Source organism: Papaver somniferum, chromosome 5 (genome assembly GCF_003573695.1).
Source record: "Papaver somniferum cultivar HN1 chromosome 5, ASM357369v1, whole genome shotgun sequence".
Taxonomy (NCBI): Eukaryota; Viridiplantae; Streptophyta; class Magnoliopsida; order Ranunculales; family Papaveraceae; genus Papaver; species Papaver somniferum.
In genome coordinates, this window is record NC_039362.1 from 185779353 (window position 1) to 185851441 (window position 72089).

The following is a 72089-nucleotide window of genomic DNA, read 5'->3' on the forward strand; positions in this document are numbered from 1 at the left end:
CAGCCACCATCAATTAAAATACCAGAATTATTCTCGCCCTTATTCTCGAAATCCACGGAATTATTATTTTTCTTACCACGCTTCCTCTTCTTACCAAATTCATTCTCGGACCCAATGTTATTCACATTGGTGATTACATCTCGCAAAAACTTTACCTTTTTTGGAGCAGTCTCATCTGCTGAAACTCTCATTCTCTTCTTAGGATTTGTAGGAGTAGTCAATCCTGGAGTAGTAAATGCAGAAGTAGCATATGGTGACTTAAATTGTTTCCCAAGCTTCTTTTTCCTAACACCTTCAAGTACATTCTCATTGGCCTGACATGATGACTGTGCATCATCATGTCGTTCTCTTTTCTGTTTTAAGATGTCCTGAACTATATCGGCCTACATATCCATAGGGACGGAGACAATGAAATGGAATTAATACACCCATATCAACAAACTCTACTATAGAAAAAACAAAAATCTTAAAAATAAAAAGAAAGATACACCCAGATTAATATCCCTAATCTAACAACAGCAAGAGAAACATACACCCAGACTAACAACCCTAATTTTGAACATAAATTTTTATTTGTCCCAAAGAAGACATGCACGAAATACTTACAATTTTTTCAGAGCCGCCAGATAGAGAGTCATATGAACCAGATCTGCTTGATTCTTCCTTATGGCCACCACCAATGTCTCATGAGGTGCTACTATATGCATAAATGGAGTTGGCATCAGATTATATCATTATCTATTACTTGCAACAACCAACATCCCTAAATAAATTGGAAATAGAACACATATGTCAGGAAAAGAGTAGTTAGTTACTTATCGGGTTGTTCATATCCACAAGAATAATATCGGCGACTTCCTTCATTATAAATGTTCTGGTTATCTATCTGGTTATAGTCTTTAGATTCAATACCAGGCTCAAGTTTAGAAGATTCCATTTGTTTCCAGTACGCCTCAAATCTTGAGGAATTTCTTCCAAGGGCGTTACATCCATTTCTAAAGGCCGACCCTGCCATGTTATATCAAAACAAAGTCAAATTAATATGAAGCCACCGACCAAAACAAAAAAAAACACGATATCTGGAAATCGTTTTCAACCGCTATTATTTGGATTCATCACTAGTCAAGTTTTTCTTTTAACATCTGTGCATAAAAAATTAACAAGATTTATCTGAGATTTTAACTTATAGCACAACCACAATTTGCAAATTTAATCACAATAGTTTTCTTTATCGCGGTCATATCTTGTCTCAATTCCATCAGTATCCGCAGCACTGCACTATTCTGAACGTTAATATGCTCTAGTTGAGTCTTAAAGACATTCATGTCGCTACGAAGTTGACTTAAACCAGAATCCATACTCTTCGTCTTCCCATCTTCCAGGATCTCATCTTCATGCTCCATACCATCAGGCGCATTTCCCGGAACACGACCTTCATACTTTCGTAACAGACCTTAAGCCTCGAGATCCTCCCACTGTTTATAACTTAGGGGTCCTTCATCTACCCCAAGAATTTGTAACAGTTCCGAATCATTGCGATAACATGTCATTTCTTCACTCACCTTGATTTCTGAACATGCCACTGATTCACATAACTGTTGATGTCGAACGACTTTCGTGCACACACGTCAAGAATAAGAGGGCGCCACCCTTCAACTGTATTCTTTGTTCCTTCTCCACGCACATCCTGGAACAACGTAAGGAACCAAACCTTCGGTACAAACAAAAACTATAAAAACAACAGTTACCAGATACTATACATGCAGAACATATCAGTCCAATCACTCTTACCACCAACACTTGTGGCATTCCTTTTGGCTTGACATTTGGTTTACTAATCATATTTCTTGCAGTTTCTTTTTTCATTTGAGATTTGATTGCAGGTTCACTGTCAAACAGAGTCGCCTTGTAGGCCTTCTCGCCCCATGGATATTTGTTGAACTCTGAGAGATTGTCCACCAAGTGACACAAATCGTCAGCAATTCCATGGATGTCTTGTGACCCCAACAAAAACATTTTGACCACATATACTAATGCCACCTTCACGCTATTTTCAACCAGACATGGAACCGGTTCTACGTCTTTATATCCTGCCTGACGGCCTTGCATTTTCTTAGATATGGCTGCACTGGCATCACTTGTTTTACTATCACTGGTTTCTCTGTCAACCTTCTCTACCCGATCCTGTGAGACTGTTTTGCAAAATAGAAAGTCATACAATTCCTTTCCCATCACTAGTGGAAAATGGGTGTTTTACCACCCACATCAGAGACCCTCACTCACGGTAGTCAGACTGTTGACTAAAGAAATCGGTCTCTCTGATATAATAAAAATACAAAAAAAAAATTAATCCCTAAAAAACAGTCTCTGAATATTTACTATTTTACCCTCGTTCAGAGACCGATTCTACTACCCATGATTAGTGATGTATATGTAGTCAGATGAACGGCTGAAAATGTTAGAAATTTGAGCCATCGATCTAGATGAATGGACGGCTTGATCGTGACTTCGTTATTATCGATGTATCTGTACTCATCTCTATCTTCGTATCCATTATCTTTATTCAGCCATACCTGTTTCACTAACTTACTGCAGAATGCATCGCCCTTCTTTCCTCTCTGCGTAAGTTTAAACATTAAATTTCTCTCGATCGACCACCACCATCTTCTTCTTCTATAATGGATCCAGATCCGGAAGGTGAAATAGAAGTCAATACCCTCAAAAAAATAATCGATTTCAATGGTAGTCTGTGTGTTGTGAGATCGTCTTCCAGTATGCCCAGAATTGCGTGCCGGCAAGTGAAATCGTCCATTATCGATTTCTTGTGTTCTTTGGAGTCTGATGGTGCATCTGATTTTGGTTGTTGGAGGACGTATGAGACTTCGATGTTGGATATGATGAATTCGATTTTGGTTTTCCAGATTGGGAAATTGTCTCCGGAGCTGTTGAGTTTTCGAGTTGTGGTTAATTCTCTGTAAAAGAATTCTGAAATCACGACTGATTGATTAATCAGATTGAGCTTGAGATTGGGTTTTGATGGATTGGGAGAGTGTGATTTTGAGATCAGTCTCTGTGTAGAATATAGATAAACCTAATTGAGATTTGCGGAGTCATAAATTCCGTCTTACGAATCATTGCGGTAATTATCTATGTCTCAATTTTATTCATCATTTTCAACTATAGAAATTGATTCTTAATATTAGGGTTAGGGTGAATTTCGAAGCTCTTGATTTTCTTGGTTGTAGTTTCGATTGAAGTGTTATTTTTGTTCATTAGAGTTGATGTTTACTTCAACTGGTTCGTGTTGTCATTCCTGATAACGATAGTGTGGTGGTAGTGATGAATTAAAAGATGGCTCAGTTTGCTAAGAGATTGTTGGTTACACTGCTTCTGTTCTGTAAGGTGAGCTAATTAGTTTGTTTTTGTGGGTTTTATAAAAACTCTGATCTCATGGGTTTTAGTGGTAACTAGTTTTAAAGGAGCTGTTTTTGGATCGATTTCAGGAGCTGTTAACTCGATGTTTTCATATCTTCTGTGTACAACGACATTCTGATGATACAAGAATTGGGTGATTCTAAATACTTAGTACTGTGTTGCACGCGCTCAGGTTTGCTATTTCAGTCAAGTGAATTTGATAGATTTACTTCATTTGATTTTGTTTGAGTTTTAGTTTTTGCACTTTGAAGACTGAATGAGTGAATTTGGGGTTTTATTGTTCTTGTTTTGTAGGCAGAAAAAGCTTATTGACTCTTGTTCCTTGAATTGAATAAAACAATTATCAAGAATTCCTGGCTTTTGTAGGTTCTATTCATATTCGATCTTCATTTGCTTTTGTAACTCTGGTTGTGGACCTTTTTTGATGGTGTTTGTATGCTTGGCTGCAGATGGATTTGGAGAGAAAGGTAGGCCAGGCATATCTAACCATAGAGGAATGCCCTGAGAGTCCTTGAAGCTCCAACTGGGTTAGATATGGGTAAGTTCAGTTATTTGATTGGAATTTATTTATTCTCCCCTTTGATCACTACAATCTAATATCCCAAAGAGATGATTAACAAGATTCTGTGGGCCTCAGTGATTTGTTTGCTAGTCTTTTTAAGCACTAAAAAATATTGGAATTGGATGCTATCATATTGAATTAGGACTGGAAATTCGTGTTCATTTCCTTTTTCGATATAAATATCCATATGAAGCTCATGAAGTTGTTGATAAGCTTAATGGTTAGTTACTATTATTTTAAAAAATAGAGTTTTGTTAAAATCTTTGTTTGGTTTTCTTTGCCAGGGATATCTCTACCCATGAATGGAATTTAGTCTTTAAACATAATTTGGTGGACCAGTTAAGGGCCTGCCAGTTTCATGATGTAGAATCTAGCTATTGTTTGTATTGCAGGACTTCACCTCCCAAACAAGGAAGAGACAATTGCTGCTAACCTGATCAAATGGCTCTGTGTTGTCTACGAAGGTTTGGATAAGCTGTTATTCCTTACCTTACCTTGAGACATTTCTCTTAAAGTGATAAATAAACTTAGTTTGTTATGCTGATGTGCACATTGTTCTCTTTTGAATGCTCCTTGTTTGGTATTGCAGGTATGGACAAGATCCCTGGTAGGGATTTTAGTTACAGTCGGATGCACAACAGTGGTACTAATTGTCAAAGACTCAAACTTTGACATTCTTCAACCCCCCGAGTACAGGCTTTTTGCTCATAGGATGAATTCTGAGCATCTAGGAAAGATGATATCACAGGTAAGATTTCTTCTTCCATATATATTTTGGATTAAATGGAATATAGTTGTCACTTATTGTTATTTTTTATGTTGTTTGAATCTTCTCGAAGTTTTGGTTAGTTATTTATGATCTTTGGTTATTCGTACCAAAATTGATACATAATGGTTGCTTTTGCAGCACTTAGAAACTGTAATCAAGTCTCGTATCCCGGGCTCAACTATGACTTTTACTCCTTAAGAAGTTGTAGTACTATCAACCAACACCGCTCAGACTCAGGTAAATCACAAGAATGTAGTCCTTGTTATCATTTTAGGTGTTATTAATTAGTTTCTCCAGGTATCATTACAAGTTGTATTAAGTTGTAAAGTTATTATTCGACTTTCAGTGGGTCTGCGAAACATATATTAGTGGCTTAGGGCAGTAAAAATAGATGGAAATCTTAAAGTGATGTATCATGTCACACTGAAAATCTCATGACTCTGTTCAAACTTGGGTAATTGAAAAAGGAGTAGATAGTTTAACTGATTGATATATAGTCCGTAGTAGTAGATGTTATTTTTATGTCTATTGTTCATTGTTGAATATGTTACATATATATGTAAAAAAAATATCCTTTATTTCTTTCATGTGTACTAGTTTTGGTATGGTAACATGAAAGAGGGTTGAAAAAGCTTTGAAGAGGATCAATGCGCTTAAGCAGTGTGTTCTTGACAAGCTTGGTGGTGCCTTTGTAAGAATCAACATTCCATTTCTAGTGAATTGATATATTCATACTTGATGCTTATTTGGATTTTGGTTTTAATGGATAATCTTCATAGGCTCCAAAATCATCATCTGGTCCAAGACATACCCTTTTAGGTTCATGGTTATGTACTGTTAGCCCTCCTTTTGATTTATAATAAATAATATAGAAAATGTGGGATTGGTACAAGATGGGGAGAACTCTTTTAGTAGGTCTGAAATACTTGCATCTGTTAGTGTAAGTTCATTATTTTGTTTCTTGTTCATGTCGTTATTTGCATTTATGAGCATTGTTTAGTTATGAAAATCATTTGTTGCTCTCTTCCAGTGCACTGTGATTTTCTAATCATCCATTGTACTGATCGTTTGATTTTTCTGTTTGCAGGGTTACATCATTTGGGGTTTTTATTAGAGTGTGTTGCACTTGACAGACACGAGGTTCCCAGCAAAGGAAAGTGAATGCTTAGCTTCAAACTCTTTTAGTTTTTGTTATTGTGTTGGGTAAAAATTACCAACATATTGCATTGTATTGAAAACTGTTAATATGGAAGTATTCATACCTTGTAGAATATTTCAGCGGGCATGTTCAATTTGGGTCACTAGATTTTAATTTTTGCAATCGTTGTTTGATTATCTTCATCATAAGATATGGCACCCAAATACTCACATACTCGAATCATGTTGGTTTCATTATATGAACAAATACTGATGTCGGTGGATGTGAAGAAGAATTATAGGTCTCCATTTCTTACTCAGATAGAAATGGACCACTTGTAATCTCCATTTTTTACTCATCATAGTTTAGTATTTAATGAGTTAGCAGCGAGATACATCGTACATGAATCCATGTCAGCAATTTTAAGTAATAGGTACCTGTAGGTTTGTTGTACGCAGCTGCTAATGCAGGTTTTCTATAGAGTCGTTGGTGCTTTTTCCTGTGTTTTGTTGGTGTTGGTGCCTGGTGGTTTTTCTTGTGTCTGTTTATGACAGGGAATACAGACTGACTCGCTATCATTGTTGTTTATGTTTTAGGTGGTTTAGATTTGAAGCAAGTAGAGAAAGTAGCACGTCGATCTTTGGTTTGTGAGGAAGCTTCATCGAAGAAAGCTGAATTAGCAGCCAAGATATAGCTCGTCATGCAGAGAAAAGACCGAGTATACAAATGCTTTTCTCTGTAGTCTATAAAGTTCATGCTTTTAAACCATTCACATAACTTCCCACCAGTTGCATGTTACTTTTTAAAAATTGATATTGCATTGCATTTTGGTTATTGACTTATCTTACAGGTGTATTTCTCTGTATACAAGTATCTTTAAATAATGAACTGGCTAGTTTTATGTGCAGAAGCTTGAGATCTCCAATTTGTTGTTTAATCAAATGTCTATTAGTTCATCATTTTGTTGTTCAGAACTCAGAATTTCATCCTTTCTTGTGTAATTTTAAACCTAATGGATAAAATGAATGAATTCTTAGTTTAAGTACTTTAAATTTGAGTTAAATTTGAAGTTTCATTTCATTTTGAGTTTGGGTGTCATTTGACTTTAATGAAAACTGGATCTTCCAATGTTTATGTGTAGTGACTCTTATACTCTCGACTGATTCTTGATACAGGTACGGGGGGATTAGTGCAGTTAAAGCCGATCTAGAGAGTGACACCAGGGTAAGTTTTTCTTATTAATTAGATAATTTAAATGCTCTCGCTCTATCTCTATGCCTTGACAGACACGGGGTTTGCAGCTTGTCACATTATTGATATATAATTTCTGAATGTTGTGGAAGAATAAAGAAGTAACTGAAGATATTCAAAAGGTTGTTGCTGCAAAATTGTCGAAGGTGTGCTCATCTATCAACTCAAGAAGTGTTCCAGGCGTCCTGATACCAGAGTCGATGATACTGAATTTCAGGAGAATTAAGTTTATACAATTGATATAGATGCCAGCACATAAGAAGACAAGGTAACGACACATGATTCTTTGAACTTTATTCATTCTTCCAAGTTCAGTTTGCTAATATCAATACAATCTGCAATTGTCAAAACATCACAGCCCAGGTTGTTAGATGAGAGGCAAACTACTGTATTCAAAAGATCGGTGAGAGAGAGTTATCAATTGAAGATAAAAGCATCTAGGTTCGTCTTCAACGAAATTAACTAGAACTCCCCATCATGCCATTTTCTACTAGGTTTGGCTTTCTTATCCATTTTATGACAACAGTTGAGTTTAATTTGAACTGAACGAAGTCATTGTGTTGTTGTTGATTTGCTTTGCAGGACCGAAGTTCTTTGTCGTATGTGAACCAGGGACACACAACACATGGATGCTCTACTTGATATCATTTATGAAGTATTGGCTAAGTTCATCTTCATCGGAGGAGCTAATCGTTTTGTTGTTTAACATGTTTTTTTTAGCTTATTGTCTATTAGCATCTTGTTGTTAGAACTTAATTACTAGCTAGCTAGTTTGGACATGTATTGTCTTGAACCAGAATTTCATTTTTTTTGTGTAATTTTAAACCCAATAGATAAAATGAATGTACGTGGAATTCTCAAATTTGAGTTTAAATTTGAATTTAAGTTTGGGTTTCATTTGACTTGATTTTGAGTTCCATTTGACTTGCGTTGACTTCCATTTGATTTGACTTGACTTCGACTTGAGTTCAATTTGACTTGACTTGACTTTGATGCAGTCAGATTATTTAAGATTTAGCCATTCAGGCATTTCAGCAAATCTGAATCTATATTTTTCTTTTATATTATAATTTAAATCTGACCCACGGTTAAGGGTCTGTACCTCGCCACCCTTAAAATTGGTCGTTATTCTGAGACCCACGCCTTTGGGTCGTACCAAACAGAGACGCTTTATCAAAGACCCCAACAGAGACGGTTAAAACTAGTCGTATAACTCGTATATATGACTTGTACTAACGGTCGCGGAACTTCTGTTTTCCACTAGTGCATGATTGCTTTATTTTTTGAAAAATACTTTTTCCTGAGTTTTGAGTCTCTTGATGCCCCCGATTGAGAGGCCGATTGAGAGTCAACATCGAGAGTTCTATCCCTAAAATCTCGAAAACTAAGACCGGATATCAGAGCAAAGTCCGTCTTTTGAAAACACAATTCTTTGTCTGCAACTCTAAAATACATTTTTTCATTTTGCCTTCTTTCAGGTTCGACTTCGATCTGCCGACTCATTAGAAAACAAAATATTGCAGAAGACCAACTCTGTTTTTCGGGAATGTACATTAAATGCCCGATCGCAGTTGTCCTGAAAAAGTCTTTCTCATCTTCAAAAAGCACCTTCCACAAGTATAGTAGTGTTCCCAAGCTCGAGTAATTGCTCATACTAAAGGAGAGTCCCCGATTTTTGAAAGGGTAGACAAACTTACTGCGAAACACAATAAAAAGTTGAAAAAAAACAATGAATAAGTAACAAATAATTGGTTGATAAGTTCTCAAGACCAAAACATTATCTGAAAGCAGTATACTCCTTTTGTAGAAGTTCCTATTTTTACATGCCGTCCACAGCTGCACTAGGAACTTCAAAATATAAATATTTTCTTCCACTCACTTCCAATTTAATCTCCTTCATAATACCCTTCTTGGTTCTATTCTTGGGATGTCTACCAGAACCCATTGATTATACCTACAAATTCCAGATTTTGAAATCCTATCACATACATACTACATGATCCGTTGTTAGGTATAGGCCCGTTAAAACACCCTATACCCAAATCTGCATACAAGAGATACAGTCCTAGTAATTCTACAAGTATTTTCCTAATCCTAGAATAAGACCTGTTTTTAGAAGATTACAAACATAGGGCAGTTTTCCCTTTATAGAGAGACTAATATTTAGAGGTAACTCAACCTACAAATAAGGTGCAGTTTAGTACCTGTAGGCAGGGGGGAGGAAACTAGAGATTACTAGAGAAAATACTAGTAAGAAAATTCTAGAGCAAAAGAAGAACAAGGGTACAATTCCTAGGGAAGAAAACAACTTAAAGGAAAACATTGTATTGTTCTTTCAAAACAAGCAATAAAGATAAAACGTGTATTGCAATCTGTCAGTTCTTTTTATTCTACCTGTCTAGATATTATCTATCTATCATTTTGGGCCTAGAAACTGATCAGTGGTATCAGAGCAAGAAGTTAAGTAAGCAATGTTTCCAGCGATGAATGGAAGGGCTTCGACCCAAGGGTAACAAGGTATTACAGTTGGATCCGAATATTGATAGAAAGAAGAGGACATCTGTTTCATCATCATCATCACCCAATCCGCAAGAAAACACTATGGAGGAAGATATGGCTAAACTAATGGAGATGATAAAAGGATTACAACAAACACAACAACAAAAAAACAGTTCCAAGTCAAATATAGAAAAACATCCAGAGTTCATAGATGATTCGCCATTCAAAGTGGAGGCAAGAATCGAAATCGCTACCTACAACAGAGAATTAGATCCAGAGAAGTTAGATGGATGGCTCAAGTCTTTGGAGGTTTATTTCAGCACCAAGGGATTTACTGAAGAGCAGTAGGTAAATTTCTCTAGACTAAGACTTGATGGACATGCCCTAATCTGGTGGGAAGCGTATACGTAAGGTTTGGCCCTTAGCAGTGAAGCACCAGTAACTACTTGGAAGCAATTCACAACTGCTATCCAAAATCAGTTATGGTTCGAGCTAAATCTAACAGTAAGTAAACAAAATGGCAACTCCACCGGTTACAGAACCAGCTAAAAGATCAACAACAGGACCTGTACCCATTGCTGGACAGTTATTCAAGATCGAACATCGATATTTCTCCTATGTCATGAAATGTAATGTTGAATACAACTATCCAAATAAGACTAGCACCGTTCCCTATGATTTAGACCACAAACAAAGAATCATTTGAATTAAAAACTTCTCTTTTCAGCAAAAACCAATCTAAAGAAATCACAAAAGAATTCATAAAGCAATGTAGCACATTATGATTTACTTATAGAATACAAAGACACTCTCATTCTTCAATAACTTGTTCATAGACTGATACACACCAATTGAATGAAAACCTTCTGTTATAGTTTAAAAATTAAAATCCCCCAAAAATCAATAAAAAGATCAGGATTTTTTCCAAATCAACAATTACACAAAAATCTTAATTTAACTAATTACCTGTAAGAGAATCTCAATGTGTTCCAAAAATAACAGCAACACCACCAACAATCGATCTTTTAGAACGCTTCAAAAAAAAAACATATCTAATAACTCATCTTAAAAATCAAAATTTTAACTTGTAATATCACAAATTCTGTATCCTGTCCATATCTCTAGGTACACAAAACTTATTCTTGATGAAAACCCAAAAATTCCATGAATCCTAAATTTTATTTAAATCCAAAAGATCCAAGCTACTGAGAATGTGAATTTTGAAATTGAAAGAAGAACAATGTATTTAATCAAAAAACCCATCTAAAAAAGTGAAATTGAGATTAAAAAATCTACTTCGATTTGTTTTTCCACGGACCTAAATCAGGTGTGCTTCTCTTAAGAAAATTTCAAAATAGCTTGTACTGACCTAGAATAATCCTTGATTTGAAGAAGAAACAGGAAAATGAGATTCTGACAAACAAAACAATGAAGATGAATAGGTTAAGTTTGATTTAGAGAGTGAGAAATCTCTGGGTTAGATTATCACCCAGTTTCGAAAGAGAGAGAAATTTCTGGGTTAGGTTATCAATTGGTTGGTTGGTTTTTCTTAGACCAAATTAAGAACTCAATACCGGTACAACAAAACCATGCCAGGTTGCAAGTTGCATTCCTCGTCATTAAAGTGGCTGGAGCATATGAATGATTGATCACATTCATTGTAGATCTTCATCCATTTTCCGAGTTCGCTCACACAGAGATAGAGATGCTGGATTATAAAATGAATAAGATTGTTTTGAGCAAGTGTTGAATCTCCTTTTCTTGTTATCTTGAGAATTTTTCTTTCTAAAATTTGCATCATCAACGTAAAAGAATCTCAAATGGCTTTCAAGTTGCGGGAATGAAAAGTGATTGTAAAGACCGACAGATGTTTGTGGTACCATTATAGCTTTGAGTTGACGCAAGTTTTTTCACCTTATTTTGTGTTTGGCTTTATGATGGCTTCTATTCTTGATATTGCGATCGAAAAGAACCTTAAGCATAAACAAGTTAGAATTGATACATGAACTGGCTGTTAAATTTTAGGAATTTAGAACACTCGATGATACTACGGAGATGTACCAGCATAGCAGTTTAGAATAGGAATGTGATTTCCATATATATTTAGTTTTCTTGTTCCTAAATACTCCACAGGCAATAAATATGGTATCCTTTTTATAACGTTCATCCAGTGCGACCAAATCCTGAATAGATGAAGCAATAATCTTGCCATTTAGTGGATAGGTCACACAATACAAGCAAACATAATTTAAAAACAAAAAAAAGTTAATCCATGATCATCGCCCTGATATGTGTAAATTATGAGAATGATGTTTGATTGTTTTCCACTAGGCATAGTAGAATTTGGAGCTTGTGTGCTGTTTGCAGCCAATAGAGGACAATATCATGTCATCTAGAAACATAGCAAAGGATGTCTTCATATGTTCTGTATCGTCTTTGAAATTGTTTGTTCTCATTATGTCGAAATTAGTCTGTTTATTGTTTTGAAGATTTGCATGCATCTTATGCTCTGTACTGGTGTGAATTCAGAATTTGTCTTATTTTTATTTTATTTTATTATTTTTTGAAGTGTGGTACAATTGGTTCGAACTGTAATTGAATGGTAATGGTTTTGGATATATGAAATCAGATTTTATTAAAAAGAAACAAATAAAATGTTATATACAAAATTAAAAGACCGATTAAAACTACCGATGACCAATCTTGGCAGTCTTAAAACTTCAGTTTCGTCACGTTGATAAAACCCACACACAAAGTTGACCAATTAACAACTATTGTGTGTATCTCGTAGGAGATCCTAAAATTTTTAAGAAGGAATTATTGGAGAGGGGATTTATCATTTATGTCTTCCTTGCGTGATGGAAGAAAAGGAAAAAGAGATTACATTTCCCTCTAATAATGCATGTTTACAAAAATAAAGCCTCCTAAGAGCTTTTTCAATGGCATGTGTGTGGAGATAAATGTCAAAATCCACTTAAGATGCACATTCATTTTCTCTAAAATCATTCTCCAAATCAGATGTCATAAATCCATGTATGCATGACTTTAGATAGAAAATGTTAGGGAATGTCTAGTTTCCCACATTTCACTTGACATTGTCTATCATCCTAGTCATCTTTTTTTAAATTAAAAATATATTTTATTTACTAAAATTAATTTTAATACAATAAATAATCATTTTTAGATCTAATAAAATCTTAAAATTACTAAATATAAAATTTACATTTAATAAGAAAATAATCACAAACAACACCATTGGAGATAAATAACTTTTTTCACCTAAACTTAAGGAAAATTTGGAATTAAAAAAAATGTCCTGTTTGTGTTGCCACACAGGAAATACATACAACGACCGTTGGAGAAGCTCTAAATACAAATTCTATGAGAAAGTTTACATGATAAAAAAATGATCAATCTAATTAAGGGAAAAAATATCTTCATCGATCACCAGCTGGCTTTTCTTGTTCATTCCTTTTATAATTAAGCAAGTTAATTGATACTCATGCATTACAACACAAGATACTGAATAAATGTGATATATTACGCATTTAAACAAAACAGATATTGCGTGTGAGGAAATAATCTTTACATGCACATGCACCTTGAATTCTAAACACATCTGCTGTGAACCTGAAACCACTATAAATATTGGTTGCATGAACAATCTAATTTGTTTGAAGACTACCCGTCAAATCCGACCCCAAATTCTCAACCAAGATGTCCAGTTTGAAGAATACTCTGCTGGTTGTGGCTCTGAGCTTATGCTTGCTTCTTCTGGGTTTTTCCTACTCTGCCGAGGCAGCTGCAAGACCAATTACTGGTTAGTATATATGTATAATATTGAAATCTTAAATCTTAAATGTTATCTTATTTTAGTTAACAACGATCAACTGACCAATATATCTCTCTTTCGATAAAAAAAAAACTGACCAATGGATGCACGTTGCCTGCACGGTTATGTAGATGTTGCAGCAAATCGACGATGTGATGTCAGATATTTTTGTGCTGATGATCATGATCCTCAGTGTAGTAAGTCATGTCTACAATTAGGTTTTCGGGGAGGCATTTGTTTGCCCCCTGATGCTTCATCAAATCATGAGAAGAAGATTGATGTTAACCGGTTTGCAGTTGTAACGCTACCTGGTTGTTGTTGTTATCATTAATCTTGTCTTTCCAATGTCCCAAACTAATGATAATAATCATATAAAAAAATAAAAATGATTGGTCTACCTGGCCTTTTTATTATTATTTGTTCTTTTTTTTTTTTCATTTAGGAAATGAAAATTAACGATCAATGATCTGTTCTGTTCTCACCTTTGTTCGTAAAAGATAACGAAGACCTATTTTGTGTCTATACATATATTTATAATTATGTGAGCACTCAAAGGACAAGGAAAAAAAACATGAGAGAGAGAGAGAGATCGCAAATCTGGAGAAAACTCAGGCGACAAATCGGTGACCGACTCAGTTATTTTTTATCGAAACTTCTGATGATTAATAAACAGCCAGCAATTCTGGATGGTACAAGTGAACTTGGTGGGATTCAATCAAGCAATCACAGAGAAAATTTAAATGCATATGGTGTTACTGGGTTAGAAACACAAATGATGGGTTTACAGATGGAATTAGGGCAGACAAAGAAAGAGTATGAGAAAGGTTTGAAGAGTGGAATTCAAGGTGATGGCATGAATATGAGTATTGATTAATCAGATGATAGTGGAGATACCCATCGTGGTTCCATACAAATTTGGTTTGAATTTAGATTGAAGAATCAGTTGAAAAAATTGTCTTGTATTCAATGTAAGTAAGGTGTTTGTCCCGTTGCTTCAGTAAAAACTTCTTTTTATTCTTAATGAAAATGCTTGATAAATTGGATATGCTTTACAGTTGGTTAGTTTGAAATGTGGCTAAAAGATCTTTAATTTTTGCTTACTAGCGTATGTAGAACTTTAGTCAATTAATTATTGTGAGTACATAATTCGCATCAAGTCAAATGGAATTTTTGAAGTGACTATGCATGTTCAATTCAATAGTACTCATGTCCTAATACTACTCATGTGTCTGAATCTCAAAGGACTAAGTTTTATTCTTAAGGTCTGGTTAATAAATGCCTAACTTGCCTAACAAAATTCGTCGGTTTACGGGACTAATGCGAAATTTCATGTAGATTGAATATTTATTTTCCCAACATTTTGTTAATATGAATACAGTGTGGCTTATTCATGTATGATGATCGATGGCCAAACGGGTATTTTTCCTTTGTATGTGCATGAATAAACTCTAAATCCTGGTAACTATTTAGTTGGGAACATGAGATCTTAATCATATTTGTTATTATTGATTGTTAGATTATAATTGTGGAGTTCAAATGATTTTGTTACCATGGAAAAACTAAGCAAATGGTTGTATAATTGGGTTAGCTGTGTATGGCTATTTTATTGAGTCCAGCTTGTATGTTGATTTAAGTTTTGAATTCACATAAATTGTCTACTAAATAAGTTAGTTGGTCTTAGAATTTAGCTCTTTTTCGGGACTTCGATGTTATCCACTATATTTGGTGCGAGCATTCTGTGGTAGTCAGATACATTTCGTCTGCTTCATGTGGGTTTCATATCCTTTCATACGTTGGTATGGAAAGTTATTGGATTTTTCTGACAATTTTGTCTTACTAAAATTGACATGCATAGTGTGAGTCCTTGTATGGTGTGTCTTCCATATTCCTTATTGGTCAGTTCATTGGAGTTTGAAGGACCTAAATTTACTGGTTGTCGTCTACCCACTAGGGCATAGATGGTGGAACTAAAACTCATCTCTATGTTTGTATGCTTTGTTTTTCATTGCGTTCATTTTGATCAACTCGACTAGAACTGGACCTAACTAGCATGTATTTGTAGAACATCACTATCTACGGTTGACTAAAAATGATATATATTCGCATTATCTCTTCTGAAATAGATGTATAAGGCTACCAATTGATTTATCCTTGTTGTGGTGTCATTAATTGTTGGTCTTGAAATTGTCGACAGTTGTTCTGTAATGTTTTGGTAATTGGTGGGTACAGGGAAATCTAAAGGGAGAATTGATCTTATGAGAAAGATTTAGGTGGACGCAAGGTTTAAGGTACTAAACAGTAGTTAAATCGAAATGAAAATTCAAAGTATGGGTAAATTACGGCATTGAGCATTTTGGTTATTTTTTATTTTAGAATAAGCTAGCTACTGGTTAAATGCTGGCATATCACTAGTGGTGTTAAATAGTTTTCTTCCCTGTTTGTGTTGTTTATTTTAGAATAAGCTAGCTATTTTATTGTTATCCTTGCTTCAGATGTGTTGTTTATGGGTGTGATTGTAAACTTAATCATATGTATGTATAGGTTGAATTTATCTTGTTAGTGGTGTTAAATAGTTTCATATGGGATTTCATTTTGAGCTTTATGTTTTCTTCCTTGTTTGTAAACCTTTCCTGACTTAGAAGGAGTTTCATGTTTGAAGGTTGTCTTGAAGGTACCGATGCTGCAGTCATAGTGGATTCTTCTGCTCCCATAGGTAATTGATCTTTGTGCAGGCTACTCGTACTTATATGTGACAGTCGCCTGTAACTTGCAAATCGGCCTTATCTAATGATGGGCGTGTTAAACTTCTGTTAGGTCCTACTCAAGAGATTTTTGAGAAGCCCTTCTTTGAATCAGTGGCAAAGGCTATTCGACCTAGAGGAGTTGTATGTACCCAGGAAGAAAGCATATGGCTTCATATGCCCATCATCGAAGATATTGTATCAAACTACTTCCAGATATTTAAAGGCTCAGTTAACTATGCATGGACGACAGTACCCACCTATCCTAGGTTAGCATTACTCTCTATGGCAATTCAGATCTTCCGGGGCATCTGATTTTATGACTTTTTTTTGCTTGATATGATGTGCGGTTCTTTGTGTGTGTGTGTTTATTGCAGTTAACCATCCTTACCTAGTGATCTACTCCCGAAGTGCAGCACAAAGGAATACGATTGATGGAAATGATGGAGGCAAAGATTGTGGTCTTTTTCATGACTCGGTGGAGGATCCATTTGTAAGCCATTTGAGAGCTTTATGTCGAATAACCAAGTTTGTTTGGAGTGTTTCTAGCTTAAACTAGGTTACAAAATGTGAATATCACCAGCTGTTGCTTATTATGCAGTGAAGCGGATGAGATATACAAAGTATGTAGTGAGATTGGAAGGCCATCTCAGAGAGAGGTGGACAGACATGAGCATGTTCTCCTAGCCAAAAAAATCGGTGTCTTGAAGTTAAATATTGTTCTAATAGTATGACGCTAGTACTGGATATCTATGATTGTGAAGGATTAAGCTGCTAATTGACCCTTTAAACTGGTGTTGAATTTAAAACTAACCCAAGTGAATTTCATGATAACCAGGAAAGCTCTCAACTTGGTTGAGTACCTGCTACAAGAGAACAATTCAGATTGTAATGTGATAACGGAACTAGGATTTCCTTGTACTATGAGAAATACCCCATTCAATGGAAATAATCCAGTTCAGGTGCAATTATGTTAGTTCGTAATATTTACTTATGAACCTTAGTAGCTATTCGTTATGGCGCATGATTGATGTAACCAAGGAGAGATGAAATACAAAGAGACTATAATGAGAACTGCAATCGAGTTATTATTACATGACAGGTTAGTGAACTATAAAGGAATTGGATTCCTCCAAATGGTTTAGTTACTTTTCTTTTTTGTCTCCTTATAAATCAGAAACTTACACCTGAATTATGCAGTTAACATCAAGGAGAATACAAGGTGGCAATACTGGAAATGCTTGAATTATCCACAACGAAAGAGATGAATTAAACTACAACGTACATCTGGTTTACTTGAAAGATAAGCATTCCTTAACGTTACTTATACCCCCATCTGAGTTTGAATTACTAAGACCTTAATCTGGTATGTTTCTTGTGAGAGAAAGCGTACAAAGTTATTTTTGATCTGTGACATATAAAGTTTTATACTAATGAATGAGCTCACTTATAGTCTTCTTCTTCTTCCACTTATATCTCCCCTGCGCACATATGATTACTAGTTTAGCTTGTGCAAGTATCTTCTTCTTCCCTTGTATCTGTCTTCTATTTCCCCGAAGCTTCTGTTTTGTTGCAATCTTCTCCTATCGTAGTTATGGTTGTGCGATAACTTTCCTGCAGTTTGTGGCCAATACTGCATGTATTTATATACATCTTCCCCCCAGCTAATATTATTATTTATTAAGTTACATATGTGATGTGCCCTGCAATAAATTAGCCAACTGTTATCTACATGACCTATATGTCAAATTACCTCACACATGTGCTTTCAGCTACTACCCATTGCTGGAATGTCTGTCAAATTACCTCACACTGTTGTACATGACCTATATCTAGTAACTTATTTTGTTCTACCGTGTATTATGAACTGAACGAAGTCATTGTACTATTGTTGGTTTGCTTTGCAGGAAGTCGCATGTAAACCAAGGGCACATCACATGGATGCTCTGCTTGATATCATTTGTGAAGTATTGGCTAATTAATTTCGTTGTCATAGGAGGAGTTGAATTATCATTTTTTTTTATTAGTTGTCTATTAGTTTAGCATGTTGTTGTCAGAACTTAGCTATCTTGGACATGTATTCTATGAACTCAGTATTGCATCTTTTTTGTGTAGTTTTACACCCAATGGATAAAATGAATGAATGTTAAAATTCTCAGTTTGATTATAAATTTCAGTTAAACTTAAAGTTGCACTTGAATTTCAGTTAAATTTGAGTTGCATTTGAATTTCAGTTAAATTTGAGGTTGCATTTGAATTTCATTTTGACGTAACTTGACTTGATGATGTGATTTTCAATTGAGTTATGGTAATAGGTTCGTTGAGACTTGTGAAAGCAATAGATTTTAGACTTGTAAAACTTAACGTAAAAAGTGATTTCAAGAATTAAAAATGGACTAAGGCTCCGGATTCCACTATTCCTTCTAATTGATTGGTTTACAACGATATTTCTGAAATTATTATCAAGCTCTTTTTCTCGTTAATTCACTATTGGTCTATAAGGTGTCCAAATATTAAATTGTAATCCCTAAGCATGAATTTTCAAAGAATTGATTATAAGCATAACACATCGAATTGATTCACAACTAATTAAGAAAACCAATTTTATCTTTATGTTGATCCTAGTGAATTAAATAAAATAAATAATTAAAGAAATTATAAAAGAAATTACCAATCAAGCATGAATGAATAGTTTCCTCCTTTGCCTCAGTCACCGGGTAATTTAGCCGCTCATCATGGTGAAAACCCTCTCAAATAATTTATTAATTCTCAAAAAATGGTTCACAAAGGATGAAATGGGAGGAAAAATAATTAACTGTCCAATATGTGTCGCAATCACTGTAGCAATTACGACTGCTCCTTGTGGTCTTATGTTCTTCGTATGTTCTTCAATGGCAGCAACAAAAATTCTCTCATACTCGCGTTTCTTTGCTCTGGTCTCTCCCCAATCACTCTGTAACTCTTCTATGACATCCCAGAACTCTTTATATACTCGACAGGACCTCAAAATCCCTGTAATAACTTCGAAATTATCTTCATTAACTCTGCCAGCTTCGGGAATATGTTGTTTCCTTTTTATTCTCCTGCACGCGTCTGCAGCTGCCTAATCTTCCTTATTTAACTTCTCCACGCTTCTGCAGAGACCAATCTCTATCCAAACACGAGCAACACATGTCTAACTCGCTGTGATCCCGTGAATATTTCTTCCGTGGGCGTGTTGCCCTGTGTTCTTCTCGCAGAAATTCCAGTCAAACTGGATCGAATCTAACACCTCTACCATCCCTGTCTAGCCCATAGAAACATACCCAATCAATTCCAGCGCTTAAGTCTCACCGCAACAGGTTCAAATCACCAACCTAATTCTGCCAGTTGAGAGTTGTTTTTTTTTCCCCGCCAAAACCAGAAATTTGAAATGATGAAGATGGTGTCCCCCTAGCCAAACCGGGGGTGCAAATAGCAGGTGTCCAACTGAGGCGCCCCTTATAAATTGAGGTACCCATTATACAAAAGTGATCCGAATAACACGTGTCCTCCTGGTGCTTTTAGCCAACATTTAGAGCCGATTTTTCAAAAAATGTTTATTTCCAAAAATACCTAAAAATTCATGAAAACACAATATTAGTAAAAAAATCGAATTCCAACAATACAAACATTGAGGACAATTCAGACACAAAAATGTGTCTATCAAATACCCCCAAACTTATTATTTGCTAGTCCTCGAGCAAATCTAATCTAGAAAATAAAATCTTAACTCACAAGGTGGCCCTAGTGACCGAGTTAATCTCGGGTGGGTTTATCAGAGGTGTACCCACAAAAACCTTTTACTCCAAACCCTAGATATCTGTGCATAACCTTGGAAGGCACTAAAAAATCTCCTTGGTTGGCATACAATCATTGAGTATAGGAGGAAGTACCCTGATGCGAAATTCCAATTGCTGTGCACGAGTTTGCGCTCAAGCATACTAAAATTCATATATAAGTGACAAAGCTCTACTCAGATAGTTTCTGGACATCATAACCGGAATCAACCAATCACATGGAAAGATTAAGAACATGGATTTAGAGAAAAAAAATGTAGATGGTTTTGATGTTGACTAAGGTGAACGTCGTTTCCCATATCTGTCTGAAGGCCTCTGCCAAGGTGAACCTATCCTAATGGACTGAGATACCGGTATGACTAATATCAACACAACTGGCATATACAAGGGGACCAGTGGTCGATAAACCTAACTTTAGGTCAACACAACTGGCATATACAAGGGCACCAGTGGTCGACTTTATTGAATTTATTCCGGTTGGTCTGATGGTATGGTCTCATTTTTTTCAATTTTTTTTTCTTTTTTTTTTTGGTATCTCAATCACTCTATTTCACCTTACAATGGTAGAAACTTGAATCGTGTGCCCCACCAAATCACTTAAGAAATAAAAACAGAAGGGATTAGGATTCAACGAGATATGGCGAAACTACCATGTTTTTTTTTAATTCTCACCTGAGCTATGTGCTTTTATGAATAGACTCTTTAGATGTTTCCATCTAATCAGATTGGTTCCTCAACTCCTACAACCAAGATGTTCCCATCCACTTAGATTGGTTAGTGCCAACCTTAGTAAGCATAAATTTCTAGGCTCTGGAGTTTATTTATTTCACCTAAAAGCAAACAAAAAGTTTCTTATCCACCCCCAAACTTAAATCTAACATTGTCCTCAATGTTTCTAATGAAAGAGCAATACCAAAAAGTAAAGTAACATGAGGAATCAGTAAAGAGAAAAGTCGGAAAGATAGTACCTGGGTGAAGAGAGAAATCAAAAACTAATATACAACATAAAATCGCCTCGATGGTCAATCAAGGATAAACAGGGTCCTCCAGAGGGACCTCCTCAACATCACCTGTAGAAAATAGCTCTAAAAAGGGTTTCAATCTCTGACCGTTAACCTTTGAAGAACTACTACCATCCGGTGCCTCGATCTCAACAACTCAATGAGGAAAGACAGTGCGAACAATAAAGGACCCGTCCACCGAGAGCGTAACTTCCCGGGGAATAGATGCAAACGGGTATCATACATAAGAACTTTTTTACCTGGAGAAAATGACTTTCTTAAAATATGTCTATCATGCACAAGTTTCATTTTGTTCTTATACTCCTTAACACTAACGTATGCATCTCTACAAATCTCTTCCAACTCATTGAGCTGGAGTTTCCTATGGGCTCCTGCCTTGTCAAGTGAAAAATTTAGCTGCTTAACAGCCCAATAATCTCTATGTTCTAACTCAACAGGTAAATGACATGACTTGACATACACAAGCCGATAAGGCGACATTCTAATGGGGGTCTTAAACGCAGTACGGTAAGCCCATAAGGCATCAGTAAGCCTAGACGACCAGTCTTTCCGATTAGGATTAACTTTTTTCTCTAATATACGTTTTATCTCCCTATTGGAAACCTCTATCTGACCACTAGTCTGCGGATGATACGGGATAGCTACCTTATGTGTAATACCATAATTCTTCATCAGAATCCTAAAAGGTCCATTACAAAAGTGCGACCCTCCATCACTAATTATAGCTCGCGGTGTACCAAAACGTGTAAGTATATTATTTTTCAAGAACTCAATCACAACCCTATGGTCATTGGTTTTACGCGCAACCGCCTCAATCCACTTAGAGACATAGTCTACAGCGACAAGGATGTAAAGGTTACCAAAAGAATTAGGAAACGGACCCATAAAGTCAATACCCCACACATCAAAGACCTTAACAACTAAAATCGGGTTCAAGGGAATCATGTTCCTACGGGAAATGGTTCCTAATTTCTGACAACGCTCACAAGTAACACATTAACTATGGGAGTCATTAAACAACGAAGGCCAATAGAATCCACAATGCAATATCTTAGCAGCAGTCTTCTTAGCACTAAAGTGACCCCCACAAGCATGATCATGACAAAAGGAAATAATAATAGACTGGTCACTCTCAGGTATACATCTCATAATAATCTGGTCTGGACAATACTTAAACAAATAAGGATCATCCCAAAAGAAGTGGTTAACCTCGGCTAAAAACCTAGAACGATCTTGTTTACCCCAATGTTGGGGTATTCGACCAGTAACAAGATAATTCACTATATTCGCATACCAAGGTGCTTGGGTAACAAAGAACAGTTGTTCATCAGGAAAACTATCCCTAACAGGAGGAGAATCATTAAGGGTATCCACAACAAGCCCAAATAGTCTGCTACAACATTTTCTGCACCTTTTTTTATCTCTAATGTCTAAGGAAAATTCCTGCAACAATAGGTTCCATCTAATCAATCTAGGTTTAGTATCCTTCTTGGAAATAAGATACTTCAAAGCAGCATGATCAGTAAAGATTATGACCTTAGAATCTAAGAGGTAAGATCTAAACTTGTCTAAGGCAAACACAATAGCTAATAGTTCCTTCTCCGTAGTGGTATAGTTCAACTGGGCATCATTCAGAGTTTTGCTAGCATAGTAAATCACATGAAGTAACTTATTTTCTCGCTGACCTAGAACAACACCAATAGCATAATCTGAAGCATCACACATGATATCAAAGGGTAGGTTCCAGTTGGGTGCCTGGACTATGGGGCGGTAGTGAGTAAATTCTTAAGCTTCTCAAAAGCCTCTAAACAAGCATCATGAAAGACAAACTTAACATCTTTTGTAAGAAAATTGCAAAGAGGTCTAGAAATCAAGCTAAAATCTTTAATGAATCGATGATAAAAACCTGCACGCCCTAAGAATGACCTAATATCTCTTACGGTTTTTGGGACCTGTAAAGTTTTAATAAGGTAAAATTTGGCTCTATCTACCTCTATACCCTTCGAAGATACGATATGTCCTAGAACAATTCCTGAACGAACCATGAAGTGACATTTCTCCCAATTAAGCACTAAATTTTTTTGCTTACACCTAGTCAAAACTAATGACAAATGATGCAAGCACTCATCGAAAGATGAACCAAACACTGAAAAATCATCCATAAAGACCTCTAAGAACCGTTATACCATGTCAGAAAATATGCTCAACATACAACGCTGAAAGGTCGCAGGGGCATTACATAGCCCGAAGGGCATGCGTCTATACGCAACGGTACCAAAGAGACAGGTAAAAGTGGTTTTCTCTTGGTCTTTTGAGGCTATAACAACATGATTATAACCGTAGTATCCATCTAAAAAGCAATAATGGCTACGTCCATCTAATCTCTCTAGCATTTGGTCGATTAAGGGAAGGGGAAAGTGGTCCTTCCTAGTGACCTTGTTCAATTTCCTATAGTTAATATAGACACGCCAACCCGTGGTCACCCGGGTTGGGATTAACTCATTGTTATCATTCTGGAATATAGTAATACCGGATTTCTTGGGAACAACCTGAACGGGGCGGACCCACTTACTGTCTGAAATGGGGTAGATAATGCCTGCATCTAACAGCTTAAGAACCTCGGTTCGAACTACTTCTTTCATATTAGGGTTCAGTCGACGTTGCATCTCCGTAGAAGGTTTTGTATCACTCTCAAAATAGATATGATGCATACAATCAATAGGACTTATACCCTTAATGTCTGTTATGGTCCACCCTAAAGCTTCCTTGTTATTCTGAAGGACGGTCACTAGCCTACTTTTCTGATCACTATCCAAGTCGGATGCTATAATCACAGGTAAAGTTTCAGATGGGCCTAAAAACATATACTTCAGGGTATCTGGTAATGGTTTAAGGTCCAACTTAGGAGGCGTTTCTAACGAAGGAAATAAGGTAGACTCAGAAACGGGTAGAGGTTCGAACTTAGGTTTCCAGCCATTACTAGTGTCTATCAAAGGGGTTGAATCTAACAAAGCATTCACCTCATTAATCACGTCGTCATCATCAATCCCAAAGTGGGCTAGGCATTTCTCTAATGGATCTTATAACAAAGTTTTTGGTAATGACTCCTCGACTAATGTTCCTATTATGTTCACCTCTTTCTATGCTTGAATCATCTAGTTCAGAGGGTAGCTTACTAATATAAAAAATGTTCAGCTCAATAATCATATTACCAAAAGACATATTCATAATACCATTTGGACAGTTAATGATCTCATTGGATGTAGCTAAAAACGGGCGACCTAAAATCACTGGTATTTGGTTCTCTGGGTCAGGGACAGGTTGAGTATCTAGGATAACAAAATCCACCGGGTATATAAACTTTTCAACCTCAATAAGAACATCCTCGATCATACACGGGGAATTTTAACGGACCTATCAGCTAACTGAAGTGTCATCTGGGTAGGTTTCATCTCACCAAGTCTTATCTTAAGGTACACATGGTATGGGAGTAAGTTCACACTGGCTCCTAAGTCAAGCAAATATTTCTCGACACGGTATTTACCTATTGTGCAAGAAATAGTAGAGAATCCTGGGTCTTTATACTTAGGAATAGTGGTATTCTGAATAATAGAACTCACATATCCTTAAGAAACTTGGCATAAGCGGGAATCTGCTTAATCGCATCTAACAATGGGAGGTTGATAGTAACCTGCTTAAAAACCTCCAATATATCATCAAAGTTGGACTCCCTCTTATTTGGAACTAGCAGCTGGGGGAACGGGTTTCTGGGAACAAATCCGGGCTCAGCAGGACCCTCATTGGTCTCTTTGGAGACTCTACAAGTCTCCTCATTTTCTGGCTCAGAAGGGTGAACTACAACATGTTCACTATCAGGCATGGCAACCTTATTGTCAACTTTCTTTCCACTCCTAAGAGTTGTAATAGAATTCACATGATTGTACGGTTTCTCTCCTCTAGGGTTAGGATCAGTTTGACTAGAGAACCTTCCATCTTCTCTTTCACTAAGAAACTTAGCTATTTGGCCGACTTGAAGTTCTAATTTAGTAAGAGACTGGGAATTATTCTTCAAATTATGCCTGGTTTCTTCTTGAAAACCATAGTGGTTCTTTGATAACATATCATGGTTCTTTGCTAACATAGTAAGAGTTTCTTCTAAGGTGGAGATCTTTTTCTCATTCTGAAACTGGGGTTGACCTGAAGAGTTCTTAGCATAACCAAAACCTGGGGGAGGCTAAGAATTACTAGACTGTCCTTGATTTTGACCCTTAGACCAAGAAAAATTAGGATGGTTTCTCCAACCAGGGTTGTAAGTCTCTGAGTATGGGTCAAACTTTTGACGGTTATCAAACCTAGCATTGTTATAGACAGCATTGGCTTGCTCTTCACTAACCTGACCTTCCCAAAAAGATTTATTGGGTTCTACTCCACAACTAGACACTTGAGAGGCTCTAAACCTATCATCAGGTTCAACAAGAGGCCTATGTTTCGGATGATTCAAATCCAAAGCGTCTAACCTTCTAGACAAAGCAGCAAACTTAGCATCTGGCCCGAAGCTTGTATCTACCACATTGGTGATATTCATATTGACCAAGAGTCTTTTTGGGGGTTCAACACAAGACTTCCATTGTTGGGATTTTTCAGCGACAGCTTCTAAGAAGGTAAAAGCATCATCAGCACTTTTACTAGTGAATTCACCAGCGCACATAGACTCGACCATGGCTTTGGTTGAATAGTCTAAACCATCATAAATAATCTCTATGAGTTTCATCTTATCAAATCCATGGTGAGGACACTGGGATAGGAGATCATTTAATCTCTCTAAAAACCTATAAAAAGACTCTCCCTCTTGTTGCACACTAGCACTAATTTTCTGCCTAACAACTTTATGCTTAGGGTAGAATTTCATATAAAGAGACACTAGCTGCAGTTTTACGCTTAAGGTAGAATTTCATATAGAAAGCAACGATAAGTTCCTGCCATGTTTCAATGGGTTCAGATGGCACAGCTGAAGTATTAGGGGTATTTTCCTCACGAAGAGACAGATTTTCAAAACTGAAGTTTCCAAAAACAGGGCTCTCAAAAGAAGAGTCTTCGAGCTCCCCTCTTCCACAAGAAGAACTACTAGGTTTTTCACTAATCAATTGACCTAGATTATCTCTTTTCTAAGCCCGTTCTCTAATGACCTCGGGCGTACACTATAAAAACAAATAAAAGAATCCTAAAGGAAGGGGCGTTTTAAGCAAACACAAAGAAGGCTGACTCCACCAAAGAAAACCTAAAGATTTCTAGCAAACAAAAAGCATGATGGATCCACTTAGATTGTTTCTAGACCAACTTCTATTCTTTTGAAAAGGAACTCGTTACAATCTGAGCAAACCTCTCTGGAATCAATCCGAGTTAAAATAAGTTGAATAGCGACGAGGGAAGCTGCGTGGAGCTTTGATACCCAAGGCCTCACCGACATTACAAGGCGGCGTATTCAACTCACAGAAACCATCATGAACTTCAAAGTATGCTCAAAAGAGTAACCAATATTTTTCGAACTACTTTCCTATTAAGCTCGTTACCTTATAGGTCTCGTTCTAGTCAAAATTTTAGGCTTAGGTTCGCGTTTGGTTTCGTTTTCCTAAGGTGGGCAAGAAGAGAACGGTGATGAAATCCGAACCCTTATCTTGTATAGCCAGTCCTTGCACTTTATTAGGAAATTAAATTAGCCGTTTTCAATTCCTCAGCATATAAGCAAACGAAGGAATACAGTAAACCCACTGACAGGGGATTCGTGGGTGTTTAGATAAACTTACCTCCCGTTCCAGACGGGGGACGAACCGCTGAAATCGACTCGGACCACGAATCCTGTGTCATGTACGAACCCGAGGGTCCGAGGCGATATCGTAATCGCCGTCCTTCTCTGCAAACATTTTATATTTAAACTACCCTTCCGTAGGGTTTTGAAAAAAAAAAGTCCCAAAGTCCACAGTCCACAGTCCAAAAATATAGTGCAAAAGAAAAGGAAAGTCTAAAAAAAAACTCTAAAGAATAAAAACAAAATAAAATGTCTCTCTCTCTCTCTTTTTTAATTAATTTTTCTTCTTCTTTTCTTTCGCTTTGCTTTTACTCCAAATCTTTAAGTATTCAGCAAAACCATTGGCAAATTTTTCTTTCGCTCCAAATTCCAAAATCTGTAAGGAAAAGACAAAAACCCAAAAAAGTAAAGAAGAACAAATAAAATCTAAAAAAAAAATCTAAAAACTCTAGCCTAAAGACAAGTCCGCGTCGGCGGCGCCAAAAATTGATGTGATTTTCAATTGAGTTGTAGTAATAGGTTCGTTGAGACTTGTGGAAGCAATATATTTTAGACTTGTAAAACTTAAAAATAAAGAAAACTTAATGTAGAAAGTGATTTCAAGAATTAAAAATGGACTAAGGCTCCGGATTCCACTATTCCTTCTAGTTGATTGGTTTACAACGATATTTTCTGAAATTATTATCAAGATCTTTTTCTCGTTAATTCACTATTAGTCTATAAGGAGCGAGTCAAAATATTAAATTGTAATCTCTAAGCATGATTATCAAAGAATTGATTCTAAGCATAACACATTGAACTGATTCACAACTAATTTAGATAACCAATTTTATATTTATGTTGATCCTAGTGAATTAAATAAAAGAAATAATTAAATAAATTATAAAAGAAATTACCAATCAAGCATGAATGAATAGTTTCCTCCTTTTCCTCAGTCACCGGGTAATTTAGCCACTCATCATGGTGAAAACCCTCTCAAATAATTTATTAATACTCAAAAAATGGTTCAAAAATGATAAAATGGGAGGAAAAATAATTAAATCCATGTTTGTAACAATTATATTTGTTACAAACCAACAATTGCAAAGTACGATAATAATAAACTATCACTGACACTGTATCTTATATGTCTGTCAAAAATGTGTCGCAATCACTGTAGCAATTACGACTGCTCCTTGTGGTCTTATAATAACTTCGGAATTATCTTCATTAACTCTGCGAGCTTCGGGAATATTTTGTTTCCTTTTTCTTCTCCTGCACGCGTCTGCAGTTGCCTAATCTTCCTTATTTAACTTCTCCACGCTTCCGCATAGACCAATCTCTATCCAAACACGAGCAGCACACGTCTAACTCGTTGTGATCCCGTGAACATTTCTTCCGTGGGCGTGTTGCCCTGTTTTCTTCTCGCAGAAATTTCAGTCAAACTGGATCGAATCTAACACCTCTACCATCCCTGTCTAGCCCATAGAAACATACCCAATCAATTCCAGCGCTTAAGTCAACAGGTTCAAATCACCAACTCTAATTCTGCCAGTTGAGAGCTGTTTTTTTTCCCTGCCAAAACCAGAAATTTGAAATGATGAAGTTGGTGTCCCCCTAACCAAAACGGGGGTGCAAATAGCAGGTGTCCAACTGAGGTGCCCATTATCCAAAAGTGAGAGTCCAAATAACACGTGTCCTCCTGGTGCTTTTAGCCAACCTTTAGAGCCGATTTTTCAAAAAATGTTTATTTCCAAAAATACCTAAAAATACATGAAAATACAATATTAGTACAAAAATCGAGTTCCAATAATACAAACATTGAGGACAATTCAGACATAAAAATGTGTCTATCACTTGACTGTTTGACTTAACTTGACTTGACTATTTGACTTAAATGCCAGTAAGATTAATTCAGATTCAGCCATTCAGACATTTCAGCTGATCTGAATCTGTATTCTTTTTTATATTATAATTCAAATCTACGACTAGTGAAACTGGTCAGCATCTAGTTACTGTAAGAAACAGTCTCTGTTTAGAGAACCCTAGAACAAGTCGTTTAACTCTTATATATGACTTGTCTTGACAGTCGCGGAATGTCTGTTTTCCACTAGTGTTAGTAACTAGAAGTCGCAATAGCTTAGCCCATGTTAAGAATTTTAAGTTGCGAATTTCAGTTGCAAAAATTTTGCAACAGTTTGAGACAGTTATAAAACTCGCAACTGTTCGATTCGCAACTAAATTGGGTTATACGCGTGCGACTCGTGAGTGTGGCTACACACATTTAAGCTGACTCAATTTCAGCCCATTCGGATGTGAAACTGACTCGGGTTTATCCTATATTATCATCGAACTCTATTCTATCTTGTTCTCATATCTCTTTCTCTTTCGTTCTCATCTCTCATTCTCTTTTGTCATGTCTGAAATTCGAAGATTTCAGAGATATCAAATCCCAAATCAAACCAACCTTTTCATTTTTCGCCCTAGGGCTTGAGGTTTACATATAAAAGTTGTTTTAGGGTTCAGTCTCTCTTATGTAGTCTCCAAAAACTCTCAAGAGCAGTAACACAAAGAAGAAGAAAAGCCATAAACTTCTATTTTGTTTGTAAGTATAATAAAGAATCTCGCTTGATTTCATCCCTATGTTTGATTTTTGATTCTGGTTTGGTTGAATCTGATTTGTGTGAAATCCCTAAATTTCTAGGGTTTTTGATTTGAGAGACCGTGAAGAGGATTGACGTTTTCCTCGTCAAAGAGTTTGGAAATGGAAATCAAATGGTTCCCCCTGGTTTTGTACTTTTGAGTTCTAATTTGGGTTTTGTTTCGATTCTGTTGTTTAGATTTTAGGGTTTTTGTTAAGATTTGTTGATGTTGGTGGTAATTTGGTGTATTGTAGGGTTAGTTACTGCAAAGACTATTTCAGTTCAAGCAGGTATTGTTCTGGCTACTATCAAGACCAACAAACAGAAGTACCCTTCAGCTTTGGTGTACAAAACTTTCATGAAGCCAGGAAACATACCTTGTCTTCTCGTCTCACTGAAATTCAGGTTTAATAATCATAATTCCTCTACATATTTTTATCAATTCTAATCAAATAGTTTTATTTCGTTTACTAATTCTAGTCGATTTTATGGTGTAAAGGTGAAACTTTCTGAGAGAGTATTAGAGCTTCTTGTGTTGCCTGGCGATGATGTTTTACTGCTGCTCCTTGATATTGGCAAGTTCATGTTTGATACTTAAATTTGTGATTTAATTAGTAGACGGCCGAAGTTTGGAATTAGTTTTTGATTATTTACTTTGTGTTTTGTTTTTAGGTTGTGGCTCTGGACTAAGCGGAGAAACATTATCTGAGGATGGAAACCAATGGACTGGTTTAGACATATATGATTAAATGCTAAGTGAAACTGTCAGTTTTTTTTTGTGTGTAAATTTGATTTGCCTGTGCTAGATCTTCATTTGATTAATCTAAATCTTGTTTGGATAATAGATGTTGCGTTGGTGCGGGATGTAGAAGGTGATCTTTTGCTAACCGATATGTATCAGGTAATTCTTCATGTTTATTTTCGACTCAAATTGCCGTCTTGGTGATTTGTGAGTCATAGTTTGCGATATTAAGGATTAGGTAGCTCAGGGATGCAGATTGAACATAGGTGCCGAAACCTCAGTACAACCGGCCTCTAGTTTTCTCAAAGTTCACAAATATTGTTCTGAGAAGCTATTATTGTACATTGTAGTTCTAGAACCAATTATTTTTAAATATTTGTAGGATTCCTATTCATATTTAATAAATGAAAGTTGAAAGCATTTTCTGATATTTATGTATTTGTGTAGTATCCTTCTAATATTTAGAAACTTACTTGGTGTACTTCCCAAAAAGAAATGATAAATTGCTATTATTAGTCCCTTTTAACCGCCCTTTACCATGATCGTAAGTGTTCTTTTTCTCTTTCTATCAATGTTTACTAACTATTTGATGTTATAAACATTTGTCGCTTTTTGGTTTCAGGACTTGGGTTTCATGGATGGAGCTATTAGTGGTGATATTAGCATCTCAGTGGTGCAGGTTGGAATTCTTTTAACCTCTTATGTAAAATGTGCCTTGTTTCTGGATCATTTTTATGCTCTAAAGCTTAATTGCTTGGTTCAGAATTGGTACAGTATAGTATGTATTTTGGTGCATGCATGAGTTGGACAGTTTTTCTTTTTCGAATGCTTTACTCACTGACTTTAATCTGTACTTGTTGTCACAAATCAAACAATGGATTTGCTACGTGGATAGGTCCTCTCATAATCCAAGACTGAGATTGAAGTATGTTTTAAACAGGTTCTTTTTAACATCTTATTAAGTTTATATTTCATGTAGACCTGTATTGAAATGGCGCAATTTCACTGCAGGGAATTTTTTGGATCACTATATCGGTGTTTACCCTGAAAGCAATGACCAGGTTGAATTGATCCTAGGATTTGCTAATATCATTTGTAAAAGTATTTCCTTTTATTGACTCAAATATTGGAGGCACGGCTGATCCTGATTTATGGGTTACAATACTTGGTAAGAATGGGTAGGTCATTCTAGAGTCACTAAGTCTGTAATATTTGATTTATTGATATTTTTTTCGCTAAAGGCCTAAGATTACTTATTAGATTTTGTTGGAGCAGGTGGCTGAAGGGGAGTTTCCAATTGCTGCATTTTATGGAGGGTGAGCTTAAATTCATAGTTTTTTTAGTTGTATGTTAATTTATTATTGTGGCCTTGATGTATTTCTGGTGGTCTTGTTTGTGTAGGGAGGAGATTTCTTGATACAAAGACCTTGACTGTAGAAGAAGAAGATAAAAAAAAATCAATATTTACGGGTATACACAAATTAAAAGGTAAGATATACAAAGAAAAATAAAATTATGTAGTGCACGCCATAAATAGGACGTCGGTCAAAAGGTGAATAGATTCCAAGTGGCAAGGAAATTCTCTTCATAATAATGTACGTTTCTTTCCATTTTGTAGTTAGTATTTTTAGAAGAATTGAGGTTCCTGAATAAAGTTTTCTGAATCAACTGAGGTTTGTAGGAAACCACCAGCATTGTTCCGCAACACTGGAAACCAAACAATGGTCTTCTTATGACCCATGATATCTCAGTAGTCAGGTCTCAACCTTGAAGAAGCAGTTCCATGCATATCTTTCTCAAAGAATGATACATATGTAATGTCCGCAACCGGTGGAAAGATATCATTATTTAACATGATGACTTACAAGGTGAGTGGAAAATCCGTGCACTGATGGACAATTTTTTGATCATGCTCTCATTGCAAACTTTGCCAAAACTAATGAAATCATTAAACGTACAGGTAACGACAATATTTGTGCCACCTCCACCAGCTTCAACATACATAGTAAAGTCATCCATTGTTGTTTTTGAGTATGTTGATGTTTTATGGAGGCTTGATAGGCGATCTTCAAGAGATTCTACAAGGACTGATTTATTTCCTTGTCAGGCTTCTCCCTAAATCTAAGGTAACGATAATCCTCTTTGTGTGCTTAGTTATTCTGGTCATATTGGTCCTGGGTTCATGATGAGATTGGCACACATGGTTGTCCTTTTCAACCACTACTCCTTTGCATGGTACAATCTAACTAATCGGTTAGCACTTAGCCTCTTTAACAACTGCAGCAATAGCAACTTGTATTACAGTAAGCAACAATGAATTCCAAGTAACTACCACAACAACAGATTCTAATGCTTTGCCACAACAGCAACAACAGATTCTAGTGCTACAAAGCCTATTCTAATACCACAGCATCGGTAAGCCTTGACATGTTATGACATTTTTCTTAATTCATTCTACATTAAATCCTCAAGATAAAAATGAAGTTGAAATTTGCAAAATTTTGGTTCACTTTTATATGAGATTGATTATGAGTTCTGACATACTATCGAACAACTTCTTTTTTTGTAGATATCTGGTCACATCATCCTCCAACTGAACATGCTTTATGTATTTGGATTTCAATGTGAGAGTTCTTTTTTCTTTTAAGTAACTTTCTAAGATCACCTTGGTGTGTGATATTGAATTTATAGATATTTCCAAATGACAATCCTTCATATGATTTTTGGTCACATATGATTATGAGTTCTGACATACTATCGAACAACTTCTTTTTTTTTTGTAGATATCTGGTCACATCATCGTCCAACTGAACAGGCTTTATGTATTTGGATTTCAATGCGAGAGTTCTTTTTTCTTTTAAGTAACTTTGTAACATCACCTCGGTGTGTGATATTGAATTTATAGATATTTCTAAATGACAATCGTTCATATGATTTTTGTGATGTCTTACTTTTTGTGTAAATGGATGGAGTTCATCATGGTTTTGTTGGATTAATTTGAGTTCTAAATGAACATGGGATACCTGATTTTGTTTCAGGGAAATGTTGCTGGCCAAAACCTGTTCTGGTTACTATTTTTTTTGGTGTTGCTTGACCTGGTTTTGACGGGTAAAAACCAATATTTTTTTATGTTGCAAAAAAAAATCGCAACCGCAAAAAATTGTTGCGACCAAAATTTCGCAACGGCAGAGAAGCCGTTGCGAGAAACTGCAACAACGACTTTCGCAACGGAGTAGAACTGTTGCGACCCCATTTACAACTATCACATACCGTTGCTAATCACTAAATTTGATGTAGTGTGTATACCAAGAAAATCATCATTACATCACCCATGAATTACTTAAAGTAAAGGCAATCGCAGTTAGCTCAATCTAGTTCAAAATAACTAACCTTCAAAAGAAAACCAGCCAGCTTAAGATAAACCCAGCAACTTTATTCCATGTGACAAACACCACTTATGATAAGTAAACAACACAAATTCATCATAAAATGAACACATCAAATTCAATCTTCCGAATTGTTGCATGCACAAGTAACCCATCCTATCATTTTTGAGAAAATCAGAATTGCTTGTTCAATTTATTTTAGAATGTTTAGCATAACCGATCTCGTGGACTCTACAATGTAATATTGACCATAAGTATAATATTTCTATCTATCGATATGCATAATTTTTTAAATTTTATTGAGCAATGGTAAGATCATTGAAACTACAAGAGAAACACACAAGCTTAAGATGAGCCTACAAGTTTACTTACTAATTTCCATGGAAATGAAGTTTGTTGATAGATTGAGAAAACCATAAACAACCCAAAACCTATAAGAAGAGTCTAAAATACACCTTACACATAGAGAAAACAACAAAATAACATTAACAACCATAGAAACATAAATTAGATACTAAATGAAACAAATTCAACTTATCCTCGCCCAATGTAAAGAGATATCAGTATTTATCCCATCATCTTTAATATGATGATACATGTAGGTGCTTTTATGTTGTAATAGCTACTGATATCTCTTTTACGACAAAATATTAAAAGTAAACGAGAAACTCAATCACAAAAATCAACTCTTCATACAACAAACGGCCACACATCTGAGCTTGATCACAAGGGAACCTCAAAGCGAAGGATTTCAGGAAATTACCAAGGCTCTAGAACACAGCTTTTTCCGGGTCCGCTTGGAACCTTTCGTCGTCAAGTTCTTCCGTGTGAACCTGTCTCACAGACTTTATTTCATTTCCTCCCAAAAGTGGATCCACTATTTAAACATAACCAAAAATAGTGTTGAGTGTTGACAGTAAAACCAATTCCCAACCACATCAAGGAATACAGTCCACTATACATGTGGAAGAGGCCTTTAATAGCCATCTCAAAAACATCTTCCAACGTGTATCTATCTAGAAGTGAAGAGATGACTTATTTCATCACTGAGGTAGAAAAATATCAAATTTAAGTTAATAATCAACGATACAACACGAACATTTAATTTCTTTTTCTTGGGAACTACTTATACAATCAGTTTTGTGGGTACAAAATACCCCATACCAGTTTTGTATGTGAAATAACTTCATTAATAGCAAGCTAATACTAACGCGTATAACATATATAGAATGACGAACCAGATGACGTCACTTAATCACAAGTAAAGTGTGAAGATCTGTGCGGCACTAGAGAAACCGTGCGGCAATGAATTACTCTTATGCGATATTGACACGCGTCAGATTCTAAATAAGGGGCTTTATTAATTGTCTTCCACCATGTAAACTTTTATATAAGGAGCAGAGCGTCTTTGTAAGAGGGAGAGAACTTTTTAATCTATTTCATAAACTGATCAAGTTTAAATCATGCTCATAATCTTCAATTGCATGATTTCAGGAACTAGACATGAAATTTAAGGTCTTAAGCTTTTTTCTAGGGTCGTTAGTGGCAGAGAAGATGAGAAGAGTTATTGGCGAGATGGAAGATTTTAAGGTGCTAATTAAGATGTCTAAGTCGTGAGATATTTTGTTGTTTTCTGAATTTAAACCTTGGGTTTGGTGTCTTAGTGCAAAAATGCTTTCTGACATGGGAAAAAACGGTTTAATCCGAAAACATGTCAAAATATACGGATTAGTCCTTCACGAGTTAGCTAGGTACACTTAGTCCAAAAAATATTTAAAATATGGAAAATACTCATGTAACCTTCCTGATTACAGTTTAGTCCAAAATGACTCATGATCATATCAGTAATTTAAATAAATAAAAACAATTTATCTTTTGAACCGTTTGTCCAAAATTCACAAACTTTATATATTCGGAAACCTCTTTCCGACGGCTACAAAAAGAGTACTCATGTGACTATATAATTCTCATTTTTTAGAAAATCTTAGTTTACTTTGGTGTACAAACATACGCATTTATAAAAATCCAGAAAATACAAAGACAAGACACGGTGCACCAGTTTGTACACCACATAGAACTTGAATCGTCCATCTAAGCACCGATAACACTATCCATATTAAATAAATATAACATAGAAACTCAAATGAATTTGAACCATCAACCTCCGCAAACCTTGTGATAAGCTTGCACGCTCTACCATTTTGTGCTTAGTCCCTAAAAAAACAATAAATGAATCAACATGCACACAATAGCAAATAACATGTATACATATGTACCAAAAACATGTATACTCATGTGTACAAGTCCATATCAAAGAACATTATATAGACCAAAGGAATATGAATTAGATGGAAAAATGAACCCATACAAGCAACAAAAGAGATATATCTTAAGTTCAGTAAAAGAGATCAGGTTCTTATACTTCTCGGAAAAGTCATCTTTGCTCTTGAACTTCATAGGGTCAAGAAGATGACACAAGGCCCTGCAGTTACCATAAAAGTATAAGAAAGAGATGCAGTAACTTTTGATGTTTTGTGATACAAAAATCCAACATTTATATTGTACCACAAAATATGCACATATTGCTGAGATAACACAATAATGTACAACTTTGTACACACCTATAGAAAATCCAACACTTGTACAATTAGTCTTTTCCCTAATTTTTGGTTTGTATACATAAAATATTGTCCTACAAGTGTACAACTATTTACACCTACATAATCAATATTTGGACAACTAACATAACATGTGTGTACAACTATATACACATTAGTGCTTTCCCTTTTCTTAGACTTCAAAATGAACATGTGTAAATGAAAATGAAAATGACACTACCAAACAGGGAGAACTTAATTGGTTGAATTGGAACCGCTAGACTTCTAATTGATAAAAGACAATTCTTCGATATACAAACGAAAAGGATGATGGGCATATGGTATGTGTATTTAATAACAACAAGATTTTAGCAATTCTTCAAGTATGTTTATGCAAACACAACTATGGGCATAAAGTATGTAAGAATAACAATCTTTTGCAAACCTTCATGTAGTTTCTGACATGAGCCAAGTTCTCTGGAACACTCCATCTCTTAAAATGTTAAAGAGCAACCTCGAGGTGGTAAAAGTTTGGCGCCAAACTCAAATTAACGGCTGGGACTTTCTCTCCAATAAAAAAAGGATCCTGAAACAAAGAGAACACGGTCACAAATTATCAACAATATATCTACAATCGAACAAAAACTAAGTACATGTAAAACTGAGCAAACACATATAGACAGAGAGAAACACATACAATAGGTGTACAATTATGTACACATTAAGAACCAACATGTGTACAATTATGTACACCTTGGTTATTCACATGTGAACTAGTTTGTACACCCTAGTTTCATGGGTGCCTATACTCAGTAACAACTAACAGAGACAATATCCATATCCAGAAGGATAAATTTTAACAAGTCCACAGACAGTGACCTAAATAAAATCTCGTATGCCCCCGAGGTGCTAAATAAACGTTAATATGATTTATCGAAATTTTTCGACTACACGGAGACATTGTAAAAATGGAAAGTTCACAAACACCACAACCATGGCAACTTCATTGAGATCTAGTTAAATCTATATTTCGAAGCTTTTATTTTTTTCTAGTTTCATCCAAGTCTTCCCCTTTCTTTTGTTTGCGCAACTTATAACGAATCATCAGTAGAAATAGCAGAAATGCAAGTTAGGATTAAAAAATCTTAGATGGGAGATTGATAATACGAAAATTAAGTCAACTGTTAGATACATACGCACAAGGATGAGTCATGTTTAATAGCCTAGCAATATGGACAAGTGTGTACAGTTGGAGATCATTAATATACAGTCTTTAAATAGTCAAATAAAGGTACACTATATAGTAGTATAATTTGTTTATCCAAGTGAAGAAACTCTTGCATTTGTGCATGAGAAAGATAGGCCTACAATTTTTCCAATGAGAGAAGGATACACAAGAAAGATAGGCCTACAAATTTTTCAGTAAGAGAAGAACAAAAAGAAATAGGTATATAGATAACATGTGTACAACTATGTATACCTTAGTGCTTTCCCTAGACTTCAAAATAAATAACATGTGTACAACTATTTACACCTAAACAATCAACATGTATACAAAATATGTACACATTAATAATTCAAAAACAAAATGTGAACAAACTAATAAACAAGTGTTTAAAGTATCGGTACATTGTAGTGAGCCAGATAAGAACTTGGACTAGTGGCTTCTGTAACATTTGATAAGTCTCTACTCATACAAGCTTTAGGCTATATAAAATATTTGGACCATCCATTCAAGCTTGATTCATAAACAGAACCTGTAGTGGATCTCACCATAATTTTTTATTTTTGCATCAAATAAATATGAAAGAAACTCGATATCAGAAGATCCTTAACATCAACTCAAATCTCACTTAAACTGTTGGTTAGTTCAGCAGAATTATATGGCTTCACGTGAATAACAATACATGCCTTTTGGTCAAACTCAATCCCTAAAGGATTGATTGAGACAATAGATATAAATCCTTTAAACCCAATATATATTGTTATCTAAATGAGGTACAAATCCATGAAGTTGTGATGACACGTCAAGCTATCATTGTAACTGACTGATGTGTATTAATAAGACATAATGATGCCTTGTGGGAAAAAGAAGATTCATTCGACCAATATTTAGTACTAACCAAGTTATACTAAACAAAATAACCTTTCCATTATTTTTCTTAACTAGAAATAGTAATTTTGGACTGCGTTCGTGATTTAAATTTAAATTAGGATTGAATCAATAAGAGAACTCAACCAAAACAATACATATTCCAATTTGTATAATTATACCTATAAAATTCTCATTTCTAAAATTCTATGTCCGTACCAACTGGGACAGTTTTTAACCTATTCATAGTCATTCCGGTTAGCTTAATCCGCAAATGATTAATATTTTTAGCACTTAATTGCAGGCTCCACATATTTAAAGCTCAAAATATGTTGCGACTGTTGAAACAATCCAATATCTGGTACACATCCTGTAACTTAAACATACGTCTAACTCTAGCTGAATTCACATCAACAGGGGCTACAATTCACTCGGTTCACCTTATTGCATGACAAACTACAATCACAAAGTTTTATCCAAACGTAATCATAGCAGTCTAGAATTAACAAAAACGTTTTGCAATTTTTAACCTATTTCCAAAACAATACCTGTGGATGCTTTCTTAGTGTCTCAGTATTTGCAAGCAATTCAAATAAATTCAATCTCAGTAAACTAAAATAAAATCTTATTTTAGTGTCTCAATACCTGTGGATGATTTCTTAGTGTATCAGTAATCAAATATCTTATGAGAAAAAATAAAATAAAGATACAGAAATTATGTGTCCTTATTATGATCTAGTAAGTAATTACCTTTTCATGTATTTGATAAGGTTGTCGAATAATCTTCGTTCAGAATGTTCAGCATAAAAGTCAGCTGCAATTTCTTCATCTAATTGAACAGTCGTCTCCCGGAGAATACTGAAATTGGAATCTCGAATCATCTTCTTTATCGTTTGTGTATATCTCCCAGAAACACCACCTGGTTCCATCATCGCCATCGTCTTTTCCTTCTCAATCTACAAAATAAAAAATGAAAACCCTAGATTGAAGTTCTGAAATCTGATTTTATGAGTTTAGATCGAAATGATGATGGATGTGCAGAAATTAAAGTAAATAGAAAATAAATCCCGAACCTGACGAGTAGAGAGATGGAGATGAAGAAGAAGAAAATCAAAGAAATCTTCTTCATCGTCACAAAAAAATCCAGAGAAGATGAAGAATGACCAGACGAGTATTTTTATCACCAAAAAGAGTTGTTTTGGACTGAATCGTTGATAAAAGGATTGACCCGTTCGAGATTGGACAAATTTGGATTTCTTAGTACTAGGCTTGAGGGATCAGGACCATATTTTCCAAAGCCCAATCAATTTGGGATTAAACGTTAATTTCTTGTTCTGATTTTGATAATCATAATTAGTAAGAGTTTAACGATGAAAACAAATATACTACAACAAAAAAAAGGATAAATGTCAGTAAACTAGGATTTAATTTGTACTAGGTATAATAATTCATAATGTCGTTGATGAAATAAAAAATTTTAAAAGTTTTGCTATTAGAAAATTGTGATACTGACTTCGCTTTCTGTCTCTCCAAAATGCTTTCCATAATAGTTTTTCTAAGCAATTATCCAAACCTAGTTTTTCAAAATCTTCTTATGCTTTAACCTAGATTTACTAGGAATGGACCTGATATATTAGATTTTCCGAGTAAATTTGGGTGTGTAATTGTATAGTTAATTATCTTGCTTCCAATAAAAATCACTTTGTGATTTAGGTTTTAGAAATTAGTTTTATGTTCCTCTTCTCGTGTATACCATGGCTATTTCGTGCCTTATAATAATTCCAGATATAATCACCATTACTGTGTTTTATTATAGACTCTGAGTTTTTGTATTGAAATCTGATGAGAGATTGAAGTATATTTATTAAGACGATCAATTCTGGCGTCACGATGATCAAGATTTATACAAAGAGGATCAATGGCTATTGGAATAGATCGTGATTACAATAATTAGCACAAACTAATTATTCTACGAAGGATTTTATCTTAACGAATAAGAAGCCTCTAAATGGTTAAAGAATAATCAAAATACAATTATTCAAATTAGACTTTTCCATTTTATTCGGTTTTCATGTAGATCGGAAAATTCATGATGTAAATTGGTTGTATCAATGTCCAATGTATAGGTATCCTACTGCTTATAAGGCATGTACTAACAAATCTTGTTATCTTGCTGAGATGATTCATGAGGGGGTGTTGTGTCTGAAGTCAAGAAGAAATTTATCTGTTCAAGAGGAATTAGAATGGAATTTTTTGTGTAATGAGATAGGACCTGTACCTATATTGGTGGATGATGAGGATAATGTTTCTTGGTTGGGAGAGGAGTGTACAGTAAATAAAGGTTATGAGCTACAACTTCAAGAAGACACACCTTGTAACTTTGATAAGTTCTTATGGAAATCAGATATCCCATACAAGATAAGTTTCATGCTTTGGGAAAATTTTCATGACTCTCTACCTACTTTATGTATGTTGGAACATAGAGGGGTAAATATACAAAATACTATATGTAGTTTGTGTAATAGAGAAGAGGAGACAAAATACCATATTTTTCTTCGTTGTGATCTTGCAAAACAAGTTTTTGATTACTTTGTTAAGGCCTGTCATGTGAACTGGAATCTTCCTGCAGCAGTTTTTGATTTGTTTCAGTATTGGAAAGGTGTTGTTCTAAATGGCAAAATGAAGGAGGTTTTGGAGGAGCTCATATATGCAATCTTATGGCATTTATGGAAGACAAGGAACAACATGACTTTTGGAGGAAAGAAACAAATATTTGAAGAAGTGTGTTTAAATATCAAGCAATCCATTATTCGTTGGTGCTTTGAGAAAGATATTTTTAGAGGGTATTATGTTAGTCAATTTTTTTTCAATTGGGAAACTGTTTTGCACTTATAATGGAGTGCTAAGTAGTTTCCAGACTTTGTAATTTTCTATTTTTATCTTAATGTAACCTTCTTTATCTCAAAAAAAAGGTCCAATATATATACAAGAGGGTATGTCTATCTACCACCTATGTTTTGTAACAATCCAAACCTCAATTTGGAGGAGGTAATCTAATAATTAGGGGTTTTCGAAAGCCCCTATTTCTATAATAAAAAAGAAAATAGTGATACAAGGAGCAATATCTCCATGCATATGGTAATTCAATCAAAAGTTTAGGATTTATGGTTAGAGGAACGTCAATAATAACTCTCATTTTCTCCAAAATTATGCTCGAAATAACAAGATTTGTGCAATATGGATGAAGTTATCACAAAATTAGTATTATATAAATTTATTAATGACAAAAATGTTTACAAGATAAGCCATCCAGCCTTACAAGTTGAACGGTAGACAAATACAAATATTATTTGCGAATAATATCCGCTAAACATAATTATACAACATGAATAAAGATAGTAGGAACAACTTGACAACCATCCCAAAATCGAAATGCTGGTGAGCAGGTGAAGCCGATATATCCTTATGGCGACGAGCAGGCGAAGATGAAAGACTGTTCGAACCTGCTACTTGATTTACAACTCCTGACATGTCATCCTTTAATCCAATAGTTGAAGAGCCTGAAATTAATATACAAATGTAGAGTTTTATTAGTGATCAATAACCAGAAGTCGCATGTAAATGGAAAGAGGTAATGCTTACAGTCATAGTCTGATAATCCAAGATTTTGATTTTCGACATCGTACAACACCAACTTACCCTCTAGCACCAAATCTTCACAAATACAAATAATAGCGACGTAGATGTATATTAGTATATCTTGCAAAGTTTTATTTTGGCTAATTACATGATTAATCAAACATGTGCATTACCTCCTAAGATGATCAAATCCGATTTCAATATTTGGCTATCTAGCCAACCAAAACAATACCCTTCAAATTTCTGTCAACGTGTCACAAAGAAGTTAACAAAACATCAAGTTGACTAAAAATAAAGTTAATAATAAAGACAAAGGTATTAAAGCATAATTAATATGTGTTCATTGAGTTTAATCACTTTTACTTACATTTGGGATCAAATAGTGATGAGGGTAAACATTTAATTCGAGAGAATTTTCAAAACCTAAAATGACGGTAGGAAACGAATCGTCAATGCTGCAATCAAAAAGGACATAATATTAATATCAGTTAATTATGCCTCGTAAAAAGGTTTATTTTGGTATATAAAATATGGAAACAAAACCTTTTATTGAAATCGAAGCACTTCACAAGCTGTGTAGTCAAGTTTGGCTGACTAGATAAAATCTGATCAAAAAAAATAAAATAGAAAACCATTAATTTGTAAGGTGAGAATTTCATATGAAATGGAGATTAAGAATGCATACAAGTTAGGAAATTTCTATACCATTTGTTTCAACGGGTTTAAAATTGTTTCCGGAAAATACGTTAAAGTTGTTCCACTGTCGATAACGGTTCCTTTACCATCTTCGGCTTCGAATTTGGAAACATCCTGATACTATTACCAACTTGAATGGATTTCATGTTGACATTGTAATGAGGCCTAAGAAAAAAAATTAAACCGATTAATATTTAACAATATATATGTCAAAGTCAAAATCAAACTAATGCTAATTATGGATAGTTTCAGATTAATATCCTATAGAGTTGATCAAATCATCACATACGCATTTCGAACAAGTGGGGTAGTCTTCAGTGCTGGTTGGACTACATCACCAATGACAAAAATTCCTCCACCATTTCTACCATCTAAGCAGTGAGCAAATTTCTTGCTCACCTTACCAGATGAAGCTAACTGTGAAAGAAAGGATGTAGTAGAAGCACCAAACCCTATTATGCCATCAAGAGTAAATGTTCCTTTTTGATGCATGCCACACCTGTCTCAAAAAGAATATATATATAAACAAATATGAGAAACTAGTCAAAAGAAAACGGTTAGCGAAAAGAAAACAAGATTGAGAAATGGTGATAATCAAAGCAAAAAAAAGAAAAAAAAATGTCAACGGAGTTCACTGAATTCATGGCTTAGGTATGTTAGTTTCGGAAAATGGCTTATTTGTCCAAACATTTTTAAAATATGATTCAAATGGACGAGTAAAAATTAGTATGGATGAAATGGACACTAAAAAAATAGTAAGGATGAAACTGGATTCATCTTGACTTAAACTTAAAAAATAGTAATGATGAAACATGATACATCCTGATGTAAATTAAAAATAAGAAAAAGTATTTGAAAATGACCAGGATGAAACTGTTTACATCCTGGCTATTTTTACATTTTTGTCCATTTAAACAATCTCAAAATCCAAATGTTCTTTTCACCCGAAAATTGTTAATTTTGATCGTTTTAACCAATTTTGTGTATTAGTTTCAGAGATTTAATCTCTAAGTGGGTACTGATGATGGACAATGGCTAACAATTTTGCTCCTCTTTGTGATTGGGCTTGACTCTAGGTCTCAAGTTGCTTTCTTTGTACATTTGGTTTCATCTTTAATAAAATCTACGTTTTTTTCAGGAAAAAAGAAAAAATTCACAATTCGAGTTATGGCTTACCCGAATGAGAGACCTGCATTTCCAATAGTGAATTGAAGATTTCCTATAACTTCATCAAAGCCAATGATATCCCTAACAAAGTATCCATTAGTTTTACTGCCATCTCCATAACCGACGCCATATCCACAAGCTTTATTTGAAGAACAGTCAGAATTGTGTCGACCACCTTTCCTATATTCGGTGCAGAAATCACCACTGCATGGAACTAATCCGGCCGTTGAAGAAAGTGTTGGGTCATATAAATTAAGAGTCGACTGCTAAAGGAAAAGGATGAGATCAGTTAATCTGTTTCCGTAGCACGATTGTAACTGAAAAAATGCAAAAGTAATAGTGTGCAGACTTACATTGTCATCTGTATAGGTTGGACGACAAGGGCTACACCTGGCGCAGTTAACCCACAAAACATCACTACCCGTATCAACATGGAGAAAAAAATCTTTAGGAGGGGAACCAATTGAAAGTTTTGTGAAATAAAGCCTGTAAACAAAAAAGATGTCAAGTCAGTGTAGAGAATAAATACAATGTACATATTTTTTTTTTCATTTTAACAGGGGGTTACCAAACTCCAGATGTTGGAAGGTCTGAAAAGAAATTCAAAAGAATTAGAAACTCAAGCGATCCTTATTAAACATTTGATTGAGCTTCATATCGTCTTCGCCCAACAATGCAAAAAAAACTTAGTTACTTGTGCGCCGCTCAAGCATGTGAAGAAATGTGATGGACAAAAACTTAGACTCATAGATTGGAGTAGTGGTGAGATCAAAAAATTTCAAACATCTGATCTGGCTCCCATATTTCAAATTTTTGATGGACAATATGTGAAGGTTTTTGTCTCACTACAAGAAAATCTAGCTTAAGCAACCAAAATCTTAGCAAGATACCAAAATTTGAATCGCTTTAACAGTCGAGCAACTAACTTTCCGACTACCTAAAAAGTTTGTTGCTTTTTACATGTACCCATTAATTCTCAGCAAGTACCAAAAGTATCTGGTCGCTCGATATTTAAATCAAGTAAACAAGAGCAATTACATAAGTACTCGTGTTGGTATTTACTTTGAGGGGTAAGGACTACCAACTAAAAAATCATTCATCAGTAAAACCTCTATGAGCCACCAAATTGTAGCCACCACCCGTTCAAAAGAGAGGTCAGTGTTTGAAGTTTCCATATGAGATTTCAGTTTTGATCTCGAGACTTCAAAAGAATTTATCTTACGGTTTGCATAAATCACTCCCCATGTGAGCTATGATGAAGGAGAAACAAAGTGGTGTATGTAATCCTTGCACCAGCTTAATTTGTTGTGATTAGGTACTGTGTAATCCTGTTCAAGTTGAATTTAACTCCAAAACCTCAAGATAAAATTGTTGGTGTCCAATTTCAAGTCATAATAATCAGCATCGGATATGCCATTCATCATCACTGAATTACAAGTTTACATATTTCTATTGAAATGACTAAAGCTTAATAGATGATACTTGACCCTCTACGACAATATCACCAATTAGTTACTAAGTTTTATGCATAGTAAACACAAAAATTATATATGCCTGATCAAAATTTCAACTAAACACGGTGAAATTAAAATTCTAACACAAACCCAATATCAGTACTAGAGATAAGAACAAAAATACAAGCACAAACCAGAAATCAAAAACGTATATACAGCATATCAATGGTACTGTAATTCTGAACCATCATACTACAAAGTTTTGTCTCATAGAGATAAAATGGTATTTCCTCATAGGGATGTATGTAACAGTAAGGTACCATCTAAAGTAACTTTTTTCACATTAGTTGGTACACCACAATTCCATTCTTACCCAGGATGTACTAAAAAAGAGAGGTCGATGCTTGGTAAATAGGTGCAACATGTGCAAGATGGAGGAAGAATCTATTAATCATACATTCCTTCATTGTACTGAGGCAACAAAAGTGTGGAGATACTTCTATGAATATTTTGGAGTGGACTGGGTTCAGGGAAGAGAAGTTAATTAGCTCGGTATATCTTGAAACAAAAACTGGGATCCTCACAAGTAAAGAAAATGTTTTATGGAACTTGCTTCCATTTGCTATATGCCGGAATTTGGAAGGAGAGGAACCAAAGAACATTCAATGATAAGGAAATCCTCATATCCAACCTCATATTGGAAATCAAAGACGACATTCTATTTTTGGCTTATCCATCAGGAGTGTTGAATGGAGTGCACTTTGAAGACCTTATTTACAGATGGGAGGAATTGGTAAGAAAGTGAAGAGCTGAGTGTTTGTTATGGAATGCACTGCCATCTGTTCATTTGGTCATAGTCTATGTATTCTCACTTGTATTATTCTTTATTCTTTTATCATTATAATTATCGCTGATAAAATTAATAAATAATTCTAAACCATATATATGATAACCAATTTTTAAGTCTCCTGTCGATGAGCGTTGGTCAAAGTAAGTTTATTAATTTGACCAGTTAATTTTAAGTGTATTCATGATTATAGATGTTATCAACTTTTAGTTGATTTAGAATATGAAACTGCGCGGGTTGAAGGTGCCAAGGGGATGATGCATGAGGCATGAGCAATTAAAAGACGATACAGCATGGAAGAAAAGTTGTAAGCCAAGAAGTCAGAGTGGTTTAGGCATTCGAAATCCAAGGTCTGCAAACAAATCTCTTTTGGAGAAGAATTGTTTGTGACAAAAGTGGTTCAAGTCGTAATATTTTGGTTCATGCATGCAGAGACAAATTGTACGAAGAAGCATGTGGCTAATGATTCTTAAAAGTGAAAACAAGGTCAGACTTGCAAGTATGTGTGGATTTAAAGGTAAAGTCTAGTAACCAAACTCGATTCTTGAATGATTGGTGCTGTGACAAGATATCTCTGCAGTCCAGGTTTCCAAGGTTATTCAAACTAAGTTTGCAACAGAACTGCACGTTAATGATTGGTGGAGAAGACTGGAGTTTGTCATTCAGTTAAAAACACTTGCCCTGTCCCAGAAAGCTTGCCGTTTCCTCCTAAGGGAACATTGATGGCAGAAAGATGCCTCTCATGTCTTGTCGTGTCATGTGAAGTCAACTCCTGAAGTGACCTATCAGATACCTTACCAAATTTATGTTGTATTTTGAAAACTCCTCCTCCTTCTCCATCTACAAAAGCACTCGAGGAAACTAATGCAAAGAAGAACACCAGACTAAAAATTTCCATTGTAATGAAGAGCTTAAGAAAAGAGAAGACTCAATGTGATGACGAGTAGATGAACAAGAGGAAGAGATGTTTTTCTGTTGAAGTACAAGAAGATCAAATTACTAGCATACGTATATATATGAATTTAAAGCTAGAAGAGTGATGATCATGAGTGAAATTGTGGCGAAGCAATCTCCCCATTTTGGTAATACTTCTCACTTCCGGTGAGGCTTAGGTGCTCGGTAAAAGTACCAAAACTGAGAAAGGTATCTTACAAGTTACTTCGTACAGAATTCAAGTGTTGTACGTAAACTGACCATGCTTGTGGTCTGGGATTTTTCGACTTCAGTTTCAAACATTTCTTAATCCATCAATGAAAACCAACTTCAAATAAATCTTACTCTCACATTGAAAACGTAAAATGACAACTTGTGATGTCATCCTCATCAGAAGATAAATAACATTTTAAAATATTGTCTGTTGCTGCCGCAACTCCTCGATCAGTAACTTAATTCATCTTAAGATGACAGGGAAATATAACTGGGAAATGTTGTTGCATTTTTCTCATTTGCACTTTTTAGTCAGATGAGTTGTTGCATCAGAGACTTGAACTTGTTTGTTTGTTTGCAGCTGACTCGGCGTCTGAATCTGAGTCAACCCCTGACTCGGACCGAGTCAGCAGTCAGACCATTTGTTTTCCATTTTGAGTCAGATCTGATTCGATCTCTGACTCAGACATAACCCCTGACTCGGACTCATTTGAGTCAGGTAACAAAATACCCCTGACTCATGGGACCAAACCACTGACTCACTTATTTCCGAGTCAGATCTGACTCAAAACAAACATATCGACTCAGATCCAGATGAGTCAGGTGATTTCACTCAGATCCAGATGATTCAGATCCAGACGACTCAGATGAGTCAGGAGTAAACAAACATGGTGTTAGCTTCCATGCGTTAGGTTTGCTTGACTTGTGCTTGCACTTCTTCCTTTAGCCGTTTGGCCTGCATCTATGTATTACGTTTGCCGAACAGAAGAACAAAAAGTCCAAACACTAGAGCTGAAAATCCCATTGGATGATTCGACAGTCCTAACCTTGTTGATTGTTTTGTGCTGTCATTGGGTGCACGTCACTAGTATGTTACCTGTTTATCTATATGAGCTAAAAAACAAATTGAAATGCTTGCATCCAAACTCTTAACCATTATTGAATTACATTAAAAAAAAAAAGCAACTATTTCTTTGTTTTATATCAAGAACAAAGGGAGATAATTGAATTACATCTATGAAATCATTTACATCAGTCGGTAAAAAAAAAAGAACATCAAAGAGTTCTATATGCCGAGAAATTGAACATTAGTACAATTATATTTCCTTGATCTTGATTCAGTTAGAATGCTTACATCGAGAACTATGTACCTTCCCAAATGTACTTAATAAAGTGTAAAAGAAATAGTTCCAGGTGTAAAACAACAACACGATAAAAAATAATAAGAAGGTGAAAACATGGTAATTAAATCCCTTTTTTTCCACTAGTATATGCTCCTGGCTTTAGTTCCCTTAAGTTAGATCCGAGTTCCTGTCAACTTAATAGTTAGAAACTGTCATATTAGAGCATTATACGACATTCTTAACTTGCCGCTGAAAGTGCTGTAAATTCACCGTCTTTTTCTGGAACGACACTTTGGAGTCAGAATTCCGATATTCTCAGGCTTTCTCCATATACGATAATTAGATGGTGTCGTAGAGTTAATTCTACATTATAAAAAAAAATTCGAAATTCAGCTGGGCTGAAATAAATCCGAATGAAACTCAAATTTACTGTGAAATAGAATTTTGGATTATAACTTCAAATGACCATTCTGGTTACACGATTCAATCAGACACTTGGGTTCAAAATTACAAAAATAAACAAACAAAAGTAATCAAATCCTAAATTCATACGCACACTAATACAAGTCATATATCCAAGTTCTAAGGTTCATTAAGACAAATGGAAACTAGCAAAACATTTAGATACTGCGAACACCACTTCAGAACGTCACACCTGCAATATAGAAAAGTTACTAACATCAGTTAACCTAAACCTCCCAAGCCTACATGGAACATACAATACAAAAGCCTACCACCATTTAGAAGGTATAAATGACAATATCATAGCCAAGTTGTTCAGACCTGACGCAAAAAGAAAACTCTAAGTAGTTTCAACCTTACACCCCAACTCCACAGCTAATTCTTGCTTCTAATAGCATTCGTGCCAACAACGCATAACACACAAAGAAGACCCGGTTCCTGACATAGTTTAAATGGTCCATGATGCATTTTTTTGCCAATCCTATGAAGTATGGCGATGACAGCTACTTGGGAACTTAATGGAGTTCATACAGAAAAAATTAGTAGTTTATCTCGATTACCTTATACCCTATAGACAATGGCCACGGCCCACATGCATCAATTAAGCCGTCAGTTAGACACTTTCTAGCTTTCTATCCGTAGGCATGATAAGTGCTTCTCTCAAGGCACTTCTCATGAGAAGTGCTTAGCCCAGCGATACAAAATTTGCTAATAAAGATCAGTTCTTGTTTCTTCCACTCTTACGCGTGTTACTAAAACAAAACGGTACGTATATTCGGGCATTCTTATGACAGACGTCCGCCATTATCAATTCCAAAATTGCAAGACTGTACCGATCTAATCGTTCGGAAAGCCATTTGAGTCGTAATCGTTCGAGAAACAAAGAAGTGTTCATCGGAGAGAAAATCAATCTTATGTTCGTTAAAGATTGTTGCTGGAAAAGACTATTGGACTCGACATAAAACAACAATAATTTTTGATCTTTCAATTGCAGATACATGCGTGTAAGCCCAAGAAACAAAGCTACGCAACTTTTGTCATTCTCCGTCCAAACACGAAAACAAAAGAACCATTTATGATACTTCTTCCTCCTCAACTCCCATTAATCATACAAGCGTAGAGCAATTTATATTTCTCGGGCACAAACTTACCGTACATCTCGCGAATCAAACCTGACCAAGTATTAATCTCTTGCAATCCTTCTTGTACTTGCAAAATTTGAAGATTGTTCCACCATACTAATGCAAAAGACCTGAAGCAAGAAACTGCTATTGCAACTCGCAGTTGTTCGTCTACTACATCTTTTTCATCGAATATGCTATCTACCTCTTCGGCCCAATCAAAGAATGTATCAGTATCCAAATAAACTCCACGAAATTCTGGCAATTCATCACTTGTAATAACCTTATAATACGAATCATCATAGTACTCATCATCTTCCATGCTTAACCATTCATCATACCCCATCCGACTCATCATTCTCGTCCATGTCTCTAGATCTCTCAGCTACAAAAACCAAGAGCACAGACTTTTGTTGTTCTTGATCAACTTCAGACTCTAAAAAGATTTTCTGATTAGATTTTGCTACCTAGCTATTTTCACAATTAGACACAAAGAATATCTATTCTAGACTAACTCACATGGTATGTCTATTTATATAGAAGTAGAAGTGGAAGGGAGTCGTAATATCGAAGTTAAAGAGGAATATCAAATCAGTAAAGGACTATAAAGTTCACCGAATAGAAACGCCAAAGCCTGTTCAATTTGTAGTTAATTTTGTGAAACTGACCATCGAACCATTTGTTAAGTCCTAACAAAAATTATGATATACGAACTCAAAACAAAGATTACACAACACAAGCAGTATATACAAAATTACGGACCCGCAACATCTATTTGAATATTACCAAATTAATTAGAATATCAATCACTAGGCCCCTAGAAGTGGTGTTGAAGAATGACTGCTTCCAACTTGGGTTACAAGCTAACGTTGCTTAGCCCGGAGATATAAGATTTGCTAATAAGGATAATTGCTTGTTTCTTTTCCCCGTAACGCGTGGTACTAAAAAGAGTAAAAGGTAAGGTTGATTCGGGTTTTCTTATAACAACTGCATTCTCAATATAGGAGACGTCCGCCATTATCAATTCCCCAACTGCAAGACTATTTCAAATCAGCCTATACACATAATTCATCAGTTTCCACGTGCCGGAAGAATTACACGTGGAGGATGCACAACCTGAGATATCAAGGCACGATGCCACGTCTCTACACTCAAGGGACAGTTATCATCTACACATGTTCATCATCGAGCGGATCCGACGGCTAAGAACCTAGGAGCACTGAAGTATCGAGCCACTAATAAGCACCCTAGGATATACTTTATTTCATCTCGAGGAGGACCCAAGATCAACGGTGGAGATTGGACATACTGACGCAGATGGGACAGGAGCCGCAGACATCTGTCTAACGCGTGCAGATGACCCAAGCACCCGCATTAAACACCCTAAACATAGAGTACGTGTCAATCAACCCGTGGAGAATAAATAGGTGACCCATCGTTACCAAGCATGACCGTTGAGAGCCATCGGTCGAGAACGAAAGTACCAGCGGGATTAGCCCAAATATCAAGAAGATAAGGTTGCAACTGTCTCTGACAGTGGACCCCATATTACATCCCTATAAGTACCCCTCTCCACTGAGAGAGAAGGGGTCAACCAGTTTTGAGTGAGTATAGGAGATAACAAGAAATAGAAATAGAAAGAGTAGGTATGAATTCCATTTCCCCTTTAGCTTCGTTATTCACACAAAGTCATTTGACTAAATTTGTAACTCTCAAACACATAGTAAAACATAAACCCCCGTGAACGTAGGCCTTAGTGCTGAACCACGTAAATCATCGTCTCATTTACATTCTGTACTTTATCTTTTGCATTTATTATTACATTCGGTTATACTATGCCTCGTACTCACGAGAACAACTGAATTATTCCTCTATAACTAGACAAGGACGAGCCCGAAGGCTCCGAGTCGATGAGTTATCGTAGTTATATCACTTTATGTCTATTTTACTTCCGCATGATGATTTTATATGCAATGCGAATATTTTTTGTGAACACGAGATACCGTCGTTATTTATATGTTCACAATCTGGCGCTAGAAACAGGGACTTTGTCCCGGTAAAAGATTTATCTTTCCCTGTGATTTACCCTATCTTTGGACTCTCAGCACTATTCCCCTCATGATAGTTTTTTGAGTAACTTGTCATTAATGTACCTTTCGCAAACTCCTATTTTATCTATGTTTTCTACTGCCTAAATGCCTCGGATTTATCTATATTTACTCCAAAAACGGATCATAAGCTTTACAGACCCGCTCGACACCTTCTTTTAAACAGATCATAAGCCTCGGATTTGTAATAAGTTACTTGAGTTTTTAACATCATTAGAAGGGATCTGCGTTTATTTTCAAATCTTAGAACAAATCTATGCTTGCAATAACTCCTATCTTTCAAAATCCTATGTTTGTTTATTTTCAAAATCTTAGAACATATCTATGCTTTAAAAATCATAGAACAGATCTATACTTGAAAGAATTTTATCCATAACCCTTGAGTAGACTACGTTTATTTTAAAACCCTTGAGCAGATCTATGTTTGGAACGGTTGGATCGACACTTTGGTGAAAGGGTTTTCTCCAAAACATTGTTTTTCTTAAACAGTCTTTAAGTGTACGTTGATACCAGCATCTTTTATCATTAGATTAACCTTGCTAACTAAACCAATGTGGATTTGGTTTTTTCGACGATGTCTTCGTTTTTTGCAGAGAATCAGAAATGGAGAAAGAAAAAGATGTGGGAAAAACCAAAGCATCGTTAAAAGAAACACCAAGAACGACACCAGTTATGACACGCAGTAAACAAAAGGGTGAAAAGACGAAGGCTCCAAACCATAAGCCATACACAGCGGAAATCACCTCACCAATAAACACCAATGCAATAGCAGCGGCAGCGGTCAAAGCTCTGGCGGACAAAGCGGATGCATCAAAGAAAGCAGCAACATCTCGTGCCCACGAACGACATGAAGGATTTGCGGACTCAACAATGAAACAACCAGCCTTAGGAATACCACCGACAAATGAGCTGAACCAAGCTCTGCCAGTAACTCAACCCCTGCTGATAGTAAACCAGCCAGCGCCCGCGCGCGTGGATCTTATAGTAGTCACAACCGATCCCCCCCTCCCCCTCTCTAATTCATACAGTGGATGAAGGTCACAAGATGGCCATTGGAGGGAAGGTGCGAACCGGAACCCCAAATCAAGGATCGAACCATACCCCCCAACTGATGGCAGAGCTCGAAGAGTTAAAGAAGGACCAGAAGGTGTACGCGGATGCAGCGGCACTGCTAGCTCGAAAAAATCAGGAGCTCAAGGATAGGATCGCCCAAAGCGTAGGAGCGACGCACCAACATGACGAAGCAAATTCAAAGGCACCAGAGCCCAATCGTGACCGAAGAATCATCCTGACAAACACCGACAATCCGGAACCCTTAGACCGAAGATCTTCCAAAGGAAATAGACCATCAGACCCATACTACGTCCCCGAAGATTCAGATTATTTCGATAGTGAAAACCAAAGATCAGGACAATCCACGACAAAAGACGATCATCAGCGGGCGATGGAGGACCTTCGTGCATAGATGATGGCTGAAATCAAGCAGCTGAAAGCTATACAAGGGGGGGAAGACTAGAGGAAGTGATGAGAGAAGCCAACACCACGCCGCTATCTCACCACTTGGCCAGAAAGCTTATCCCTCAAAAGTGTCCCGTTCCAGCGTTCGAATGTTACGATAGATCCAGCGACCCCGCAGCTCATCTTCGATATTATAATCGGATTTTAACCCGATGGATCAAAACGATGCAGTCCTCTGCAGATATTTTCCTTCAAGCCTAAATGGATTAGCACTATCTTGGTTCGACAACCTACTACCAAACTCCATCGATTCCTACAACCATCTCACTGAGAAATTCTTAGGGACATACATGTACAACAAGGCTGTCAACGCTAGAATGGACAAGCTCTTCTCATTAGCTATAGCTTACAAGGAAACGATCAGTGAATATACCGACGGATGGCACAAAATTTTTCAAGTTATACGGAACATAGACCCAGTGGTCAACATCAACTGTTACAAATGGGGATTAGACAGAATGGGCCCCCTATTTGTGGAGATTCACGGAAGTGTACCTACGATCGAAGGAGACCTTCGAGTAATCATTGAAAAGAACGCAATCCAGCGGGAGAATCCCAGAGCCAAAACTCAAAAATCTCATCGGACGAACTCAATAGAGCAAGCTAGCGTATCAAAGAGGGGCGGTTCAACTGAACGTCTTAACGAAGATAAGAGAGAAAGAATGGATGATCATCGGCGCGACGACCGAAAATTCGAAGACCAAGTCTTTATGAAGCTCAACACCAACTACACTCGCATCCTAAAGGAGATTAAGGATCAAGAGAACTTAGAGTGGCCTTGGTCCAAAGGGAAGCAGCCACAACGATCCGAGAAATCGAGAGACTACTGTGAGTACCATTGCTTCAATGGGCATCAGACTGAAAAAGCAAGAACCTCAAGATAATGATTCAAAAGTTCATTGACGCTGGTGACCTCAAGCAATACTTACAGAAGGCCGACACCGAAGAGAGGGCTAAGCGAAGCAAGAAAGTCCAGCTACTCGAGGGTAATCGAACGCTCAACACTATCTCATGCTCTGAATCCGCTAGACCATCACTAACTTCCCAGATAGGCAAAAGGTCAAGGAAGCAATTTGAAGATTACTGTGAGTTGTACAAAATCGATGGAGTAGAAGTGTACGAACACGAACAATGGATGAACGCTCCAATAACTTTCGATGCCGATGACGTAGAGGATGACATGGAGGATCACAATGACCCCTTGGTTCTCACATTACCCATCGTGGGGTGCAATTTCAGGAAGGTTCTCATCGATGGAAGGATCTCGGTCAATGTATTGTTCTATGACACGTTCAAACGAATGGAGATGAATGACGTGCAGTTGATATCTTCGTACTATACCATATAAGGATTTGATGGGGCCCCAACGAAGCCTTTGGGAGACATTGTGTTACAAGGGAACACAGGACCAATGAAGGTTGATACACAATTCAGCGTAGTGGACGCTCCTTCTCCTTACAATGCCATCATCGGCCGAAGATTGGTACACAAGCTCAAAGGAGTAGCAGCGACCTATCATCAGTACCTTAGATTTCCAACACCCGAAGGGGTAATGGAAATAAATGGAGATCAGGTAACCTCTCGAGAATGTAAGGCTATACAAAATCAGCTCAATAACGAGCAAGATTAGCAGCGTAAATCCCGAAGAAACCGAAACAAAGAAGCTGCAAAGGAGAAATCAGTTTACCTTTATCTCGAAGAGATCTCCAGAAGAAGTCTGACGAAGGAGCGCATCGTTCTAAACACCGAAGAAGGTACCTCAACATCTAAGGGGGATGAAGAGCCTACCAAATAGCAATTAAAGAACATCCCTCTCCTAGGGGAACCGAAGCATACATTCACATCGGTGGAACCCTTGAAGGAGATAAATATATGGACCAAAGATAACCCGAAGATGATCAAAATATGGACTTTAATGGACAAAGAAAGAAAAATGGCTCTAATCAAGCTACTCATGGAGTACGCGGAAATATTTGCGTGAAAATTAGGAGACATTCCAGGAAGTGATCCTAAGATAATTCAGCACGAACTCCGTATAAATCCGGGCACGACCCCTTTCAGGCAGAAAGTACGAAAAGTAGCGCCGGAGTATCACCAAGAAATTGAGAAAGAGATCCACAAACTGTTAGAAGCAGGGTTCATCAAGGAAGTGAAGTATCCAACATGTATCTCGAACATGGTCATCGTACCGAAGAAGAATGGAGGAGTAAGAATATGCATCGACTTCACCAACCTCAATAAGGCTTGTCTGAAGGATAGTTACCCCATCCAAAGCATCGATCAACTGGTGGAAGATGTTGAAGGGTACGAAAAACTGTCATTCATGGATAGATTTTCTGGTTACAACCAAGTAGCTGGAGGAAGAAGATCAACAACACACAGCATTTTACACCCGCACGGCCTCTATTGTTACACAAGGATGCCCTTTGGACTTAGAAATGCAGGGGAAACATACCAGAGGATGGTTGATGCTATCTTCAAACCATAGATTGGGAACACTCTAGAAGTCTACGTCGATGATATGCTCGTCAAAAGTAAGTTGCGCAAAGACCACCATCGAGACTTGAGGGATATCTTTGAAGCAATGAGGAAACACAACATGAAAGTGAACCTAGAAAAATGCACATTCGGCGTCACTTCAGGGAAATTCCTCGGATATCTAGTAACGAAGAGAGGCATCGAAGTGGATCCCGCCAAGATCCATGCCATCATAGAAATGTCGTTCCCAAAGAACCTGAAAGAAGTCCAAAACCTTAACGGATCCCTAGCGATTCTGGGAAGATTCATTTCCAGGTCATCGGACAAATGCAAACATTTCTTCAACATTCTCAAAAAAAGGAGCAAGTTCGAATGGACCAACGAATGCGAGGAAGCCTTCCAGAAGATAAAAGAATACCTGGATACGATCGCGATCCTTCAAAATCCCGATCCCGATGAAGTGTTGGCCTTGTACATAGCAGCAACCGAAGATGCGGTCAGCGGTCCTTGTCAAAACCAAAATGAAGGTTGAGCAACCAATCTACTACGTCAGCAAGACTCTCAACCCGGCGGAAAGAAACTACACGAAGATTGGGAAACTCATACTAGCATTAGTATGTGCAACCAAAAATCTGAGAACCTATTTCTTGACTAATCATGTTCGGTGTCCCATGTAAAGCACCGTTGGAAGCTGTCCTCAAGAGCAAATGGAAAGAAGGAAGGATAGCAAAACGGAACACACATCTGGATCAATTTAACATTATCCACGAGATCCAAGCTGACCAAAAGTCACAAGTCTTAGCGGATTTTTTGGCGGACTTACCTCTGGGTAACGACGAAGAAGTGAAGGACATACCAGAAGCAGAAGAAGAAGGAAAAGATCCAGTTGATGTACTTGAGCCCTCAAGACAAATAAGATGGGAAGTCTTCGTAGATGGATCAAGGAATAAAGAAGGCGCAAGTATAGGCATCTTAATCACTACCCCAACTGGAGAAAGGATCGTCCAGGCATTAAGATAAGAATTCAAGGGGCATACAAACAACATCGTGGAATTCGAAGCCGTAGTGCATGCCCTTCGTTTAATAATAGAAATGGGGATAACCGAGGTACGCTTAAAAAGTGATTCGCAATTGGTCATTCGGTAGATCGAGCTGGAATACAATGTCTATGATGTGACCCTATCAGCTTATGTGGCTCTGGTCCAGACCCTAGCATCGAAAATACCCAACATCAAGTTCCGATATCTGTGCAGAAAAGACCTCAGACACGCTGATGCCTTAGCATACATATCATCTATGCTAAGGGATGAAAGTCTCAAGGCCGTCAAGATAACAAGAGTATATGATCCTTCGGTCGCTGCTCAATAATCCTTCGCTACCAATCGTCAAGACGATGTAGGGGAGGATATAGCCGACGACAATGTGGTGGAAGATATCCATGATGATTTTGTCGAAGACTACATCTTATAAAGAGATAACGAAGACGAAGACTTCAACAACGAGGAGGACTGGAGAACCGAAATCCACCTGTTCCTTGAAGAAGGAACGCTGCCTGCAGACCTGAAGCAAGCTCGAAAGATACAATCAAAAGCAAGAAGATAAGATTTCCGTGACGAAATTATTTATAAAAAGTCTTTCCTCGGACCTTTATTACGCTGTTTATCTAGGGAAGAGGGCCACCGTATCCTAAAGGACATCCATTATGGGGACGCAGGCAACCATAGAGGAATGAGGTCACTAGCCTAAAAAGCCAAAATGCAAGGGTATTACTGGGCAATGATGATACGAGACGCAGCTGGGATGTCTAGAAGATGCGATGAATGTCAGCGTTTTGCTAAAGAATCCAGGCCCCGGCAACGAAGCTAAATTCTATGGATATCCCCTGGCCATTTTCAAAATGGGGGGTAGATATTGTTGGACCCCTGATCGAAGGGTCAGGGAAAAAATGATTCTTGATTGTAGCCACGGATTTCTTTATCAAGTGGGTAGAAGCCAAGGCTCTGGCCAGGATCATAGATGTAGATGTATTTACATTCATCTTTCAAAATATCATTTGCAAGTTCGACATTCCTGCAGAAATTGTCTCAGACAATGGTAAGCAGCTACAAGGAAAGAATATAGACATGCTCTTCGATACTTTCAAGATCATGAAGAAAAAATCAACTCTCATCTACCCCAAAGTAACGGACAGGCTGAAGCCACGAACAAGAATCTAGCTCTCATCCTCAAGAAATCGCTAGACGAACACAAGGGTCGATGGTGTGAACAGATGCATAATGCGCTATGGGCATAACGAACCACATGCAGAAATCATCATGCCAACAACGAAGACCGAAGCTTGGGAGAAGAACCTAACAACTGATATGATGTTGGAAAGGCTCGACGACCTGGAAGAACGAAGGGAGACGGCATTTCAACGAATGGAGAATTACCAACGAAAATTGGCTAGAGACTACAATAAGAAAGTTAAGCTTATGAATTTTGTAGAAGGGCAGTATGTGCTTAGAACTATACCGTAATATCAACGAGAGAAAAAGTGGGGGAAAATTAGCACCAACATGGGGTGGGACATTTATCATACATGACATCGTAGGGAACAGACCTACTGCCTGCGTAATCTGAAAGGAGAAGTCCTCAGGCACCCTTGGAATGCAAAATACCTCACGCCATATTACCCATGAAGCAATGCAGTTCTGCGCCTGCATGAAGAGTACCAGAAGAAGAAAAAGTTGGCGTACCCGCTTGACATGTTTTTATCTCTGGTCGAGGAGTAGAAGACCTCAACGTATCAATCAAACAAATATTTTGCAAAAACTTTATTGGGTAAAATAGTCATATACAATCTCTCGGGACTCCCCTATCAGCGTCCATAAGTGTAGGACCATGGGGAAGGCTTCCAGCAGAAAGAGATACCCAAACATTCAACAAAGTAGTCGTTCGGCGGAATGGGTGCATGTAAATATTTCAATAACGCATCACATATCCGGGAACGCTGCATTAACCCCCACCGTCTGGTAATCCTCTGGCCAGGGGTTAGCCGGCGGGGTGACAGGTCCAAAGCCAATAACAAAGGTGCTTACCTTCGGCATTGCTGTCAAACACTTTCTACCCCTTTAATTAATTCGCTTCTTAATAACTAGATTAACTTATTATCTAAAGCATAACGGAACTGATAATGCAGAAAAAATAGAAGTTGTACATATCCAAATAAACGATGATCTATTCCATAAAAGTTGATTACAAGTTCAAGAAATTGAACAAGAAAAGCAAGATACAACAAAAAATGGCCCGGAGCCAAGTAATCAACAAAGATCAACTTTCTATAACATACATAGAAGTCTACTTCCCCTTGGAAGACTCGACGTGATCAGCAGGATTCTTCGGTTGAGACGAAGGAATACTTCTCCTCGAAGAAGGACCCGAAGAGTAAGACAAAGGCTCAGGCATAGGACGACGAGGATACTTCTTAATAATATTATAATCCTTCAGAAGATTCTGCTCGATCTTGGTTAAAGTATTCTTAATTTCCTTAGCCAGCTGACAATGAGCCTTGTGAGTAATAACGGTGGCCTTAAGCTCAGATTGCGACAACAAAGATGTCAGTCGAGCCACCTTCTTGGCTGCTTCCTTCGTCGCTGCATCCCTAGATCCTTCTAGCCTTTCGAAATACCTGGTTTGGACCTCTTGGTACACTAGGGAAGATTGAGATTTTTCAAGCCTTTCATTTGCGAGGTTACGCTGTCCCTCGAGCTCTGAAAAAGAAAACAAAAATGGGTTAGAAATTCTAAATTACGAAGACTACTCACGACCGAACAAGTGTATACCTTCGACCCTAGCTGAAGCTATTTCATATTCATTAAAAACAACGTCCCGGGTTTCTTCAAGAAAATCATACTCGTCCGAAATTTTCTTATAATCCAACCGAAGGTTTGTAAGAGCAAACTGACACTCGTCCAACTCTACCTTCTTCGTGGAGTCTAAATGAAGAAGATGACTGACTTCGCTACTCATTTCTTCTATGCCTTTAGTAAGCCTGTACATATTAACTTCGAGATCTTTCTCGAAATCCACTATACGAGCAATGTCGGCTCGAGAAGCAGTCAAAGCATTAATAAGAGCATGAGCCTCAGCTCTAGCATCGTTCCTTTCCCGCACAAGCCGGTGTATATATTCCTTAACTTCGGGGTCATGGGACGAACGGGCTTGGCGTAAATCCTCTTCCAAGTGTGTTACCTTATTCTCTAAAATAGAAGCATTCTCACGTGCCTCACGAAGATTCTCACAAGTCCACAGTAGAGTATCGTTAAATTGGCGACGATCGGCGTTGTAACTGTTCTGCATATCAACCATTTGGGTACGCCTTTACCGCCACTCAGCAACCAAGACATTTTTCTAATCGGCTCGAGCATTCCATTTATCAGCTTCATTATTAATATTCTCCACCAATTCTCTGATCCGAGAATCTTGACGAGTCTTCTCACTCCGAAGCCATGTCAGCTCTCTGACATCACCTGTTGAAGATAGGGCGGGGAGACTCAGACAGCACACTAAGAAGATGAAAGGGAGATATGAAGGGGGAATAGAGAGAAAACAAACCATTGGAAGACGAAGCGTCATTACGAGCCTTCTCCAAATCACTACGAACCAGTGCAAGCTCATTACGAAGCTTCTCCTCTTCAGCACCAAGCCGCTCCTTCCCCTTCAGTCGACTCTTTAATTCTAATATCTCCTTGTCCTTAGCAGCGATGAGCGCCTCAGCAGCGGTCAATTCACCTTCTCTGTGATGAAGCTTTGCCTCCAACTTAAAGGCCTTCGCCTTGAAGAACTGGTACAAGGTATGATTACAATGTTCACTTCACATCATCAGCATTAATAACAGACAAGCTATAAATGTAAAAATCCACAACGTTAGATCATCTGGATCATAGGGAATTTACGACTTACCTCAAGAATTCGCTGCTGAGGGAAACAATATTGATACCCATCGGCAATTGCCATCATGTCAGCAACAGAAGACGGAGGATCGACTAAAAGACTAGTGCAGGTAGCTCCCAAATCCTTCCCCATATCTCCGCAACCTCATCATGGGACGTTAGCTACATTTTCTGACTGGTGAATGCATCAGAACTCTTCTCACTTGGGATCACTGGAGCAGGGTTTGGCACGAACATCAAATTCTTCTTCATCATCCAGTCAAGTTAGCTTCATCAACATCTTGCATCATGGTCCTCTAAAAAACCCTCCGAAGATGCCTCAGCGGAAGCCTCATCAACAACAGCGTTCTTTCTAGCATCATAATTTCTCTTAGCCTGGACATCGGTGTCTTCACCAGCAGAACTCTCTTCCATCTCACTTACTTTTTCTCCACCAGTCTCACCAAGAACATCTCACTCATCGTTTGGAGGGATCAAGGAGAAGTATGAAGCTAACCCCATAGCATCACCAAGGTCATCTTGCCCACCATAGGAGTGAATCTTGCCAAAAGAGAATTCCGGACTTAAGCCAGTAGGGATCGTTGATTAAAGATCAACATATTTGTTCCTCTGGGTCGGAGGGATAGGGAATATATGTTCGTCAGCGGGTATATCTCCTTGTCCGCCAGCGGCAATCCCTTTTTCATTAGCTCCACGGTCAGTATCTCCTTGACCTCCAGGTGCAATCTCTTTCTCACCATCCTCGCAATTGTGAGGAGAATTACCTGTACGCTCTTCATCATAGGTAGCTTCCTCTTCCTCCTCGGAAAGCTCATCGTTCACTGGGCTGGTAACCTCATTGGCAACTTCAGTCTCCTCAACAACAGCGGTGGAAGATTGAACCAGACTTATCTTTTTCTTCTTCGTTATCTAAGGACATCGTATAGTGTTATCAAGAAGGTGATTTTCTCGTATTATGACCAAATCAAACTAAAAAGAAAAGGGGAAAATATACACATTATAAACTCACAAAAAGTCATACCTTGACCTTAACAACATCCTTCGGAGGAAGGGTATCGTCGGAGCTCTCCTCTTCGTCTACATCAGCAGCATCGAAGGTGTACTCAAAGTCCATACCATCAAAATTTAACTGCCAAGGGCAGAAGTTACCATAACGAGATGGAGCACTATCACGAGGCTGACTACCAGCAACAGGGCGCCATCCATGCTGACCAGGTACCCAAACATAAGTCCAAGGACCGATGACCTCAATAACGGTGGCGTGCCACTCATAATCATGATCACGCTTGAGACGCTCACGAGCAGGGAAAAGTTTTCGCTGAGAAGTTCCTTCAGTACCAGGGATGTATCGGAGCTTTGAGCCACTCACCTCACTCAGGAGACGAACCTCACCCTGGGAAGAAGGAATAGTACAAAGACTAACGCTCCAGGGATTGCGATTCCTACTATTAACGTAGTCACCAAAGGAATCATTGAAGTTCTCAGGAGTATACCAATTTCTCTCAGCCGGGCGTTGATGGTGGTTTTTAGCTTAGGGTCAAAATCGTAAAACTGTACATCTGACATGACGTCACTATGACCATTATCAGATTTATTGAATCAATCATCATGACTACGTAAGAATTACCGGTGTACCCTTTTTTTACATGGGTCATGTTCCACGGCATAACCCTTAAAATTGACCGACATCATCTATGTCAAACCCTAATTCTCATGCTACCGCGCCAAGCCATGCCAACCATGCCAGCCACGTCACCTCGCTAAGGCATGCCAACCATGCCAACCACACCACTGTACCAATGGCATACCATGCCAGCCACATCTCCGCGCCAAGGCATGACAACCATGCCAGTCACACCACTGCGCCAATAGCATGCCATGCCAGCCGCACCTCCGCCCCAAGGCAATCCAACCATAACATCCGCGCCAAGGCATGCCAACCATGCCAGCCACACCTCCGCGCCAAGGCATGCCAACCATGCCAGCCGCACCACATGTGCCAATGGCATGCCAACCACCTTTCTGCGCCATACCATGTCGGCCTTCCCTATGCGGCTACCAAAACGAAGGCGTGCAATGATCAACGGCCACCCTTCCATCTTAGATGCAAATCCTACCCGTCCATGGTCGCCAAACAACGCATGGTAACCTTTGGCACAAACCTTAGTTTTGGCCACGCCAAACCGCGCCAAGGCATGCCATGCCATATGTGCCAATGGCATGCCAACCACCATGCCGCCTGATAGACGCATTTATGTGTCTATGTTCTCAATGTTCTGTATTGTTAGACTCGATTAAATACTTATTGTGTTATTTTATGTTTTTGTAGATGTTTTTGAAAAAATAAGCTCTTGCGGCGAAATTGGCTCGAAAAGTGGTGTTTTACACCCTAGGATAGAGTACTAAAGGCACCCCAGAAATGCACCGGAGGAACCCAGAAAAATTACTAAAGGCACCCCAAGGGACATTTTTTATTCGGACTCCAACAACGGATAAGGGGGCGACCACTGGATAAGGGGTGACCTTCTTCACAAATTCAAAAAAATATTTTGGCGGGAAAATATTTGCTCTTCACTGGAAGATTTTCTTGATTGTATTTGTACGTGATTTTGTGCGATTCAATCGCTGAAACTTTGTGGAAAGATGTGATATATCATAATAAAGATGGTATGGGTGTTTGGTTCGACCATAATTGTCTTGAATTGGCTAGGCAATCCACGAGCTGGAAAAAGGGGAATACGTGCAGGGAAGAGTTGTTCACGGGATTCAGCGTGTTTGTACGTGTTTGGATGGAGTTGGGATGCTGTAGAAACTTGTTTGGAGTGTGTTCCACATCAACAGAAGCGCGTAAGAGGAATTAAAGGAAAGAAAATCCCGTATTTCTTTGAAAAAGGAAAGAAAATATCCCGAGTAAAAGAAGATTATTTGGGATTAATGGAGGAGATTCAACGCGTGTTTTTGTTTTAAATAGGTTCCCTGGGAGTCCTAGAGGGGGTGTTGAGAGTTGGAGGTCGAGAGGATAACTCAGGAGCAAGAAATCACGAGTTGATCAAACTCTGTTTTTGTTGCTGCTGATGATGAAGAACACCAAGAACACGAAGAACAGACTGGCGTAGACAGTCGTTAATCAACAGTGTCTAAGACGCACACTGGAGGGTCGCAGTGAAGTCTCAACATCAGCAGCACCTGTCTCTTATCGTTCTTTTTGTGACGCCTTCTGTGGGTTTTACATTCACTGTTTTACTCATTTTTATCATTTTAATCAACTTTTGAGCAACAAACATGTATTTTGAGCAAGTGATTAATATGAGAAGCTAAATCCCAACACTGGGACGACGGATGAAGCCCTATTTCACGCATGTGGTAATTTTAATAATTCTTTTTATGACTTTTGCACTTGTTTTTAATTGATTTATGGTTCGAATTAATTAGTTATCATTTTATTTGATGGGTCATGCTTGCTTAAATGTTTGATGTTCCATGCTTACGATTTATAACTAATATTTTGAGAATCTATATTGGCAAAGAATAAGAGTCCATATTTTTAATATTTGAGCTATAATTGCATGGAATTATTATTTGAATCACATGAATGGAATTTGGTGAAATTCTTAGTCCAAGTACCTCTCACCATTGTTAATATTTTTTTTTGTATATAATTTTATTAAACCTTTAAATTTAATCTTCACAAATCTTGGAGTTCGAATCCTACTTACTACAACAACGACTCTCAAAAAAACTTTAATCACCGGCCTTCCCTATGCGGCTACCAAAACGAAGGCGTGCGATGATCAACGGCCATCCTTCCATCTTAGATGCAAATCTTAGTCTTCCAAGGTCGCCAAACAACGCATGGTAACCTTTGGCACAAACCCTAGTTTTGGCCACGCCAAACTGCGCCGAGGCATGCCATGCCACATGTGTCAATGGCATGCCAACCACCTTTCCGTGTCATACCATGCCGGCCTTTCCTATGCGGCTACCAAAACGAAGGCGTGCGATGATCAACGGCCACCCTTCCATCTTAAATGCAAATCTTAGCCGTCCAAGGTCGCCAAACAACGCATGGTAACCTTTGGCCCAATTCCAAAACCCTAGTTTGGCAGCGCCCAAACCACGCCAAGGCATGCCGACCATGCCACATGTGCAAATGGCATGTCGCGCCATCCACCTTGCCGTACCTAAGCCATTACATGCCGACCTTCCCTTCACGGCTGCCAAAACGAAGGCGTACGACAATCAACGGCCATCCTTCCACCTTAGATGCAAATCTCAGCCGTCCAAGGTCACAAACCAACGCATGGTAACCTTTGGCCCAACGCCAAAACCCTAGTTTGGCGCGCCTAAACCACGCCAAGGCATGCCGACCATGCCACATGTGCCAATTGCATGCCGCTCCATCCACCTTGTCGCGCCTAAGCCATGCCATGCCGGCCTTCCCTTCACGGCTGCCAAAACGAAGGCGTGCGACAATCAACGGCCACCCTTCCATCTTAGATGCAAATCTCTGTCGTCCAAGGTTACCAACCAACACATGGTAACCTTTGGACCAACGCCAAAACCCTAGTTTTAGTCACGCCCAAACCGCGCTAAGGCATACTGGCCATGCCACATGTGCCAATGGCATGCTAGCCACCTTGCCGCGCCATACCATGTCGGCTTTCCCTATGCGGTTACCAAAACAAAGGCATGCGACAATGAACGGCCACCCTTCCATCTTAGATGCAAATCTCAGCCGTCCAAGGTCACCAATCAACACATGGTAACCTTTGGACCAACGCCAAAACCCTAGTTTTAGTCACGCCCAAACCGCGCCAAGGCATACCGGCGATGCCACATGTGCCAATGGCATGCCAGCCACCTTGCGGTGCCAAACCATGCTGGCCTTCCCTATGCGGTTACCAAAACAAAGGCGTGCGACAATCAACGACCACCCTTCCATCTTAGATACAAATCTCAGCCGTCCAAGGGCACCAACCAAAACATGGTTACCTTTGGTCCAACGCCAAAACCCTAGTTTCGGTCATGCCCAAACCGCGCCAAGACATGTCGGCCATGCCACATGTGCCAATGGCATGCCAGCCACCTTGTCGCGCTATACCATGCCGGCCTTCCCTACGTGGTTACCAAAACAAAGGCTGGAAACGATCAACGTCCATCCTTCCATCTAAGATGCAAACCTTAGCCGTCCAAGGTCGCCAACCAACGCATGGTAACCTTTGGCCCAGCGCCAAAACCGCGTCAAGGCATGCCATCCATGCCACATGTGCCAATGGCATGCCAACCACCTTGCTGCGCCATACCATGCCGGCCTTCCCTATGCGGCTACCAAAACAAAGGATTGCGAATATCAACGATCACTTTTCCATCTAAGATGCAGATCTTAGCCGTCCAAGGTTACCAGCTAACGCATGGCAACATTTGGCCCGACGCCAAGCCCTAGTTTGGTCGCGCCCGAACAAGGCCAAAACCCTAAATTTTGGACGCGCCTAAACTAGGCTATATTAAAGTCGTACCGGACAAGATTTCATGCCACTGGATACCAAACGAATGGTTGCAATAATCAACGGCTACCCTTCCTCTCAAGATGAAAAATCTCGACCGTCGAAGGCTACCACTGAGCCAGCAAGTCTCCTAAGCTCAACTTGCCGAACAACAACATGCTACATGTTTTCCACGAAAACACTCGAGACATCAACACATGCCACAAACTGGAGGATGCTCATTGGGTATTGGTTTGGCGGTTTACAGCGTGCGGCGTACACTACGCCCGTTATAAGACAGTGTCTTAAGGATGAGGCAGTTAGTTAATACAGGGAGTAATGGTGAAATGCTTTCTTTTATGGAACATCAATTCCAGGCGTTACCGGTTACCACCTCCTCCCATTTACTCATCCGTTTTCCATTTCTTACGAGACCAGAGTACGTTTCACTTCGACTTGTATAAATAGGTCTTACCTATTTCCACCGAACAACAAGTTCAGGTCACGAGGATACAACATTCAGAAAATATTTGCTAGATTTCCATCTGTTAGCTTCCCACTTTCTGATACAATTCGTGAAACAACTACTCTTCCAGAATCAACTATTCCGGTCTCAACACTCTCTTCGCTTCCCTTCCCAAAACCAAACCTTCTCCTTCACTTTGTGACCAAAGCAAGTATGGAACTTCCATTTCTTGGTTTAGGCCGGATTTGTATAGATTTATCTCTTGAATTTAAAGTACTTCCTTGCAGTACATTGTTTAGGGTTTAAACTCGTTTCTCACCCACACACCCGAAATTACCAAAATCAGCAGAAATCGTTTTCACCCTCAAACAATTGGCGACCACAGTGGGAGATTGATCTTTCATTTACAATGTCAACTTTTAATCCTCGATCTCATATTTCGACCCAGACGTCAGGACGGTATAATCCAAACGACCCGCCCACGGATCGACGGTTCAGTTACCAAACGGCCCGGTTACCAGTCATGACACGACAAGGGATGACTGGGGACTTTCCACAGTCACGGCGGTGCTTCTCACAAAACCCGGTCTTACACCCGGGAGATTCTTTTTCATCAGGAGATCCGAAAAACCAAGTAAGTCTCTTCAAATCTTCACAGGGGAGATAAAAAACCAACAACCATATTTTTCCCGTGTTTCATGCTTTCTACTATCGCACAACATTCACAATTACATGACTTCCCTGGGGTACTCATGCCACTTATATTCATAACCAAAAACATCAATATTCTAAAACAGTTCATTCCAAATAATAATCCAAAACCCTCAGGGGTAATACATGTCTATCAACCCAAAAATCCAGAAAATCAAAACCATAAACCAAGCGCTTTGTTTGCCTTTCAAAAAAAAAACAGTCACCTACCCGTACGTGCCTACTTTGCATAATAATGATCACCCATCACTATTCATGAGGTAGCCGACATTACTATGGTGATATTCGAAGAGGAATTGTTTATGAAGAAGTGTTTCTACAAGTTTATGAAAGGCATACCCACGGCTAGGGTTTACACCAGTTCAGAAGAACAATCTTTCTACAGATTTATGGAAGGCATACCTATGGCTAGGGTTTGCACCAACACAAGAAAACAAATTGAAAGAGAAATGCTGGAGTACATAGCTGGAATATGCTTTCCCATTTTTTTGCTACCGCTAACACCAGGACGTGAGAACAAAGATACGAGGTAAAAAGGAGAGCCAACCCCTTTCATACGCATAACACTTTTGGAATTTGAATAAGGAAATGATTTCCTATTTGAGATACGTATGGAAAGAGGAAACTAGGCTCGCAAGAAAAAGTCTGCGCAATGCCAAGACAGCGTCGTGCAAAGCCGACAGTCCGTGCCATACCAAATCCAAGACAGCATCCATGCCAAGCCAGCGTCCATTCCAAGCCGATCCAGCGCTAACAACTTGCATCTTTCTAGCGCCAGCAGATTGCATCCTTCCAGCGCTAACAACTTGCATCTTTACAGCAGCTTGCATCTTTCCAGCGCCAGCAGCTTGCATCCTTTCCAGCGTTAACATCTTGCATCTTTACAGTAGTTTGCATCTTCCCTGCGCCAGCATCTTGCATCCTTCCAGCGTTGCTCTTGAATGCCCAGTAGAAGGGAATCAGCAATCTAATTTCATTACATGAAAAGATCAGGAACGACTTCTCCAAAATCGAAGGAAAGAAAAATCAGCAACCCCCCTGAGTTTACACAGACTCTTTTCCCTGTCAGGAGATGCATGATTTCTGGGGACTTCACCCGCAAAGCAGTCTATGATGAAACATTTATGTGGGATTCTATATTTCCCCAAGGCGCAACGTCAAGGAATATTTGTAGCCCTCAACCGCACTGCATCATGGAAGTAGCTGTTTCCAACCAGAGAAGTCGTTCGCAAACCCCAACCTCTCCTGGAAAGCACGATTGATAGATGGAACTGGGGACTCCTAACCATTGTTCGCTTGAAGGGTGTCCAGTTTGACAGCATACTGATTAACGCAGCCGCTCCGCTTCAACATCCTCCAGCAGCGACTCCGATTCAACGATCACTCCGACAGCCGCTCCGCTTCAACGATCGCTCCAGCAACCGCTCCGTGTCATCTTTCTCTCCATAAGATTCTCCAGGATCCGAAGATGAGGCTTCAGCGTTCGGCTTCTTAAGTTTCAACATCTTCTCCAAGATCCGAAGCTTCTTCAACGATGCTTCTTCCTGCAAAGGGTCGTACCACCATGCTCCCCATGTCAAGAATCATGATCACATCCAACCAATCTTCATAGTCATGGACAGTGTGCTCGCTTACGCATCCAGCCAATCCTTTTACTTCCACGGATGCCCGTACAACTCCATCCAATCCTTTTACTTCAACAGATTCCCATACAATTCCAGCCAACCTACTTTGTTACCACGACAATGTAGTCTCTTCTGATTATATCTGCTACCAAGAATTGTTTCCGCTCATTTGTTGATACCAGCCAGAGCTTCACCACCAAGGAATGCAAGTTTGCAAACCGTGGCTATAAAGTTCGTGAATCGATTCGAGTGAATCAAATCGTTTTTGTTTCAATTGTGTCTATTATAAAGATCTAAGCAATTGAAAAACTCTCTAACTAGTTCATTTGAGTCATTTGAACTAGTTGTGGTAAAGAAGAATATGGTTGATATGAAAGTGCTCATATGGCTAACCATTTGGTTAATTACTGTTGAACCAACTAGATGTACATGTCTGGGTACGGTTATAGAAACATAGATAAACGTGCATTTCATTTGTGTGTAAAAAGCTAAGTTTGATCTAACAGTTGAAAGATATTAGCTTGAATCTAATCATGTTTTCACCTCGGTGAATATTGAATGCTTTGTTACTAAGCTAACATTGATTGCAAACCCTGATTTGAAAGACTATATAAGGGAGAACTCTAGCAAATGGGAAACCTAATCCCTACACCTCCTGTGTGATACTAGTAGTATTAGCTAGAGTCGATTCTCCTTTAACCTTAGGTTTCTACCGAGACCCTGTAGGTTGACGACTTGAAGACTTCATTGGGATTGTGAAGGCAGACCGATACTACTTTCTCGTAGTTGTGTGATCTGATCTTGTTGTTTCTATCGTACTAAGTACAATCGTAAGGATTGGCTTGAGATTGATTTCTCCGATAGGCAATATATAAAAGTAGTCACAAACATCTTCGTCTCATCATTTGTGATTCCACAATATCTAGTTTCGCCATCATACGATTTAGATTATTGTGAGGTGATTGGTAATACTGAGCTGTTCTTCGGGTATATAAGTCTGGTTTATCAATTGGTTCATGTTCACCTTGATTTATCAAAAGACGGAACAAAAACTCGTAGGTATTTCTGTGGGAGAGGGATTTATCTATTACCCTAGACTTTTATGTGTGATACAGATTTGTTTATTAAAGTCTTCGACTTTGGGTCGTAGCAACTTTTAGTTGTGGGTGAGATCAGCTAAGGGAATCCGGTGCATAGTATCCTGCTGGGATCAGAGACGTAAGGAGCGCAACTGTACCTTCGATCAGTGTGAGATTGATTGAGGTTCAACTACAGTCCAGACCGAAGTTAGTTTATAGTAGGCTAGTTTCTGTAGCGGCTTAATACAATGTATGTTCAATCTGGACTAGGTCCCGGGGTTTTTCAACATTTGCGGTTTTCTCGTTAACAAAACTTATGGTGTCTGTGTTATTTCTTTTCCGCATTATATTTTGTTATATAATTGAAATATCACAGGTTGTGCGTTTGAATCAATCAATTGAGAAATCCAACATTTGTTTGTTGATTGAAATTGATTGATACTTGAACATTGGTATTTGGTACCATTCAAGTGATTTCTCTTGTATTCAATTAGACTCGCAGATTTCTATTTGCTTGAGTAAGTATTGAATCGAGAAAGACAGATATAACTCCTTGATATACTTTTATTAAGATTGAGTCTGACTGTCTCGTTGATTCTCTTAAAAGTATATTGGAGTTAGTCCATACAGATTTCTAATCGAAATATTGGGTGTGGTTGTTAAAACCCCGCTTTTTCAATTGATATCAGAGCAGGCAAACATGTTTAAAGATCTTACAAGTCTGTGTTTATAGCGATCTGACTCTATGGACGATAAGAATATCTCGGATAACTCAACATCAGCTCAGAGTCTTCCTTGTGAACTTCAAAGTCCTTAATCTTCTAAGGAAAACTCTATTTCTTGTCCTTTGACTGAATCTGCATTTAACTAGGAAAAATCTCTTGATGAACAGTTAGATGATCTTTCAGATGACAGTGATTCAGAAGGAGGACAGAGTATCGATGAGGAAGTCTCTCAATATATCAAGCTTTTTGACCATGCTTTGAAAGAAAAGAAGTCAACTACTTGCTTGAGTAAATACATGGCACATCTCTGTCAAGAAAACACAAAACTGAGAAAACTCTTTAAAGGATATGATTGTGGATATAAACTTTTACAATCTATCGTTAAAGATCGAGAAGAGGAAGTTCTATCAAAAAGGTCTGAGTGTGACAAACTTCTTCAAAATCTCTTTGTGTTGAAAAAAAGACTTGCATAATATGAAGCAAGATATGGATCTCAAAAAAACTGTGTTAATGACAGAGAACTCAGTCTCCTCGCCAGAGAAAAATCATTGGAGACTGATCTCGCTGCTTCTCTCAATAAGGTTAAATCACTGGAAGAAAATCTGAAAAGATTTAATTTTATCTCTACAAAACTATCTTCTATGCTTGGAGCATGTAAAGAACATCATGATACACATGCTCTGGGCTATAATGGAATAGATGCTCAAAGTACTCGTCAGATTAATTTTGTTCATGCTAATGAAAATTCTTCATGTGGAAAACTTTTCAAGCAGCCGACAGTCCTAGAAACAAGGACTTTGTTTCTTCAAAATCTACTCACACGAGAACAGTGATGACCAAGTCCTTTAACTGCTATTATTGCGGAAATAAAGGATATCCTGAACGAAGATGTCGTTTTCGATTAAGGAATGAAAAACTTCACAACATTCTTGTATGGATGTCTAAAGAAGTTATTAAACATGTTTCTCATCTTGGTGAAGTAGAAGGCATTGTCG

At 37.7% G+C, this 72089-nt stretch overlaps 2 protein-coding genes, 3 long non-coding RNA genes and 1 pseudogene across 12 annotated transcripts; 5 read left to right on the forward strand and 1 right to left on the reverse strand.

Moving 5' to 3' along the window:
* The first annotated feature begins 13343 nt into the window (after nt 1-13343).
* On the forward strand, nt 13344-18349 carry LOC113283942. The gene is made up of 6 exons (XR_003327843.1): nt 13344-13474; nt 13618-14454; nt 16146-16199; nt 16301-16720; nt 16829-17329; nt 17428-18349. It is a non-coding gene; the product is annotated as an uncharacterized LOC113283942 (long non-coding RNA).
* A 10898-nt stretch (nt 18350-29247) lies between these two features.
* On the forward strand, nt 29248-30070 carry LOC113283943. The gene is made up of 4 exons (XR_003327844.1): nt 29248-29457; nt 29557-29630; nt 29749-29899; nt 29994-30070. It is a non-coding gene; the product is annotated as an uncharacterized LOC113283943 (long non-coding RNA).
* A 95-nt stretch (nt 30071-30165) lies between these two features.
* Nucleotides 30166-33186, forward strand: LOC113278327. 8 transcript variants are annotated; one of them, XR_003325439.1, is made up of 12 exons: nt 30166-30258; nt 30340-30395; nt 30859-30915; nt 31132-31161; nt 31248-31404; nt 31512-31552; nt 31638-31831; nt 31918-32104; nt 32197-32362; nt 32502-32651; nt 32806-32860; nt 33020-33186. It is a non-coding gene; the product is annotated as an uncharacterized LOC113278327 (long non-coding RNA). The 8 variants fall into 8 exon arrangements; XR_003325438.1 differs by having other exon boundaries at nt 30172-30395; nt 31248-31414; XR_003325440.1 differs by having other exon boundaries at nt 30172-30395; nt 31248-31414; nt 31638-31724.
* A 7243-nt stretch (nt 33187-40429) lies between these two features.
* On the forward strand, nt 40430-41206 carry LOC113280301. The gene has a single exon (XM_026528945.1). It carries the CDS (start codon nt 40430-40432, stop codon nt 41204-41206), a length of 777 nt encoding a protein of 258 aa, XP_026384730.1.
* Nucleotides 41207-41677: 471 nt separating this feature from the next.
* On the reverse strand, nt 41678-50313 carry LOC113280302 (annotated as a pseudogene).
* A 3432-nt stretch (nt 50314-53745) lies between these two features.
* LOC113280303 lies at nt 53746-54477 on the forward strand. Its single transcript, XM_026528947.1, has one exon. The coding sequence runs from the start codon at nt 53746-53748 to the stop codon at nt 54475-54477; it is 732 nt and encodes a 243-aa protein (XP_026384732.1).
* Nucleotides 54478-72089: the final 17612 nt, after the last annotated feature.

What these genes read in the sequence shown, in the direction of transcription:
- LOC113280301 (XM_026528945.1), top strand. Translation starts at nt 40,430, where the DNA reads ATGTATAGGTATCCTACTGCTTATAAGGCATGTACTAACAAATCTTGT.
- LOC113280303 (XM_026528947.1), top strand. Translation starts at nt 53,746, where the DNA reads ATGGATCAAAACGATGCAGTCCTCTGCAGATATTTTCCTTCAAGCCTA.